Source organism: Oncorhynchus clarkii, chromosome 10 (genome assembly GCF_045791955.1).
Source record: "Oncorhynchus clarkii lewisi isolate Uvic-CL-2024 chromosome 10, UVic_Ocla_1.0, whole genome shotgun sequence".
NCBI lineage: Eukaryota > Metazoa > Chordata > Actinopteri > Salmoniformes > Salmonidae > Oncorhynchus > Oncorhynchus clarkii.
Window position 1 is genome coordinate 57,701,169 of NC_092156.1, and position 72,089 is coordinate 57,773,257.

Consider the following 72,089-nt stretch of genomic DNA (forward strand, 5'->3'; position numbering starts at 1 on the left):
TTAATAACATTACATGTCAGTTGCACTACTAGCTCAGCACTGGGAATAAATACTTTCTGTTAAGTCAAACAGCAGTTGCCTTGACAGCTACATCAGTCAAATAAAGAGTACTCAGTTTCAGCTCTGCTTGCTTTTACAACTTGGAGAAAAAGCACAACACACAGACAGCAGTTGTCTCTTTTTCTTCTTCTTCTTCTTTAGGATTTTGTTGTCAGATTGCATTCAACAATTAGGTGCATGGACCCCCACCTACTGTACTTGTGTGTAAAGCCATTAACGGCATACCTACAATAAATTCATGATACCGTAAGAAAACATTTAGAAAAGGGAATAGGAAAACTGCCCTGCCAACTATTAGCCCGCTATAAAAAAAAACACCTCCCCATTCCACTATTTTACAGGATTAATCCTACGGTGTGAGAGGACATAACACTACCATTCAACACCCCCTGCAACAGTTATGCAGTAAATCCTCGCAATCCCAAGTACTTCTTTGCTGCTGCGACCACAACCTCTATTTTCTGTGACTTCCAACAGGTACCATATTCTTCCCATCACTCTCTTGGTCTCTGCCTACTCACAGGAATCCTCTCAGGATCCCTCAACCTGTACCCATCTTCCTCTACCACTCTTTTCACAGCTTCGGCATAAGACACATTCTGTACAACTCTAACCCTGGCAAACTCAACCTGCCTTTCTCTCACTGGACACCCCGAATCTCCACTCCCATGGGCACCCCCACAGCTAACACACACAACTTTCTCCATCGATACTACACATTCCTTCACCTCATGCCTACCGGCACACTTCTCAAATCTAGGAATCTCCCTCCTGCACACTGCTGCAACATGCCCATAAACTTCACACCTTTAAAACACTGTAGTATTTTTGGAACAAAAGCTCTAATGGGATAACTTACACTTCCTAAATTGACCTTGTTGAACAAAGACTCTACATCAAAACTCAGCAGGACAGACAATGTCTTTTCCCACGCTCTCCATCCATTTCAAGTGATCCTCCTCAACACTTAATGCCATCCCCCGTTATCACTCCTTTCAATGGCGCCCTACCCTATGCACACAGCCAAAACAATGCAGGACCGGCTTTGCGAAAAGTCTCTGAATGTCTTTGATTGGCCCAGCCAGAGCCCGGACTTGCACCAGATCTTACATCTCTGGAGAGACCTGAAAATAGGATATGCATAGAAGTACGAGAGTAACTCCCAAATTACAGGTGTGCCAAGCTTGAAGCGTCATACCCAATACGACTCAAAGCTGTAGTTGCTGCTAAATGTGCTTCAACAAGGTACTGAATTAACTGAATACTTATGTAAATGAATGTTTTTTTTTTCTTTTTTCTTTTTTGTTTGAGTTAGTAAACCTTAAACCTGTTTTTGCTTTGTCATTATGGTGTATTGTGTGTAGATTAGGCTGTAACCTAAGAAAATGTGGGAAAATGGAGTACACAGTACAAAGACATACTTACTTGCAGGGTCACCTCTGAACAATGCAACAACAATAGAAAAGGTAAGTAGCTAAATTAATAAACAGTCACAAAATTAAAAAAGGAATTAAATCATTTCACCATTTTTTTAAACTATATAAATGTTTACATAGTCTATATGGAAATAACAGACATGAGCCAAGCATGTTGACCTGTAGAATGAAATAGGTTGTATTAGGTTCTAAATAACAGGGTAAAAACCGACGGGCAACTATAAAAGCACAAACCAAGTTTATTCAACCAATGACAGCTGAACAGACAAAAACCAATTCACACAAGCACTGGTATTTAACCTTTCTCATTTTCTGAGTTTCCTCCTTACATATCTGAACAGCCAATACACCTCTGTTGCTAGACTGAACTTCAGTGATATCCGTTCTTCCTCACTTCACCTGACCTCGTCCCTGGTTCCTCACTCCTCCACAACTCACGGCTGTCCTGTTAACTTGTACCAGACTGTGGACCTGATGTGTAACACTAACCTATTCTGTCAGAATGTAAATGTTCTACATTCCCCTCTCTCCGTCAGTGCCATGACTAAGGATTTTTCATATTTTCAGTTTTAGAAGTCAGAGCCCATCAGTCCCCCCATTTGAAGATATACCGATACCGTTCAACATTATTTAAACTTGGAAACTACTTATAAACGAACACAAAATAAAACATGAAGAAAAAATACCACATGATTAACATTCACAGTTGATTATTATGTTTGTAACTCCAAGCCTTATGACCTCTAATCACACTCTGCACACTCTAATTTCCATTTCTCGTCGGACAACAGAATGACATTTCAGCTGGAGCATTTGACTTCCTCCATTTCAGCTGGTGCTTTTGGTTTCTAAGAGAGTGACAGCACAAGACTTGAACATATAAAACAAAACAAACATAACAGCATTAATAATGTGTTAAACTCTGCATAATTACATATGTAAAGACAAAACCAATGTTTGATAACATGACAATTCCCACTCTCTCTTTGCCTGACTATGCCTTCAGGATACTTTTCTGCTGGGTTCCACAAAACAATGAAGGCCCTAAGAAACCTCCTCATGCTTTCATCCGGTCTTCCACCTCCGGCCACAAAAGGTGTTCCCAAGCCATTTCATTTTCACTTCGCTCCCCATCTCCTTCCTTATCCATAGGCACCTGATATATCAACTTTATCTCATCTTGAGGTAACTCAGCACTGTATATATGTTTCAACATCAATGCCCTCAGAAGATAATATCCCAACAAAGTAACAACCCTTGCTATTACTAACACTGCCCATGACGAATTCTTCACAATCCCTCATTTGCGTCGTAGTCCAATTCCATGCTGTTACTATAGCATCCTTCAGTTACTGTTCCTACAGCGACTGCCGTGAGAATAACAATTGCAGGGAATCTGTCTCCTGCTCTCGTATTATCTTCGTTGTTCACTGTTAGATCTAGGACTGAACCCTTCAGATGCTCCCTACATGTCTCCAAACTCAAACCCGGTTCCCTAGCCACCAACATCTCCAATGACCTGTGTTCTGCTACAGTGGATAGCACTTCCATGTGCTCAACTTAGGTACACATCCCTCATCTCAAGGCCGATCCACACCCCACCCGTTTGTGAACACCCCCGTTACAGTGTAAACATTGGGTCCCAATGGTTGATAAGCAGCCACCTTCTGACACTTTCCGTTTACCGTCAACCGGTCTCCTGGGAGATATGTCAAGTGTTTTCTGACTTTTAGACGTTGTTGTGGTCTACTGGTGTTTAAAACGTTCCCTGACCACTTCACTCCCTTAGTTGCTGTACTAAATTGCATCACTTGTGAATAAAACCTAATTTCACAAGACAGCACTTCCCCGACTCTATCCTTTTCTTCTCCATCGTCAGCCTACGTTCAATGTACTAATCTATCCAAGTGACTCTACCCAGATCACCATACCTTTGAGATTAGTGATCAATGTCATCACTCAGCAAATGCTTTTCTCCCAGTTAGAGCCTGGACCATAACACATAGCAACTGTGGATTTTGGAACTTCATCCAAAAGAGACAGGTAAGAGCATGAACAGGTAGCAGTGAATCAGGTGGAGAGGACAGAACAGACAGAAAGTCAAAGTGCAGCTGCTGCAGCAGCAGAGTTAAAATAGTTTTGCCGTCTGCCATAGGGTTGATTTGTAGAGGATGTTGATTTGCACAGATAATTTTTCTGAAAACCCCATAGCATACCGTCGTGCTGGCTTGCTTTTGCTTTCACCGTCTTTCAATTTTTGCATACCCCATCTAAACGCATAATTAGCAACAGGTTTAACAGGGTTGGTGGTAATTAACTACACTGAAAAAAAGTGACAGTCCCATGTTTCATGAGCTGAAAGAAAAGAGCCGAGAAATGTTCCATACAAAACAAAAAGCTTATTTATCTTAGTCTGTGCTCAAATTTGTTTACATCCCTGTTATTGAGCATTTATCCTTTGCAAGTATAATCCATTCACCTGACAAGTGTGGCATATCAAGAAACAGATTAAACAGCATGATCATTACACAGGTGCACCTTTTGGTGGGAAAAAAAAGGCCACTCTATAATATGCGGTTTTGGCAAACAACCCAATGCCACAGATGTCTCAAGTTTTGAGGGAGAGTTCAATTGGCATGTTGACTGTAGGAATTTCCACCTGAGCTGTTCCCTGATAATTTAATGTTAATTTCTCTACCATAACTCTACCATAAGCCGCATTCAAGGTCATTTTAGAGATTTTGGCAATAAGTCTAACCGTCCTTAACTGTAGACCACGTTTATGGCATCATGGGGATAGTGGTTTGCTAATGTCAACATTGTGAGCAGAGTGCCCCATGGTGGGAGTGAGTTATGGTACGGGCAGGCATAAGCTACGGATAACGAACACATTTGCATTTTATCAATGGCAATTTGAATGCAGAGTGATACCGCAACAAAATCTTGAGGCCCATTGTTGTACCATTTATTCGCTTACATCACCTCATGTTTCAGCATGATGATGCACGGCCCCATGTCACAAGGATCTGTACACAATTCTTGGATGCTGAAAATGTCCCAGTGTTCTACCGTGCATACTTACCAGACATGTCACCCATTGAGCCTGATCGAAATGCTCTGCATCAACAAAACTGGCTTTCTGGCTTTCACTGGCTTTCTGATCCACGCCTTTAACTTTTTTTCCTCCTAGATATCTGTGAGTAACAGATACATCCCTGTATTGCCAGTCCTATGTGCAATTATCTGTGACTTGTGGTATAACCGGTATGGACAATTATTTTGATACCTCTTTTGCAATCAGACAATGAACAAAAACAATAGATAGGCTGATGGCATTGATGATGTCTTTCCACAGTGTGGCAGGGTAGATTGATTTCCCAGGGTGGTGGAATGTTTAGGAATGTTGTCACCTATAAAGAGGGCCGAACAACACAAGACGCCACCCATCCCGCATCCAGCAATTGCCACATTAAAGCTTTAAATACGGTCTGAGATTCAGATTGAGCATACCTGCATCCTCCTGTCATACTGGCATTACTGATTGTGAGGTGATAGAGAGAGAAGACGCTGTACTTTTCAACTTGTATACATGGTTGACCATAACCCTTGACCCCTTTCGGAGAACAATTTCAAGTGGACTTCATTTATTTATTTCAAGAACTTCAGGTGAGTGGAATCTGGCATGCAATATACTGAATTTAGTGTTAGAATGCTACAGTTGTTCTTCCTTTAAATGTTTTGAGCTTATGCCATGACTGTTTGTGGTAGATGGTGGCAGATTGTGGTAAATTGTGTCATTCTGGCAACAATGGCTGACACTTAAATAACGTGCCATAGCATTAGTTTTATAGCATTACTTTATAAAGATATCTATCATTATCCAACTAATTTAATTGTCATGACAGTATTTGTGTATTTCATCATTTTAATCAATTGTTTATTTATGTGCATACTTTATGCACACATATATCTGAACATTAAAAATAGCAGTTCCACATTTAAAATCCATAAAAACAAATGAGTGAAAAATAATAAGAATTCTTAATATCAACATATGTCATCAAAATTGATTTTTGACAGAATTTTATTTGAAATTACACACTAGTAATGAAGACTAAAACATGGAAATGCCTTTCAAAATCAGTGAGTGATATTTACCAATCCAATAATATCACATGAAATGATCTTGCCACCAAGTAGACCTGTGGCCCCAAACATCATTAATTTATATCTGCCAAATCAATCAAGAAGGATATCAAGTCAGTTCAAGAAATGACATGAGACATAATAGGATTATTTCATTATACAATGCCTTCCAGAAAGTAGTCATACCCCTTGACTTATTCCACATTTTGTTGTGTTACACCCATCTACACGCAATATCACATAAGGACAAAATGAAAACATGTTTGCTGATTTACTAAAAAGGAAATACAAAAATAGGGAAATACATGTTAGAATCATATTTTGCAGAAACTACAGCTGTGAGCCTTTCTGGGAAAATCTGTACAAATGGAATGTACAATATTTATGTATTTACATAAGTCTTACCATAGAGTTTCAAGCTGATTTAAGTCAAAACTGTAACTAGGCCAATCAGGAACATTCAATGTCGTCTTGGTAAGCAACGCCAGTGCATATTTCGCCTTGTGTTTTTGGTAATTTTCCTGCTGAAAAGTGCCTTTTTTGCACTCAAGTCATTTAGGTTAGTATTGTGGAGAACTACAATGTTGTCAGTTTTCACCTATCACAGCCATTAAAACGTTGTAACTGTTTTAAAGTTGGCCTCATGGTGAAATCCTTGAGCAGTTTCCTTCCTCTCTGGCAATTGAGTTAGACAGTTGAACTAAACTCTAGTTAATTTAAGTTAACATATAATTAATTTATAGCAACTGAATGCCCTTTTAAATCTCAGTTATATGAAAATAACACATACACACACAAATCATAACACAATATGCCAGCGTAGTTTCTAAATAATGTCACAAACAATTATTGGCACCTATGATAAAGATTAGCAAAAAGACTGTATGAAATGAATAGTAAAAATACTGAGCTATATTGTATAACCAAAACATTATATTATTTTAGACTAATACAATTGCTCAGAGAAAGAGATTTTATTTAACAAGTAATTGTTTTTCTTCTAAAAATGAATTAATAACAATTATTGGCCCTGTTTTCAATACGTTATCACCCTCCCCTTGCGAGAATAACAGCATTGAGTCTTTTTCTAAAATGTTTTATGAGTTTGGAAATCGCAATGGGAGGGATCTTTTACCATTCCTCGATGCATAATCCTTCCAGATCCTTGATATCCTTCGCCTGAGCTTATGGACTACCCTCTTTGATTCAAACCACAGGTTTTAAATGGGGTTCCAATCTGGAGACTGAGATGGCCATTGCAAATGTTGTAATTTTGTGTGTCAATTAACCATTTCTTTGGGGATTTTTATGTGTACTTTGGGTAATTGTCTTGGAAGATCAACTTCCTGGCAGAGGACACCATGTTTTTGGCTTAAATGTCCTGGTACTGGGTAAAGTTCATGTTTCCATTGACCTTAACAAGGACCCCAGGACCAGCGGAAGCAAAATAGCCTCAGAGCATCAAAGATCTGCCACTCTATTGTACAGTAGGTATTTTCTTTTGACACCAAACCCACCAACCACTGTTCCAAAAACATGTTTTCATGTGCTCACGTGATCTTAAGTGAAGATCATGTGATAACATATGACAACATGTAAAGTAACATAAAACTACCCACTGGTGAAAAATATAGTTAAATCAACGTTGTTTCCACGCCATTTCAACCATCCAAAATCTATGTGATCACGTTGAATCAACATGCAAGACTGATTGGATTTTCAAAAAGTGATACAATTTATGGAATTTATTATTTTAAGGCAAGTCAAAGCGCAGACGAAGGACATCAATGATCTGGAAATATTCTCTATGGAGGAATGGTTTAAAAAATTCAAATTTTAGACCAATTCCTCCCAATGTTAAAAAACACTTTTGATAAAGTCTCAGTGCCATTATCCTCCCAAGGGGAGGATTGAAAACCGGTGTGCCAATCATTTCGACCCCTATCTTTTTGAGCGAAAAAATATTACTTCTTAAACAAAAAATGTTTCTCTAAGCAATTATATTTGTATTATTATTATATAATCTTTTAAAAAATGTAGTCTTTATAAAGGGTGCAAATCATTGCAGTCATGACTGTATGTGACATATGGAAGGAAAATGTGACTCAGATTATCGAAAACCATTTGGGTAAGTGTGTAAACAAATCTACATGCCAAAATGTACATATATCGGGCAGAATATATATAGGCAGTATATCAAAATATACTTCCAAAGTTATGTGTACAGTAGAAAACCTGATATCATCCTTTTCTCTTAGGTGGTGGAAATATGGCCAAAATCAAGATGAGCACTACACTGCTATGTCTAACAGGTAAGAAATGAGAGCAGAACATGCTCAAAAACCTTGGGGTTTAGCTCCATAGTTTCAAGAGTGGTGCATTAAACTTCTGTGTGATTAATTAGTTCCTGAGAATATGCCTTAAACAATGTGTAAAACAATTATATGGAGATTGTAAAATTGTTAAAATCCCAGTGCAGTCAACAACGTGATTTTCCTGTGTTTTATATATATTTCCACACTATAAGGTTGGAACAATACTGTGAAAATTATGACAAAGCCTTTTTGGTGTAAGAGCGGTTTGAAAAGCCATTTGAAATTTGAGAATGTTCCAGTGGGATGTAGTTTTGGCCATCCATGGTGATGTCACCATGTGGTAAATGATATAATGGAACAATACGAATATTTCCAAACCTCTCCAATAACAGCTCATTTTCAGTTTTCCCACCCCACTCAAACCACTCCATGACAGTCCTGGCAAACTTGTTTCTTGAGAAATTGCTCTTTGCTAAAAAGCTATTTTTCTTTTTGACCATTTTAATATAAAACAAACACAGTAAGATACTTAATTGTTACCCAGACATGATTGTGGTAGTGAGATAAAAACTGCATTGAGTCTTTGAAAAAATGGGCTTAGGAGATAGTTGACAATGGATGGGTTGATTTTGGGTTGATGAGTCCAAGACCTGGCTACTGCGGCTTCAGCACCGAGATAAAAAACTGGGCTAAAATGTGTCCACTCCACATAGTCAAACCTAGGATTGAAAATGCTGGTAATATAAACCAAATTCCAAGGTTTTACAGATATCCCGGTTGGAAGATTCCCGGAATTAGGAGGGAATAACCAGGAAATGTGGAATTCTTCGACCAAGATTTCTGGAAAACTTGGACATTTTTGAGAAGTTACCATAATTTTCCAACCCTAGTCCTGCCAAAGATGATCTGATAATCAGTGGCACAAAAAAGGTATATATTGTGTGGCAATGGGGGCACACATCAAATGATTGCATTACCAAAGACTCAAACAGCAGAGAGTGCACATGAACTGGGATGAATAGCAAGTAGCATGGTTAACACTAAATGGCAATGGCTCCTGGCTCAAGCCCAATCGTTGTTGCACATGAATCCACTGAAACGTAAACCACTGTAGCCAGCTGACTAATCATCATTGTACATGATAGCAGTGAAATAGAACGCATCGCCTATCATGGAATTATACTATGTATACTTTGAAAGGACCAATTTCTAAGGTAAGATGTTAAACCAACTTTATTAAGGATGTGTTAAAGTGTAATGTTTCTTCTCCAAGTTAGCCTAGCTGGTTCAGCTTCTTTGACTGCCTGCCCACTCAAGTTTAGGAAATGTCATGTGTCCGTTTTTGGGAGCAGATTCAAAATAAGCTAAAGCAGTGTGTGAAGCTGTGGTTCTGTGTCAGACTTTATTCTGGATCACATGGGCAAAAAGGAAAAGGAGCCTAAAGGTAGGGAGACACAAAATCTAAAGGTAGGGAGACACAAAATCTAAAGATAGGGAGACACAAAATCTAAAGGTAGGGAGACACAAAATCTAAAGATAGGGAGACACAAAATCTAAAGGTAGGGAGACACAAAATCTAAAGGTAGGGAGACACAAATGTACATCTCTTTATTTTAGTAGTGGTTGCATTGAAGACAAGGACGGTTATATTTATCTCTGGATGTCAGTATTTGCATAGCCCAGTCATTTCAGTCATTTTTTTTTATATTAAAACAATTCGGATAATGTCTCAAAGCATGTAAAACTATATAGAGTTATATGAAATATGGTTGCAAAAATATTGATTGGAAGTTAGTTACTTTTCACTGACTCTGGGTTTTTAACTCTCTCAGTCAAAAGAACACATCTTTCTACTAATTCCATTAATTTGATTTAGTAATGCCCAGAGCACACAGGAAAACCATGAACTAAAATGTCAAATTAATCATTATTCCAAAAGGCTCTTGTTCACCATGGAGGAAGACACGCTTGTGTCATCAATGACATTTGGTCCATTGTTACCATTAGCAATGACCACAAAAGGTATAGATTGCTTCAGAATGCTGTGAAAACCGTATCATATTTTTTTGATTAACGTTATGATGCTACAGTTTAAGGTTTAAAACATATTCATGCAGTCTTAACTGATTGGATCATTCATTCTTTGCTACAGTACTAATTAATATACAACGTTGACTTCAAGAATGTCACTTCTGTACTAGAAAGATGTAGCTAGCTAGTTGCACATTTCTAGCTGGTTGGGTGGGCAGCCAGGCAGGTTGGAACTGGATAGCTAGCTAGCATTAGGCATTGACAAACATGGCAAAAAGTATTGCAGGCTAGATATCTAGCTGGCTTGCTAGATTCCTTATATGGGTTCTCAAATGAATGCCTATACTTGAAAATAGTTAGCTAGCTTCCTTCTGGCTTTAGGTTGCTTGAATGTTGGCATGATAAAAATTCTCAACAGCTCGCACTTGAGTCACTCACTCACTTTGGTGTGAAGTCCATCACAACCATAAAACACATCTTTAGATTATTCAAACCTGATTGGTTATCAATGACATCTAGCTGGTTCAGATTTTTAAATTGCACACAAAGCGGTGATGTCTTTTTCTCAGCAGTATTTGTGATTTATGATGAAAGGTGCCTCTGCTTCTGCCTTGCCTCAAGCTAGCCCTATCTAGCTAGCTATACATGACACGCAAGACAGTTGACAAAGGTCCTCTTCTTAGTTAATCTCAAATAAAATAGAGATGCTAATTATGTTTGCCTTGTCGTTATCGGCTACTACTAGCCAATAATTAGCAGAACGTTTCAACAATGCATGGGTGGCTGCCTAACCAGCTAACGTGTGCACAAAATATTTCCAGTCCTAGAATCCAGAAATACATTGCAGTGGAGAAGAAGCAAGCAGAAACAGTGATAATGTTCCACCCACACTATTGCATTGAATCATAATTTCACCACCTTGGCTACATACCTTTAAACAAGTGGTAAAAGTTATTTATTTAGAAATGTGACTTTCTGGTTCAGCACATCACACATCAGGCATCAAATCGGTTATATTTAGAGAACATGGTTATAATACAATATTATATTTATGCCATTTAACACAGAACTACAATAAATGGATTGATAGAGATTCCCTTTTCTATACCCTTTGCGGGCAGAGTCAAAGTTATTGCCTGGGAAACAATACCCGATCTCATCCAAATGATTAAACTTGGGAGAATCTCAATTGCATTTCCTTTATTCCTTGCATGCTCTCTTAATTGCACTCATTCCTGCAGCATACTTTCAATGATCACTTCTGAACATGTATTTGTCTTCTCTAGCTGCCTGCAACATTATGTATTTTCTTTCATGAAGATATGATAGACAGTTGGGAGTCGGAGCAAATCTCAGCAGCCGCTGAGCAGGAAGAGCGCAAATTAATCCTGTTGTAGGATTCATTGTGCCAGCAGGTCAAACAAATATATACAAACAAGGAAAAATCATGACTCTTGAATCAGTAGAAAGATAAATTAAAAAATAATGAATCGTCCGCGAACTGCACAATTTTGCCTGGACCTTCGTTTACCCCTGGGTCTGAGCCCCAAATGCCTCTGAAAGGCATCTGCAGTAGGTTACCATCTCTTCAAAATGGAAGACATCATTTTTCATATCCTGATCCTGAAATTGGAAAATGTTTAGCAAAATCAAATTTGACCAATCAATACTGCATAACACAGTCCAATAACCACACAAAAAATGTTTACGCAATGCCAAATGTATGCAATGCCAAATGTATGCAATGCCAAATACAGCAGGCAGAAATTCTAAAAAACTCGTCATACCAGCTGTATTTCTACCTGCTTGAATGGCAATAGCTCAGAAACATATTAAAACCCTCTTGGGTCAATTTCCGGAAATGTAACTCGCATAATAAAATAAATCCCTGTTCAAATCAGACTGTTTAAGCTAGAGATGTGTTTTTGGATGGGCTGCATCTCAATCGACCGCATTCCGCCCATATCTGCTTTCCGCATCTGCAGTGGAAAGTGGCAGAGCTAAAAACAATGATACATTAAAAAAAAAAAAATTACTCCGTAGTGCCGAATGGTTTGGCCTACAAACTATTGACCCATCGATGTAAAGGTGAGTCTCTCACGAACACGTGCGTCAGTTGTTTTGTTCTAGGACGCCAACAAGCCTCATAAGACTTGCCTGAAGGCAGCCCGGTACCAGTTCATGCAAATTATGAAAATATGTAAGGAAATTGTTTAGTGACAAAAATAGGGGTTAAATATGTGTCAAAAAATATTTACATACTGATCATTCGTATGTCTCTCAGATATAGGAATGACACTTCAAATTTCCCCTTAAATGTGCTTGGTATGATGAAACTTGAAACAACCAAATAAATACCAATAATAATTTCCATTCCATCAACAGTACTTACGGCAACAGCAATCGTGGCAACTGAGTCAGCACAATCAACCACACCTGAGCCCATAAGAACCACAGATGCTCCAACAACAACCACAGCTGTTCCCACAACAACCATGCAGCAGACACAACAAAATGAGCTGCATGAACAACAACATCATCTGCAACAACAACAAAAACGTCAGGGGAAACAACACCCGAAACCCTGCCAACAACAAACAACCAAAGTCGTCCCGAGCAAATCCACAGATGCTCCCACAACAAGCACAGCTGAGGCTGCTACGACAACTAAAAATGTGGCTACAACAACCAAAGCCAACCCCACAACCACAAACGCTCCCGCAACAACCACATCCACAACAACAACCACAGCTCCGACAACCACAGCCAACCCCACTACAACCACAGCTTCCCCCACATCAAACACAGATGCTGCTACGACAACAACAGCCGTCCCCACAACATCCACAGCTGTTCGTACAACAACCGAAGCTACCCCCACAAGAACCACAGCTGCAGCTACAACAACCACAGCCAGCCCCACAACCCCAGATGCTCCCGGAACAACCACGTCTACATCGACAACCACAGCCGCAGCTCCGACAACCACAGCTTCCCCCACATCAAACACAGATGCTGCTACGACAACAACAGCCGTCCCCCCAACATCCACAGCTGTTCCCACAACAACCACAGCTTCCCCCACAACAACCATAGCTGATGCTACGACAACAACAGCTACAACAACCAAAGCCATTCCCACAACCACAGATGCTCCCGGAACAACCACGTATACAACAACAACCACAGCCGCAGCTCCGACAACCACAGCCAGCCCCACATCAAACACAGATGCTGCTACAACAACAACAACAGCCGTCCCCACAACATCCACAGCTGTTCCCACAACAACTACAGCTTCCCCCACAACAACCATAGCTGCTGCTACGACAACAACAGCCAGCCCCACATCAACCACAGCTGTTCGTACAACAACCGTAACTACCCCCACAAGAACCACAGCTGCCGCTACAACAACCACAGCTTTTTACACAACAACTACAGCTTCACCAATGATAACCACAGCTGTAACAACGATAACTACAGCTTCTGCTACAACAACAGCACCTGTTGCTCCAACAACTACTGTTGCCCCAACCAGTGATTCCACTGACCCTCCAACAGCAAATGAAGGTGTACTTATTCTGCATTTCCAGCTGAATAGTACATTTTTGGAAGCCTACAAAAGTCCACAGTCCAATGAGTACCTTAATTTGGCTTCAAATCTGACAACTGAGGTAAATGTTGATAATTTACATAAGCACAAATCTTTAAATGGACATTTAAAACAAAACTTGATTGTGAGTTATATTTACTATTTCTCTTGTCCTTTTAATGCTTATTGTGTGCACTGATATTTTTCTACAGTTGAATATAGGATTCAAAAGAATATATCCGGTAATCTTCCTCAGATGCATCATCATCAGTTTCTGGTATGTTCACTTTCTTTTTGGTCCACATTTCTACAACTTACTTATTTGCAGGTAGACAAAGTGTATTAGTCACAAGTAAACCATCCTTTAACAATACTATTAGTACAAATACTCCTACTAACAACAGTAATAACTTTTATTGCATTTCACATCAAATCTGTTCTTTGGTATTTAGGTCTGGTTCTGTGGGTGTGACAACTAACTTGATCTTCACAAGCCAGTCTGTGGTCCCTAACGTTACAAATGTAGAGGACTCCCTCAAGAAGTCCATCAACACGTTTCAAGTCTTCTTAGATGTTATTACTGGCAGTATCAAAGCTGGTAAGGATTAATCTAAACACAACACATTATGCAATTCAAAAACATTATGCGGAGAAAGAGTAGTTGTCCGAGTTGTCCGGGACTGTGGTGTTGGGTTACCAAACAAATGTAATTCAGCACGTTTAACAGATATTGCAGAGCCTTTTAATGGTCGTAATAAAAACATTTTTTTATACAGAACTCCAGAATTACACGACTGCTACTACGACTACCAACACAATGACAGCTGCTCCCACAATTACCACATCTTCCCACACAACAACCACTGCAGCTGCTACGACAACAACGGCTGCTGCTACAACAACCACAGCCATTACAACAACAACCACATCTGCTCCCCAAACAACAACACATGATCCAACAACAAGCACAGCCACACCAATGCCATCTACAGCTGTGGCTATGAAAAGTACAGCTGTGGCAAAAACAATCACAGCTGCAAACGAAACAACCACATCGGCATCAATGACAACCACAGCTGTAGCTCCGACAACCACAGCCACAGCTCCAACAACCACAGTTGTACTCACAACAACCACAGCTGCTCCCACAACAACCACAGATGCACCCACAACAACCACATATTCTCTAACAACTACTACAGCAATTCCAACAACCACAACAGCTTCCTCTTCAACAACCACAGCTGCTCCAACAACAACCACAGCTTTCCCCACGACAACCACAGTTGCTGCTACTACAACAACAGCTGCGGATTCAACAACCACAGATGCACCCACAACAATCCCAAAAATGTTGACAACAACTACAGCAGCTCCCAGAACCACCACAGCTTCCCCTACAACAACCACAGCTGTACTCACAACAACCACAGCATCTACCACAAAAACCACAGTAACTGCTGCTACAACAACTACAGCTTTGGCTACAGAAAGAACACTTTCTGCAACAAAAACCACAGCAGCACCAACACTGACTACAGCTGCTCACACAACAACCACACTGCAGACACAAAAAGAAGAGCTGTACCCTCAAAAACCACAGCGGCACCCAGATCATCATAAGCTGAAACATCGGCAACAACACCCTAAACCATGTGAACAACCAACAACCACAGTCGTCCCCACAAAAACCACAGCTGCGCCAACAACAACAACAGCTGCTTCTGCTACGACAACTAAAACTGTGGCTACAACAACAACAGCCATCCAAACAACAACAACAACAGCTGTTACCCCAACAACCACAGCTTCTCCCACAACAACCATAGCTGCTACTACGACAACAACAGCTGCAACTACAACAACCAAAGCCATCCCCAAAACCACAGATGCTCCCGGAAAAACCCCGTCTACAACGACAACCACAGCCGCAGCTCCGACAACCACAGCCAGCCCCACATCAACCACAGCTTCCCCCACATCAAACACAGATGCTGCTACAACAACAACAGCAGTCCCCCCAACATCCACAGCTGTTCCCACAACAACTGCAGCTTCCCCCACAACAACCATAGCTGCTGCTACGACAACAGCTACAACAACCAAAGCCATCCCCACAACCACAGATGCTCCCGGAACATCCACAGATGCTCCCGGAACAACCACGTCTACAACGACAACCACAGCCGCAGCTCCGACAACCACAGCCAGCCCCACATCAACCACAGCTTCCCCCACATTAAACACAGATGCTGCTACAACAACAACAGCAGTCCCCCCAAACTCCACAGCTGTTCCCACAACAACTGCAGCTTCCCCCACAACAACCATAGCTGCTGCTACGACAACAACAGCTACAACAACCAAAGCCATCCCCACAACTACAGATGCTCCCGGTAAAACCACGTCAACAATGACAACCATATCTGCAGCTCCGATAACCACAGCCAGCCCCACATCATCCACAGCTTCCCCCAAATCAAACACAGATGCTGTTAGGACAACAACAGCCGCCCCCCCAACATCCACAGCTGTTCCCACAACAACCACAGCTTTCCCCACAACAACCATAGCTGCTGCTACGACAACAACAGCTACTACAACCAAACTCATCCCCACAACCACAGATGCTCCCGGAACAACCACAGATGCTCCCGGAACAACCACTTCTACAACGACAACCACAGCCGCTGCTCCGACAACCACAGCCAGCCCCACATCAACCAGAGCTTCCCCCACATCAAACACAGATGCTGCTAAGACAACAACAGCAGCCCCCCCAACATCCACAGCTGTTCCCACAACAACTAAATCTTCCCCCACAACAACCATAGCTGCTGCTACGACAACAACAGCTACAACAACCAAAGCCATCCCTACAACCACAGATGCTCCAGGAACAACCACGTCTACAACGACAACCACATCCGCAGCTCCGACAACCACAGCTTCCCCCACATCAAACACAGATGCTGCTACAACAACATCACCTGTTGCTCCAACAACTACTGTTGCCCCAACCAGTGATTCCACTGACCCTCCAACAGCAAATGAAGGTGTACTTATTCTGCATTTCCGGCTGAATAGTACATTTTTGGAAGCCTACAAAAGTCCACAGTCCAATGAGTACCTTAATTTGGCTTCAAATCTGACAACTGAGGTAAATGTTGATAATTTACATAAGCACAAATCTTTAAATGGACATTTATAACAAAACTTGATTGTGAGTTATATTTACTATTTATCTTGTCCTTTTAATGCTTATTGTGTGCACTGATATTTTTCTACAGTTGAATATAGGATTCAAAAGAATATATCCGGTAATCTTCCTCAGATGCATCATCATCAGTTTCTGGTATGTTCACTTTCTTTTTGGTCCACATTTCTACAACTTACTTATTTGCAGGTAGACAAAGTGTATTAGTCACAAGTAAACCATCCTTTAACAATACTATTAGTACAAATACTCCTACTAACAACAGTAATAACTTTTATTGCATTTCACATCAAATCTGTTCTTTGGTATTTAGGTCTGGTTCTGTGGGTGTGACAACTAACTTGATCTTCACAAGCCAGTCTGTGGTCCCTAACGTTACAAATGTAGAGGACTCCCTCAAGAAGTCCATCAACACGTTTCAAGTCTTCTTAGATGTTATTACTGGCAGTATCAAAGCTGGTAAGGATTAATCTAAACACAACACATTATGCAATTCAAAAACATTATGCGGAGAAAGAGTAGTTGTCCGAGTTGTCCGGGACTGTGGTGTTGGGTTAACAAACAAATTTAATTCAGCACGTTTAACAGATATTGCAGGGCCTTTTAATGGTCGTAATAAAAAAATGTTTTTATACAGAACTCCAGAATTACACGACTGCTACTACGACTACCAACACAATGACAGCTGCTCCCACAATTACCACATCTTCCCACACAACAACCACTGCAGCTGCTACGACAACAACGGCTGCTGCTACAACAACCACAGCCCTTACAACAACAACCACATCTGCTCCCCAAACAACAACACATGATCCAACAACAAGCACAGCCACACCAATGCCATCTACAGCTGTGGCTATGAAAAGTACAGCTGTGGCAAAAACAATCACAGCTGCAAACGAAACAACCACATCGGCATCAATGACAACCACAGCTGTAGCTCCGACAACCACAGCCACAGCTCCAACAACCACAGTTGTACTCACAACAACCACAGCTGCTCCCACAACAACCACAGATGCACCCACAACAACCACATATTCTCTAACAACTACTACAGCAATTCCAACAACCACAACAGCTTCCTCTTCAACAACCACAGCTGCTCCAACAACAACCACAGCTTTCCCCACGACAACCACAGTTGCTGCTACTACAACAACAGCTGCGGATTCAACAACCACAGATGCACCCACAACAATCCCAAAAATGTTGACAACAACTACAGCAGCTCCCAGAACCACCACAGCTTCCCCTACAACAACCACAGCTGTACTCACAACAACCACAGCATCTACCACAAAAACCACAGTAACTGCTGCTACAACAACTACAGCTTTGGCTACAGAAAGAACACTTTCTCCAACAAAAACCACAGCAGCACCAACACTGACTACAGCTGCTCACACAACAACCACACTGCAGACACAAAAAGAAGAGCTGTACCCTCAAAAACCACAGCGGCACCCAGATCATCATAAGCTGAAACATCAACATCATCAGGGGCAACAACACCCTAAACCATGCGATCAACCAACAACCACAGTCGTCCCCACAAAAACCACAGCTGCTCCAACAACAACCACAGCTGCTTCTGCTACGACAACTAAAACTGTGGCTACAACAACAACAGCCATCCACACAACAACAACAACAGCTGTTACCCCAACAACCACAGCTTCCCCCACAACAACCATAGCTGCTGCTACGACATCAATAGCTGCAGCTACAACAACCAAAGCCATCCCCACAACCACAGATTCTCCCGGAACAACCACGTCTACAATGACAACCACAGCCGCAGCTATGACAACCACAGCCAGCCCCAAATATACCACAGCTTCCCCCACATCAAACACAGATGCTGCTACGACAACAACAGCTGTCCCCCCAACATCAACAGCTGTTCCCACAACAACCACAGCTTCCCCCACAACAACCATAGCTGCTGCTACGACAACAAGAGCTACAACAACCAAAGCCATCCCCACAACCACAGATGCTCCCGGAACAACCACAGCCGCAGCTCCGACAACCACAGCCAGCCCCACATCAACCACAGCTTCCCCCACATCAAACACAGATGCTGCTACGACAACAACAGCCGGCCCCACAACATCCACAGCTGTTCGTACAACAACCGTAGCTACCCCCACAACAACCACAGCTGCCGCCACAACAACCACAGCTTTTTACATAACAACAACCACAGCTTCACCAATGATAACCGCAGCTGTAACAATGATAACTCCAGTTTCTGCTACAACAACAACACCTGTTGCTCCAACAACTACTGTTGGCCTAACCAGTGATTCCACTGACCCTCCAACAGCGAATGAAGGTGTACTTATTCTGCATTTCCGGCTGAATCGTACATTTTTGGAAGCCTACAAAAGTCCACAGTCCAATGAGTACCTTAATTTGGCTTCAAATCTGACAACTGAGGTAAATGTTGATAATTGACATAAGCACAAATCTTTAAATGGACATTTATAACAAAACTTGATTGTGAGTTATATTTACTATTTTTCCTGTCCTTTTAATGCTTATTGTGTGCACTGATATTTTTCTACAGTTGAATCAAGGATTCAAAAGAATATATCCTGTAATCTTCCTCAGATGCATCATCGTCAGTTTCTGGTATATTGACTTTCTTTTTGGTCCACATTTATGCAATTTCCTAATTTGCAGATAGACAAAGTTTATTAGTCACATGTAAACCATCCTTTAACAATACTATTAGTACAAATACTGCTACTAACAACAGTAATAACTTTTATTGCATTTCACATCAATTCTGTTCTTTGGTATTTAGGTCTGGTTCTGTGGGTGTGACAACTAAATTGATCTTCACAAGCCAGTCTGTGCTCCCTAACGTTACAAATGTAGAGGTCTCCCTCAAGATTTCCATCGACACGTTCACAGTCTTCTTAGATGTTATTATTGGCAGTATCAAAGCTGGTAAGGATTCATCTAAACACAACACATAATACAATTCAAACACATTATGGGGAGAAAGAGTAGTTGTCTGAGTTGTCCAGGACTGTGGTGTTGGGTTACCAAACTAATTTAATTCAGCACGTTTAACAGATATTGCAGAGAATTTTAATGTTCGTAATAAAAAAATATTTTCTACAGAACTCCAGCAAAGCACGACTGCTACTACGACTACCAACACAACGACAGCTGCTCCCACAATTACCACAGCTTACCACACAACAACCACGGCTGCTTCTACAACAACCACAGCCATGGCAACAACAACCACAGCTGCTCCCACAACAACCACAGATGCACCCACAACAACCTCATATTTAATATCAACAACTACAGCATTTCCAACAACCACAATAGCCTCCTCTTACACAACCACAGCTGCTCCAACAACAACCACAGCTTTCCACACGACAACCACAGTTGCTGCTACTTCAACAACAGCTTTGGATACAAAAACAACCATTTCTCCATCAAAAACCTCAGCTTCTGCAACAACAACCAAAGCGATTCACACAACAACCGAATCCCTGCCCACAACAACCGCATCCCTGCCCACAACAAACACAGCTCCAGCTACAACATCTGAAGCCCTTCCCACAACAACTGAACCACTGCCCACAACAACCACAGCGAATCCAACAAAAATCACAGATTCACCGACAAAAAACACATCTGCTCCCACCACTACAGCAGCTCCCACAACCATAATAGCTTCCATTACTACAAGCACAGCTTCCCCCAAAACAACCACAGCAACATTAATGACATCTACAGCAGCAGCTATGACAAGTAAAGCTGTAGCTACAACCACCACAGATGCACCCACAGCAACCACAGGTGCTGATACGTCAACAACAACAACAGCTACAGCTGCTCCCACTACAAACACAGCTGCTCCCACAACAACCACATCTGCACCAACCACAACCACAGCATCTCCAATAACATCTACAGCAGAGGCTTCAACAAGTACAGCTGAGGCCACAAAAAACACAATTGCACCAACAACAACCACATCATCTTCCACAACAACCACAGCTGCTCCCACAACAACAACTGCTGTTGCTACATCAACAAAAGCTGCAGAAACAACAACCAACGTCCTGCCCACAACTACATCTGCTCCAACTACAATCACAGATTCACCCACAACAAACACAATTGCTCCCACAACCACAGCTGCTCCCACAACAACCAAACCCCTGTCCACTACAACTACAGCTCCTGCTACAACATCCGAAGCCCTTCCCATAACAACAACAGCATATCCAACAACAATCACAGATTCACCCACAACAACCACATCTGCTCCCACCACTACAGCAGCTCCCACAACCATAACAGCTTCCATTACTACAAGCACAGCTTCCCCCAAAACAACCACAGCAACATTAATGACATCTACAGCAGCAGCTACGACAAGTACAGCTGTAGCTACAACCACCACAGATGCACCCACACCAACCAGAGCTGCTGATTCAACAACAACAGCAGCTACAGCAACAACACCCAAAACCTCGTCTTCATCAACCACAGCTGCTGAAACAACAACAACCATAGCTCCAGCAACAACACCCAAAACCTTGCCCACATCAACTACAGCTACTCCTACTACAAACACAGCTTCTCCCACAACAACCACATCTGCACCAACCACAACCACAGCATCTCCAATAACATCTACAGTGGAGGCTTCAACAAGTACAGCTGAGGAAACAACAGCCACAGTTGCAGCAACAACCACAGCTTCTTCCAAAACAACCACATCTGCTCCCACAACTACAGCAGCTCCCACAACCATAATAGCTTCCATTACTACAAGCACAGCTTCCCCCAAAACAACCACAGCGACATTAATAACATCTACAGCAACAGCTTCAACAAGTACAGCTGTAGCTACAACCACTACAGATGCACCCACAACAACCACAACATCCGAAGACCTTCCCACAACAACTGAACCCCTGCCCACAACAACCACAGCTCCTGCTACAACATCCGAAAACCTTCCCACAACAACTGAACCCCTGCCCACAACAATCACAGCTCCTGCTACAACATCCGAAGACCTTCCCACAACAACTGAACCCCAGCCCACAACAATCACAGCTCCTGCTACAACATCCGAAGACCTTCCCACAACAACTGAACCCCTGCCCACAACAACCACAGCTCCTGCTACAACATCCGAAGACATTCCCACAACAACTGAACCCCTGCCCACAACAACCACAGCCCCTGCTACAACATCCGAAGACCTGCCCACAACAACCACATCTGCTCCCACCACTACAGCAGCTCCCACAACCATAACAGCTTCCATTACTACAAGCACAGCTTCCCCCCCAAAAAACACAGCAACATTAATGACATCTACAGCAGCAGCTACAACAAGTACAGCTGTAGCGATAACCACGACAGATGCAGCCACAACAACCACTACCACAGCTGCTGCTACAACAATAACAACAGCTACAGCAACAACACCCAAAACCTCGCCCACAACAACCACATCTGCACCAACCACAACCACAGCATCTCCAATAACATCTACAGCAGAGGCTTCAACAAGTACAGCTGAGGCCACAAAAACTACAATTGCACCAACAACAACCACATCATATTCCACAACAACAACAGCTGCTCCCACAACAACAACTGCTGATGCTACAACAACAAAAGCTACAACAACAACAACCAATGTAATGCCCACCACAACCACATCTGCTCCAACTACAATAGCAGATTCACCCACAACAAACACAACATCTGAAGACCTTCCCACAACAACTGAACCACTGCCCACAACAATCACAGCTCCTGCTACAACATCCGAAGACCTTCCCACAACAACTGAACCCCAGCCCACAACAACCACAGCTCCTGCTACAACATCCAAAGACCTTCCCACAACAACTGAACCACTGCCCACAACAACCACATCTGCTCCCACCACTACAGCAGCTCCCACAACCATAATAGCTTCCATTACTACAAGCACAGCTTCCCCCAACGCAACCACAGCAACATTAATGACATCTACAGCAGCAGCTACGACAAGTACAGCTGTAGCGATAACCACTACAGATGCAGCCACAACAACCACAACCACAGCTGCTGCTACAACATTAACAACAGCTACAGCAACAACACCCAAAACCTCGCCCACAACAACCACATCTGCACCAACTACAATAACAGATTCACCCACAACAAACACAACATCTGAAGACCTTCCCACAACAACTGAACCCCTGCCCACAAAAACTACAGCTCCTGCTTCAACATCCGAAGACCTTCCCACAACAACTGAACCCATGCCCACAACAACCACAACACCCGAAGACTTTCCCACAACAACTGAACCCCTGCCCACAACAACCACAGCTCCTGCTACAACATCCGAAGACCTTCCCACAACAACTGAACCCCTGCCCACAACAACCACAGCTCCTGCCACAACATCCGAAAACCTTCCCACAACAACTGAACCCCTGCCCACCACAATCACAGCTCTTGCTACAACATCCGAAGACCTTCCCACAACAACTGAACCCCTGCCCACAACAACCACAGCCCCTGCTACAACATCCGAAGACCTTCCCACAACAACTGAACCCCTGCCCACAACAACCACATCTCCTGCTACAACATCCGACGACCTTCCCACAACAACTGAACCCCTGCCCACAACAACCACAGCTCCTGCTACAACATCCGAAGACATTCCCACAACAACTGAACCCCTGCCCACAACAACCACAGCCCCTGCTACAACATCCGAAGACCTGCCCACAACAACCACATCTGCTCCCACCACTACAGCAGCTCCCACAACCATAACAGCTTCCATTACTACAAGCACAGCTTCCCCCCAAAAAAACACAGCAACATTAATGACATCTACAGCAGCAGCTACAACAAGTACAGCTGTAGCGATAACCACTACAGATGCAGCCACAACAACCACAACCACAGCTGCTGCTACAACAATAACAACAGCTACAGCAACAACACCCAAAACCTCGCCCACAACAACCACATCTGCACCAACCACAACCACAGCATCTCCAATAACATCTACAGCAGAGGCTTCAACAAGTACAGCTGAGGCCACAAAAACTACAATTGCACCAACAACAACCACATCATATTCCACAACAACAACAGCTGCTCCCACAACAACAACTGCTGATGCTACAACAACAAAAGCTACAACAACAACAACCAATGTAATGCCCACCACAACCACATCTGCTCCAACTACAATAACAGATTCACCCACAACAAACACAACATCTGAAGACCTTCCCACAACAACTGAACCCCTGCCCACAACAATCACAGCTCCTGCTACAACATCCGAAGACCTTCCCACAACAACTGAACCCCAGCCCACAACAACCACAGCTCCTGCTACAACATCCAAAGACCTTCCCACAACAACTGAACCACTGCCCACAACAACCACATCTGCTCCCACCACTACAGCAGCTCCCACAACCATAATAGCTTCCATTACTACAAGCACAGCTTCCCCCAACACAACCACAGCAACATTAATGACATCTACAGCAGCAGCTACGACAAGTACAGCTGTAGCGATAACCACTACAGATGCAGCCACAACAACCACAACCACAGCTGCTGCTACAACATTAACAACAGCTACAGCAACAACACCCAAAACCTCGCCCACAACAACCACATCTGCACCAACTACAATAACAGTTTCACCCACAACAAACACAACATCTGAAGACCTTCCCACAACAACTGAACCCCTGCCCACAACAACTACAGCTCCTGCTTCAACATCCGAAGACCTTCCCACAACAACTGAACCCCTGCCCACAACAACCACAACACCCGAAGACTTTCCCACAACAACTGAACCCCTGCCCACAACAACCACAGCTCCTGCTACAACATCCAAAGACCTTCCCACAACAACTGAACCCCTGCCCACAACAACCACAGCTCCTGCCACAACATCCGAAAACCTTCCCACAACAACTGAACCCCTGCCCACCACAATCACAGCTCCTGCTACAACATCCGAAGACCTTCCCACAACAACTGAACCCCTGCCCACAACAACCACAGCCCCTGCTACAACATCCGAAGACCTTCCCACAACAACTGAACCCCTGCCCACAACAACCACATCTCCTGCTACAACATCCGACGACCTTCCCACAACAACTGAACCCCTGCCCACAACAACCACAGCTCCTGCTACAACATCCGAAGACATTCCCACAACAACTGAACCCCTGCCCACAACAACCACAGCCCCTGCTACAACATCCGAAGACCTGCCCACAACAACCACATCTGCTCCCACCACTACAGCAGCTCCCACAACCATAACAGCTTCCATTACTACAAGCACAGCTTCCCCCCCAAAAAACACAGCAACATTAATGACATCTACAGCAGCAGCTACGACAAGTACAGCTGTAGCTACAACCACGACAGATGCAGCCACAACAACTACAACCACAGCTGCTGCTACAACAATAACAACAGCTATAGCAACAACACCCAAAGCCTCGCCCACAACAACCACATCTGCACCAACCACATCATCTCAAATAACATCTACAGCAGAGGCTTCAACAAGTACAGCTGATTTCACAAAAACTACAATTGCACCAACAACAACCACATCACCTCCAATAACATCTACTGCAGCAGCTTCAACAAGTACAACTGTAGCTACAACCACTACAGATGCACCCACAACAACAAAAACATCCGAAGACCTTCCCACGACAACTGAATCCCTGCCCACAACAACCACAGCTCCTGCTACAACATCCGAAAACCTTCCCACAACAACTGAACCCTTGCCCACAACAATCACAACTCCTGCTACAACATCCGAAGACCTTCCCACAACAACTGAACCCCTGCCCACAACAACCACAGCTCCTGCTACAACATCCGAAGACCTTCCCACAACAACTGAAACCCTGCCCACAACAATCACAGCTCCTGCTACAACATCCGAAGACCTTCCCACAACAACTGAACCCCTGCCCACAACAACCACAGCTCCTGCTACAACATCCGAAGACCTTCCCACAACAACTGAACCCCTGCCCACAACAACCACAGCTCCTGCTACAACATCTGAAAACCTTCCCACAACAACTGAACCCCTGCCCACAACAATCACAGCTCCTGCTACAACATCCGAAGACCTTTCCACAACAACTGAACTCCTTCCCACAACAACCACAACTCCTGCTACAACATCCGAAGACCTTCCCACAATAACTGAACCCCTAACCACAACAACCACATCTCCTGCTACAACATCCGAAAACCTTCCTACAACAACTGAACCCCTGCCCACAACAACCACAGCTCCTGTTACAACATCCGAAGACCTTCCCACAACAACTGTACCCCTGCCCACAATGATCACAGCTCCTGCTACAACATCCGAAGACCTTCCAACAACAACTGAACCCCTGCCCACAACAACCACAGCTCCTGCTACAACATCCGAAGACCTTCCCACAACACCTGAACCCCTGCCCACAACAACCACAGCTCCTGCTACAACATCCGAAAACCTTCCCACAACAACTGAACCCCTGCCCACAACAATCACTGCTCCTGCTACAACATCCGAAGACCTTCCCACAACAACTGAACCCCAGCCCCCAACAACCACAGCTCCTGCTACAACATCCGAAGACCTTCCCACAACAACTGAACCACTGCCCACAACAACCACATCTGCTCCCACCACTACAGCAGCTCCCACAACCATAATAGCTTCCATTACTACAAGCACAGCTTCCCCCAACACAACCACAGCAACATTAATGACATCTACAGCAGCAGCTACAACAAGTACAGCTGTAGCGATAACCACTACAGATGCAGCCACAACAACCACAACCACAGCTGCTGCTACAACAATAACAACAGCTACAGCAACAACACCCAAAACCTCGCCCACAACAACCACATCTGCACCAACCACAACCACAGCATCTCCAATAACATCTACAGCAGAGGCTTCAACAAGTACAGCTGAGGCCACAAAAACTACAATTGCACCAACAACAACCACATCATATTCCACAACAACAACAGCTGCTCCCACAACAACAACTGCTGATGCTACAACAACAAAAGCTACAACAACAACAACCAATGTAATGCCCACCACAACCACATCTGCTCCAACTACAATAACAGATTCACCCACAACAAACACAACATCTGAAGACCTTCCCACAACAACTGAACCCCTGCCCACAACAATCACAGCTCCTGCTACAACATCCGAAGACCTTCCCACAACAACTGAACCCCAGCCCACAACAACCACAGCTCCTGCTACAACATCCGAAGACCTTCCCACAACAACTGAACCACTGCCCACAACAACCACATCTGCTCCCACCACTACAGCAGCTCCCACAACCATAATAGCTTCCATTACTACAAGCACAGCTTCCCCCAACACAACCACAGCAACATTAATGACATCTACAGCAGCAGCTACGACAAGTACAGCTGTAGCGATAACCACTACAGATGCAGCCACAACAACCACAACCACAGCTGCTGCTACGACAATAACAACAGCTACAGCAACAACACCCAAAACCTCGCCCACAACAACCACATCTGCACCAACCACAACCACAGCATCTCCAATAACATCTACAGCAGAGGCTTCAACAAGTACAGCTGAGGCCACAAAAACTACAATTGCACCAACAACAACCACATCATATTCCACAACAACAACAGTTGCTCCCACAACAACAACTGCTGATGCTACAACAACAAAAGCTACAACAACAACAACCAATGTCATGCCCACCACAACCACATCTGCTCCAACTACAATAACAGATTCACCCACAACAAACACAACATCTGAAGACCTTCCCACAACAACTGAACCCCTGCCCACAACAACTACAGCTCCTGCTTCAACATCCGAAGACCTTCCCACAACAACTGAACCCCTGCCCACAACAACCACAACACCCGAAGACTTTCCCACAACAACTGAACCCCTGCCCACAACAACCACAGCTCCTGCTACAACATCCGAAGACCTTCCCACAACAACTGAACCCCTGCCCACAACAACCACAGCTCCTGCCACAACATCCGAAAACCTTCCCACAACAACTGAACCCCTGCCCACAACAATCACAGCTCCTGCTACAACATCCGAAGACCTTCCCACAACAACTGAACCCCTGCCCACAACAACCACAGCCCCTGCTACAACATCCGAAGACCTTCCCACAACAACTGAACCCCTGCCCACAACAACCACATCTCCTGCTACAACATCCGATGACCTTCCCACAACAACTGAACCCCTGCCCACAACAACCACAGCTCCTGCTACAACATCCGAAGACATTCCCACAACAACTGAACCCCTGCCCACAACAACCACAGCCCCTGCTACAACATCCGAAGACCTGCCCACAACAACCACATCTGCTCCCACCACTACAGCAGCTCCCACAACCATAACAGCTTCCATTACTACAAGCACAGCTTCCCCCCCAAAAAACACAGCAACATTAATGACATCTACAGCAGCAGCTACGACAAGTACAGCTGTAGCTACAACCACGACAGATGCAGCCACAACAACTACAACCACAGCTGCTGCTACAACAATAACAACAGCTATAGCAACAACACCCAAAACCTCGCCCACAACAACCACATCTGCACCAACCACATCATCTCAAATAACATCTACAGCAGAGGCTTCAACAAGTACAGCTGAGGCCACAAAAACTACAATTGCACCAACAACAACCACATCATATTCCACAACAACAACAGCTGCTCCCACAACAACAACTGCTGATGCTACAACAACAAAAGCTACAACAACAACAACCAATGTCATGCCCACCACAACCACATCTGCTCCAACTACAATAACAGATTCACCCACAACAAACACAACATCTGAAGACCTTCCCACAACAACTGAACCCCTGCCCACAACAATTACAGCTCCTGCTTCAACATCCGAAGACCTTCCCACAACAACTGAACCCCTGCCCACAACAATCACAGCTCCTGCTACAACATCCGAAGACCTTCCCACAACAACTGAACCCCAGCCCACAACAACCACAGCTCCTGCTACAACATCCGAAGACCTTCCCACAACAACTGAACCACTGCCCACAACAACCACATCTGCTCCCACCACTACAGCAGCTCCCACAACCATAATAGCTTCCATTACTACAAGCACAGCTTCCCCCAACACAACCACAGCAACATTAATGACATCTACAGCAGCAGCTACGACAAGTACAGCTGTAGCGATAACCACTACAGATGCAGCCACAACAACCACAACCACAGCTGCTGCTACAACAATAACAACAGCTACAGAAACAACACCCAAAACCTCGCCCACAACAACCACATCTGCACCAACCACAACCACAGCATCTCCAATAACATCTACAGCAGAGGCTTCAACAAGTACAGCTGAGGCCACAAAAACTACAATTGCACCAACAACAACCACATCATATTCCACAACAACAACAGCTGCTCCCACAACAACAACTGCTGATGCTACAACAACAAAAGCTACAACAACAATAACCAATGTCATGCCCACCACAACCACATCTGCTCCAACTACAATAACAGATTCACCCACAACAAACACAACATCTGAAGACCTTCCAACAACAACTGAACCCCTGCCCACAACAACTACAGCTCCTGCTTCAACATCCGAAGACCTTCCCACAACAACTGAACCCCTGCCCACAACAACCACAACACCCGAAGACTTTCCCACAACAACTGAACCCCTGCCCACAACAACCACAGCTCCTGCTACAACATCCGAAGACCTTCCCACAACAACTGAACCCCTGCCCACAACAACCACAGCTCCTGCCACAACATCCGAAAACCTTCCCACAACAACTGAACCCCTGCCCACAACAATCACAGCTCCTGCTACAACATCCGAAGACCTTCCCACAACAACTGAACCCCTGCCCACAACAACCTCAGCCCCTGCTACAACATCCGAAGACCTTCCCACAACAACTGAACCCCTGCCCACAACAACCACATCTCCTGCTACAACATCCGACGACCTTCCCACAACAACTGAACCCCTGCCCACAACAACCACAGCTCCTGCTACAACATCCGAAGACATTCCCACAACAACTGAACCCCTGCCCACAACAACCACAGCCCCTGCTACAACATCCGAAGACCTGCCCACACCAACCACATCTGGTCCCACCACTACAGCAGCTCTCACAACCATAATAGCTCCCATTACTACAAGCACAGCTTCCCCCAAAATAACCACAGCAACATTAATGACATCTACAGCAGCAGCTACAACAAGTACAGCTGTAGCTACAACGACTACAGATGCACCCACAACAACCACAACATCCGAAGACCTGCCCACAACAACCACATCTGCTCCCACCACTACACCAGCTCCCACAACCATAACAGCTTCCATTACTACAAGCACAGCTTCCCCCCCAAAAAACACAGCAACATTAATGACATCTACAGCAGCAGCTACGACAAGTACAGCTGTAGCTACAACCACGACAGATGCAGCCACAACAACCACTACCACAGCTGCTGCTACAACAATAACAACAGCTACAGCAACAACACCCAAAACCTCGCCCACAACAACCACATCTGCACCAACCACAGCATCTCCAAAAACATCTACAGCAGAGGCTTCAACAAGTACAGCTGAGGCCACAAAAACTACAATTGCACCAACAACAACCACAGCATCTCCAATAACATCTACACTAACAACATCCCCAGCTGCTGCTATGACAACAACAGCCACCCCTACAACAACTACAACTGCTCCCACAACAACCACAGCAGTGCCAACATCAACCACAGCAGCTCACACTATACTCACAGCTTCACCATCGACAACCACAGTTGCTGCAAAGACCACCAACACCCACCACACAACAACCATCATTTCAGCCACAACAACCACAGCTGCTGTAACTACCACAGCTACAGCTGCACCAACGTCAACTACAGCTGCTAAGACAACAACAACCGTTTCCCCAACCACCGCATCCACAAACCCTCCAACGTCAAATGAAGGTGTACTTATTCTAACGTTCCGGTTGAACCGTACGTTTATGGAAGCCTACAAAGATTCAAATTCCTTGGATTACATTACGTTGGCTTTAAATGTCACAACTGAGGTAAAAGTTTATCATTAATAGAAATATTGAAATGGACATTTACAAAAATATCTTGCTTGAGAGTTATTAGTAACTACTACACATTTTTTGTCCTTAAAATACTCATTATGCCCTCTGATATCTTTCTACAGTTGACTCGAGGATACAAAAATGTATATCCTGTGATCTTCCTCAGATGCATCATCATCAGTTTTTGGTATGTTCAGTTTTCATTTTGGTCCATATTTCTACAAATTACTTGCCGCTAGAACAAGTGTGTTATTTACGTTTACCATTATTTAATCATACTAATACTACTACAACCAATAATAATAACTTTTATCCCATTTCACATACATTCTACTTCTTTGATTTTTAGGTCTGGGTCTGTGGGTGTGACAACCAACTTGATCTTCACACGCCAGTCTGTTGTCCCTAACGTTACAAATGTAGAGGACTCCCTCAAGACATCCATCAACACGTCCACAGTTTTCTTAGATGTTATTCCTGGCAGTATCAAAGCTGGTAAGGATGAATCTTAACACAATATTTATGAAAATTCGTACAGTACAGATGATTGTTTGAATCAATATTCCCGTCTGTGACACCATGTTTTTGCTGTTGTTGTTTTTTTATGCCCAAAGCTTATTTACCAGCTCTGGTTTCATCAGTTGTGACCAAATTACATCATACTTGAAATACTGTACCTCATTTAAAGGTCTATCTTTTCATTTCAAAACCATTTCAATCATAGTAGTCTCTAATAAGACTATCTTTACCCGTAGATGTGAGCAAAAATGATTCTGGTTCTCTGGTTTGCATCACTGATTATTTGAATCAGGAATGGAGAACTTTGATGGAGTTGAGGGCCACAAAAAACGTGAGAGGTTGCAGTGGCTGGTGGGTCTTCGTACCCACTTCCCACATTTGCCATTAGGCGTAACAAAATTGTTGCTGTTTTAAAGCAAGTTTGCTGCAAAGCTACACATTTTGCCATGGGACAGAATTTTTGGGGGGAAGTTTTACACCTTGTATATTCTATTATTCTAACGCTCAACAGTAAGTTGAGACCCTGACTGAGTCCCTAAATAAACTGTGTATATATCTACAGTGCATTCAGAAAGTATTCAGACCCCTTGACATTTTCCACATTTTGTTATGCTACAGCCTTATTCTAAAATGGCAGCAGTGGGGTCAAACTGTAGAACTCAGTTCCTACATTTGAATATAAAAAGGGATTTTATCAAACAAAACTGTGCTACATTTTATGTCTGGGACCCTCAGGATGAGAAATCAGAGCAAGATTAATGAATGTAAGTACATTATTTACCTTCAGAGGTGAATGTATCAAACCATGTTCTGTGATAAAAGTGTTTTGTTGTTGTGCACTATCCTCAAAATAATAGCATGTTTTTTTTCCTGTAATAGATGCTGTAAATGGGACACTGCAGTTCGATGAACAACAATTTAAGATTTCTGCCCATATTAGACATGTCGATGCCCCGGATTTGGCTTTTGTTTACAATGTTATTCAAGTCACATTATTGCATATTGAGCGAGACCTGTCCCAATTTAGGGACACAAATCCCATAGAGGTTAAAACACTTTTTCCCCCTGATCAATCTTCACACAATACCTCATAATGACAAAGCAAAACGGGTGAAGAAAGTTTTGCAAATGTTTTAGAAAAAAAACACTGAATATCACATTTACATACGTTTTCAGACCCTTTAATCACTAATTAGTTGACGCACCTTTGGCAGCAATTATAGCCTTGTGTCTTCTTGGGTAAGGCTCTACAAGCTTGGCACACCTGCATTTGGAGAGTTTCCGCTGCTGCTGAAAAACATCCCCACAGCATGATGCTGCCACCACCATACTTTTCCTCCAGACAAGACGTTTGGCATTATGGCCAAAGAATACAATCTTGGTTTCATCAGACCAGATAATCTTGTTTCTCATGGTTTGAGAGTCTTTAAGTGCCTTTTGACTAACTCCAAGCAGGCTGTTTTACTGAGAAGTGGCTTCCTTCTGGCCACATTACCATAAAGGCCTGATTGGTGGAAAGCTGCAGAGATGGTTGTCCTTCTGGAAGGTTCTCCCATCTCCACAGAGGAACTATAGAGCTCTGTCAGAGTGACCATCATGTTCTTGGTCTCCTCCCTGACCAAGGCCCTTTTTCCCCTGATTACTCAGTTTGGCCGGGCAGCCAGCTCCAGGAAGAGTCTTGTTGCTCCAAACTTCTTCCATTTAAGAATGATGGAGGCCACTGTGTTCTTAGGGACCTTCAATGCTGCAGAAATGTTTTGGTACCCTTCCCCAGAGTTATGTCTGGACTCATCCCTGTCTCAGAACTATACAGATAATTCCTTCGACCTCATGGCTTGTTTTTTGCTTTGACATGCCGTGTCAACTGTGGGACCTTATATAGGTGTGTGTTTTTACAAATCATGTCCAATCAATTGAATTCATCACAGGTGGACTAAAAGTTGTAGAAACATCTCAAGGATGATCTCAAGGATGATCAATGGAAACAGGATGCACCTGAGCTTAATTTCATGTCTCATAGCAAAGGGTTTGATTACCTATGGAAATAAGGTATTTCTTCTTTTTTATTTTTACATTAAATGTCTAGAAACCTGTTTTTGCTTTGTCATCATGCAGTTTTGTGAGTAGATTGATGAGGGAAAAAAACGGTGAAATCAATTTTAGAATAAGCCTGTAACGTAACAAAATGGGGAAAAAGTCAAGGGGTCTGAATACTTTCCGAATGTACTGTAAAATATACTAAAGGGATACTGCTGGACACCAGTTGATCATCCCTGATTTGCATGAATCATTATTTTGTTCAGGTGGTCTACAGCTTACATATTTTATATTTTTGCAAGAATATAGACTTTGGAAGGCTTTGCAGAGGCTTTTAAATGGTCAAAATCTTTTTTTTTTTTTTTACAGAACTCCGGAACTCGACGACTAATGCTACAACTGTTGCTATGACTACAACTACGACTACTGCTATGACTACTGCTACGACTACTGCAACCACCACGACAGTCACGCCAGCAGCAACCACAAACACTACAGAGGGTTCACATACCTCCAGCAGCGCTATGGCAAGAAACAGACCTCAAGAAATGGTCACTATATTACTTGCTTCAATGCTGATCTATTTCTTCTGAACAGAATAACTCTAGGACTCAATTAAACCCTTTAAGCTGATAATGTAATGAAGCTAATTCTGCCACAATACCAGAAAATGTATCATTGTGAAATTGTGTGATGTTTTGCTATTTAATATTTACATTTTGTTTTAGTATATTGCAATAGCTTATAAATAATGTAATATCATACAAATTAAATTAACAAATTAAATTATAAAATAAGCATGTAAACCTAATCGTCTATTCTGTCATCTATATTTTTCCTTATTGTGACCCAACTCCAGCCATACGTTGTAATCTTTGGAAATTACTTTGAAAACCCTTGAATAAATATTGCCATATACAACCATATACCAATAAACATGTATTAACAAATACCCTTTAGATAGTAGATGTATTGTAATAACACTGAAATAAACTAAAATGAATCTTATCAATGTTGTTGCAGTCTACATACTACATTATACAGACCGTACCCATCTGAGATATTGAGTGCCATGAACATGAAAATGTTCAACAGTTGGTAAATCACTGAATTGTACATTTCAGAAATGCCTGACAAACAAAATATTGTCTGGAGGAAGTATCAGCAAGTGAGATCTCATAACAGATATCATACACTACCTTCAGGAAGTATTCACACCCCTTCATTTTTTTCAGAAAGAAAATGTTACAGCCTATTTAAAATGTATTCAATTAAGATTTTGTGTCAGTGGTTTACACAAAATATACACCATAATGTCAAAGACAAGTGATGTTTTTAGACATTTTATAAATTAATAGAAAAAGAACATCTGAAGTGTCTTAAGTTAATAAGTATTCAACCCCGTTGTTATGGCAAGCCTAAATAAGTCCAAGAGTACAAATCTGCTTCACCCTTGTGATGTCTTAAGGGTCATACATTTCCCTTTAAAGCCACTTTGTTTAAAAGCAGAGAAAACCCCCTACATTTTTTCAACTTGACATTTTATGACTTTTCCTAGAGTGACCCCAACATTAGAAAAGTGAAACATCGCCTTTGTTCATATTTCCATGAAAGCTGAACACCACCAGGGTACAAAGATTGTCAGGTTATAAAATCATTTACACACCACAATAACCACAAAGACACACACACGCACTGTCACGCCCTGACCATAGTTCCTTTTTTTGTGTCTCTATTTTGGTTTGGTCGGGGCGTGAGTTGGGGTGGGCATTCTATGTTGTTTTTCTATGTTTTCTTTTCTATGCGTTTGGCCTGGTATGGTTCCCAATCAGAGGCAGCTGTCTATCGGTGTCTCTCATTGAGAACCATACTTAGGTAGCTTCTCCTGCGCTTGTGAAAGCTGTTCAGGTGGCTGAATCTTGTCCTGATCCACCTGAGGCTGCAGCTGGGGCAGACAAGAGGAGGAGATGCCAATTCTGCCCCACAAGGAAGGACTGTAAAACAAATACTAAGTGCTGCACATGTGAGAAATACATCTACAAAGTCCATGCACACACATTAGCATACTGTCCTACATGTGATAATTAGAGCTGATTGATTTATGTTCTTCACATTTTTGTTTTGCATCTATCATCTTATTTTATTCTTATTTACTGTTGTTGTTTATACACCTTGTGGGTGGGGGCAGACTAGTATTTTGTAATAGAATTCCTCATTGTAGAGTATATAAGAATATATCACTATATTGTCCAAAAAAAGTTCAAGACTGTTATTGTTTCCGTTCAATAAAATGCATTCAAAACTACTTTCTGCACATTTCTGCTACATTCTTAGAAAATACAAGTTCTATCTCTTGCTAAAAAAAATGTATGTTTACACCTATAGAATACCTTTAGCAAAAATAACAATAAACCTCTACTTTAGTAAATAAAACAATTATGACAGGTTTGTTGTAATTTTTTATTTATTTATTTTTAATTTCACCTTTATTTAACCAGGTAGGCCAGTTGAGAACAAATTCTCATTTACAACTGTTACCTGGCCAAGATAAAACAAAGCAGTGCGACAAAAACAACAGTTAAACATGGGATAAACAAACGTAGTCAATAACACAATAGAAAAATCTGTAAAAACGAGTGGTGTCCACTGATTAAATGCAGTCTTTCTGCATTGTGAAGAGGGAAAACCCAGATATTCACAAATTTTGTGATGAACGACATGCAACATAGTTTTAGGGGTATGGTGAAGGAGGGTCATTTTTTACCATTAGGACAACAAGAGTATACAGAATGTTAAGACTACACAAGGGTTAACAAGTTCCATAATACGTGGATTCACTCTGAATGCAATAACAGTGTTTAAAATCCTTAAGAGTCTATTGACGGACCTGTGTGTCAATCTATAACTAAGTTCTGCGTTTTGCTCCACGACCCCCACAACTGTCACAGGACTAGTCTGAAGGTAACACACACAAACAAATGGAAGAGGTTTAGAGGTAGTTTAGATTCAACAAAAATAAGGCGTTAAATATTTGTACAAAAAAACAAAAATATTCCTTCAGCTTTGTAATATCTCCTAGATATACAGTAGTACAGTCACTTTAAAACCTCATTCCTTTTTTTGGCTGTTTTTTTCCATCTATAAAGGTGTTTTTCGATGTGTTCCTATGGGCTATAGTCGTAAAGGCCAAATTCAATATTCTATCAAATATATTTTATATATTTTTGGTATAACTAAAGGGGTCTACAATTCAAAATCAAAGCTAAATTACCATTTAATTTATTGTGAATTTAATTTATTTGGGTAACAGACATATAGTACAAGTCAAAAGTTTGGAGACACCTACTCATTCAAATTAAATCAAATCAAATTGTATTTGTCACATGCGCCGAATACAGCAGGTGTAGACCTTACATTGAAATGCTTACTGACATGCCCTTAACCAACAATACTTTAACAAGTTAAGAAAATAAAGTCTTAAGTAAAAAATGAAAAATAAGTAACAATAATTAAACAGCAGCAGGAAAACAACAATAGTGAGGCTATATACTGTACAGGGGGAAGAGGTACAGAGTCTGTGTGTGGGGGCATGTAGGTAGAGTTAAAGTGACTATGCATAGGTAATAAACAGAGAGAAGCAGCAGCGTAACAGAGGGGTCTGGCTAGCCCTTTGATTAGCTGTTCAGGAGTCTCATGGAATAAAATAAAATAAAATGGTGTTGGTCACATACACATGGTTAGCAAATGTTAATTCAAGTATTGCGAAATGCTTGTGCGTCTAGTTCCGACAGCGCTGTAATCTATCTATCTAACAAGCAATCTAACAATTTCACAACAACTACCTAACACACACAAATCTAAAGGGGTGAATGAGAATATGTACATATTATTATATGGATGAGCGATAGGAAAGGTGCAATAGATGGTAAAAAATACAGTATATACAGTTGAAGTCGAAGTTTACATACACCTTAGCCAAATACATTTAAACTCAGCTTTTCACAATTCCTGACATTTAATCCTAGTAACAATTCCCTGTCTTAGGTCAGTTACAATCACCACATTATTTTAAGATTGTGAAATGTCAGAATAATAGTAGATAGAATGATTTATTTCAGCTTTTATTTCTTTCATCACATTCCCAGTGGGTCAGAAGTTTACATACACTCAATTAGTATTTGGTAGAAATGCCTATAAATTGTTTAACTTGGGTGAAACATTTCGGGTAGCCTTCCACAAGCTTCCCACAATAATATGAATTTTGGCCCATTCCTCCTGACAGAGCTGATGTAACTGAGACAGGTTTGTAGCATCCTTGCTCGCACACGCCTTTTCAGTTCTGCCCTCAAATTTTGGCCACTCCAATACCTTGACTCTGTTGTCCTTAAGTCATTTTGCCACAACTTTGGAAGTATTCTTGGGGTAATTGTCCATTTGGAAGACCCATTTGCGACCAAGCTTTTACTTCCTGAATGATGTCTTGAGATGTTGGTTCAAAATATTCACATAATTTTCCTGCATCATGATGCCATCTATTTTGTGAAGTGCACCAGTCCCTCCTGCAGCAAGCACCCCCACAACATGATTCTGCCACCCCCGTGCTTCACGGTTGGGATGGTGTTCTTCGGCTTGCAAGCCTCCCCCTTTTTCCTCCAAACACAACAATGGTCATTATGGCCAAACAGGTCTATTTTTGTTTCATCAGACCAGAGGAAATTTCTCCAAAAAGTATGGTCTTTGTCCCCATGTGCAGTTGCAAACTGTAGTCTGTATTTTTTATGGCAGTTTTTGGGGCAGTGGCTTCTTCCTTGCTGAGCGGCCTTTCAGGTTATGTCGATATTGGACTCATTTTACTGTGAATATAGATATTTTTGTACCTGTTTCCTCCAGCATCTTCGCACTTTTCGCACCAAAGTACGTTCATCTCTAGGAGAGAGAAAACATCTCCTTCCTGAGCGGTGTGACGGCTGCGTGGTCCCATGGTGTTCATACTTGCGTACTATTGTTTGTACAGATGAACGTGGTACCTTCAGGCATTTGGAAATGGCTCCCAAGGATGAACCAGACTTGTGGAGGTCTACAATTTTTTTTCTGAGGTCTTGACCGATTTCTTTACATTTTTCCAAGATGTCAAGCAAAGAGGCACTGAGTTTGAATGTAGGCCTTGAAATACATCCACAGGTACACCTCCAATTGACTCAAATTATTTCAATTAGCCTATCAGAAGCTTCTAAAGCCATGACATCATTTTCTGGAAGTTTCCAAGCTGTTTAAAGGCACAGTCAACTTCTGATCCACTGGAATCGAGATACAGTGAATTATAAGTGAAATAATCTGTCTGTAAACAATTGTTGGAAAAATGACTTGTGTCATGCACAAAGTAGATGCCCTAACCGACCTGCCAAAACTATAGTTTGTTAACATTAAATTTGTGGAGTGGTTGAAAAACGAGTTTTAATGACTCCGACATAAGTGTATGTAAACTTCCGACTTCAACTGTATACAGTGCCTTGCGAAAGTATTCGGCCCCCTTGAACTTTGCGACCTTTTGCCACATTTCAGGCTTCAAACATAAAGATATAAAACTGTATTTTTTTGTGAAGAATCAACAACAAGTGGGACACAATCATGAAGTGGAACGACATTTATTGGATATTTCAAACTTTTTTAACAAATCAAAAACTGAAAAATTGGGCGTGCAAAATTATTCAGCCCCTTTACTTTCAGTGCAGCAAACTCTCTCCAGAAGTTCAGTGAGGATCTCTGAATGATCCAATGTTGACCTAAATGACTAATGATGATAAATACAATCCACCTGTGTGTAATCAAGTCTCCGTATAAATGCACCTGCACTGTGATATTCTCAGAGGTCCGTTAAAAGCACAGAGAGCATCATGAAGAACAAGGAACACACCAGGCAGGTCCGAGATACTGTTGTGAAGAAGTTTAAAGCCGGATTTGGATACAAAAAGATTTCCCAAGCTTTAAACATCCCAAGGAGCACTGTGCAAGCGATAATATTGAAATGGAAGGAGTATCAGACCACTGCAAATCTACCAAGACCTGGCCGTCCCTCTAAACTTTCAGCTCATACAAGGAGAAGACTGATCAGAGATGCAGCCAAGAGGCCCATGATCACTCTGGATGAACTGCAGAGATCTACTGCTGAGGTGGGAGACTCTGTCCATAGGACAACAATCAGTCGTATATTGCACAAATCTGGCCTTTATGGAAGAGTGGCAAAAAGAAAGCCATTTCTTAAAGATATCCATAAAAAGTGTCGTTTAAAGTTTGCCACAAGCCACCTGGGAGACACACCAAACATGTGGAAGAAGGTGCTCTGGTCAGATGAAACCAAAATTGAACTTTTTGGCAACAATGCAAAACGTTATGTTTGGCGTAAAAGCAACACAGCTCACACCATCCCCACTGTCAAACATGGTGGTGGCAGCATCATGGTTTGGGCCTGCTTTTCTTCAGCAGGGACAGGGAAGATGGTTAAAATTAATGGGAAGATGGATGGAGCCAAATACAGGACCATTCTGGAAGAAAACCTGATGGAGTCAGCAAAAGAAATGAGACTGGGACGGAGATTTGTCTTCCAACAAGACAATGATCCAAAACATAAAGCAAAATCTACAGTGGAATGGTTCAATAATAAACATATCCAGGTGTTAGAATGGCCAAGTCAAAGTCCAGACCTGAATCCAATCGAGAATCTGTGGAAAGAACTGAAAACTGCTGTTCACAAATGCTCTCCATCCAATCTCACTGAGCTCGAGCTGTTTTGCAAGGAGGAATGGGAAAAAAATTCAGTCTCTCGATGTGTAAAACTGATAGAGACATACCCCAAGTGACTTACAGCTGTAATCGCAGCAAAAGGTGGCGCTACAAAGTATTAACTTAAGGGGGCTGAATAATTTTGCACGCACAATTTTTCAGTTTTTGATTTGTTAAAAAAGTTTGAAATATCCAATAAATGTCGTTCCACTTCATGATTGTGTCCTACTTGTTGTTGATTCTTCACAAAAAATACAGTTTTATATCTTTATGTTTGAAGCCTGAAATGTGGCAAAAGGTCGCAAAGTTCAAGGGGGCCGAATACTTTCGCAAGGCACTGTATCTTCATAATATGTAAATCATTGCAATTTACAGTGTTGCTATGATTTGAAACAGTATTTGATAATGTTTCATTTGCATGTATGATTCTATCATTTAATATCGTATACTTTTCAAAATGCCTTTATGCCACTAGAGTCAAAAGATGAGATGCTTTCAAATTAACATCAACATAGATTTGTTCAGGAATTTGAAGAATCTGGGATTCTCGGCTGATGAAACAGCAAGTATGTTTTAATATTATATCGGGGAGGACAGTGAAATTGTACTATTTTGGTTTCTTTTTTTCCATAACTCAAATCATGTCTTTATTTCAGTCCTCACTCTAATTAGCGGAGCCACAACCAAAACTACCATGACAATTACAGAAACACAATCAGCTTCCACAGCAACCACGTCTGGGTCAACATTATTTGGTTCTCCCAACTCACCTACTGGTTCTACAGTGACATCTTCTGGAACAAGTTCAGTATCAACAAATCCTGTAGACTACAGCAACCGGTTCCACAGCATCAAATGCACCATCCACTACAACAACTGGTGCTTTGGCAGCCATCACTAAAATAACTACAACCCATGTTAGTTCAGCCGCAATAAATGCTGCTTCCACTGCAAAATCTCCTGCGACAACTTTAACCTCTAAAATTGCGCTGGCAGACTAAACAGCAGAGCCCACTGGAGAAGAGGGGTCACTGAAATTTGAATTCAGAATGGCGCTTCCCTTCATAAGTGACTATTCAGACTCTTCCACTGCAGCATTCAAGAATCTGGCAGCAAATGTTTCTGCAGAGGTATGATGTTTGTATTTCTTGGTAAATCTGGACAAGATAGTTTCATTGGCTCCATTGAGTTAAAAGGTCAATATGACATTGGTACCTACATTTTTGGACATGAAGGAATCCTGTTGGGGAATAATCAGAATTGGTTGGTAACATAGGTAAGATGTTTTATATTCATCATATGTTTGTAAGTTACTTCTCATCAGAATGTTATTTTTGTATAATACTGTGGCGGGGTTGCAGTATCTGTTCTATGTCAAGACTAAGTTGCTTGGGCCGGAGAGAGGGGAGAGGTCAAGCGTGTATCTCTTGGCTCCACAATGTCTGTGTGCCAGTCAGGGTGTCTCTGTGATCTTGTCAAGATAGGATGGATTTGATATATGCCTGTTGATATGGAGGATTGGTTTATGGTTCTGAGTTTGAGAAAAGAACATAGTTTAGGAGACAAAGCTGAACGATAAATTATGCCTATGCTGTCTGTGTAACGGTTTTCTTCTATCTCCTCCTCTGACGAGGAGGTGTAGCAAGGATCGAACCAAAATGCAGCGTGGTTGTTATTCATGGTTCTTTAATGAAGAAACTGAACATGAACGAACTAACAAAACAATAAACGTGAGAAAACCTAACAGCCTATCTGGTGACAACTAAACACAGAGACAGGAACAATCACCCACAAACACACAGTGAAACCCAGGCTACCTAAATATGGTTCCCAATCAGAGACAATGACTAACACCTGCCTCTGATTGAGAACCATATCAGGCCAGACATAGAAATAGACAAACAAGATATCCAACATAGAATGCCCACCCAGCTCACGTCCTGACCAACACTAAAACCAGGAACGTGACAGTACCCCCCCCTCCAAGGTGCGGACTCCGAACGCACAACCTAAACCTATAGGGGAGGGTGTGGGTGGGCATCTGTCCGTGGTGGCGGCTCTGGCGCTGGACGTGGACCCCACTCCATAATTGTCTTAGTCCACCTCCTTAGCGTCCCTAGATAGGCGACCCTCGCCGCCGACCTTGGCCTAGTAGTCCTCACCAAGGGCCCCACTGGACTGAGGGGCAGCTCGGGAAAAGAGGGGTAGTTCGGGACTGAGGGGTAGCTCGGGACTGAGGGGAAGCTCGGGACTGAGGGGAAGCTCGGGACTGAGGGGAAGCTCGGGACTGAGGGGAAGCTCAGCACTGAGAGGAAGCTCAGGCAGGTAGTAGGCTCTGGCAGATTCTGGCTGGCTGGTGGTTCTGGCAGATCCTGGCTGACTGGCGGTTCCGGCAGATCCTGGCTGACTGGTGGATAGTGGCTGAATAGCGGATCCTGGCTGAATGGCGGATCCTGGCTGAATAGCGGATATGGAAGATCCTGGCTGACTGGCAGCCCTGGCTGCTCCATGCTGACTGGCAGCTCTGGCTGCTCCATGCTGACTGGCTGCTCTGGCTGCTCCATGCTGACTGGCTGCTCCATGCTGACTGGCGACTCTGGCTGCTCCATGCTGACTGGCGACTCTGGCTGCTCCATGCTGACTGGCGGCTCTGGCGGCTCCATGCTGACTGGCGGCTCTGGCGGCTCCATACGGACTGGCAGCTCTGGTGGCTCCTTGCAGACTGGCAGCTCTGGCGGCTCCTTTTAGACTGGCAGCTCTGGCGGCATCCTGCAGACTGGCAGCTCTGGCAGCTCCTTGCAGACTGGCAGCTCCTTGCAGACTGGCAGCTCCTTGCAGACTGGCAGCTCTATGCAGACTGGCAGCTCTATGCAGACTGGCAGTTCTGAACAGGCGGGAGACTCCGGCAGCGCTGTAGAGGAGGAAGGCTCTGGCAGCGCTAGATAGGCGGGAGACTCCGACAGCGCTGGAGAGGAGGAAGGCTCTGACAGCGCTGGACAGGCGAGGCGCACTGTAGGCCTGATGCGTGGTGCTGGCACTGGTGGTACTGGGCCGAGAACACGTACAGGAAGCCTGGTGCGGGGAGCTGCCACCGGAGGGCTGATGCGTGGAGGTGGTACTGGATAGACCGGACCGTGCAGGCGCACTGGAGCTCTTGAGCACCGAGCCTGCCCAACCTTACCTGGTTGAATGCTCCCGGTCGCCCTGACAGTGCGGCGAGGTGGAATAGCCCGCACTGGGCTATGCAGGCGAACCGGAGACACCGAGCGCAAGGCTGGTGCCATGTAAGCCGGCCCAAGGAGACGCACTGGAGACCAGCTGCGTAGAGCCGGCTTCATGGCACTTGGCTCAATGCTCACTCTAGCCCGGCCGATACGCAGAGCTGGAATGTACCGCACCGGGCTATGCACCCGCACTGGGGACACCGTGCGCTCCACAGCATAGCACGGTGCCTGCCCGATCTCTCTAGCCCCCCGGTAAGCACAGGAAGTTTGCGCAGGTCTCCTACCTGGCGTAGCCATACTCCCTTTGAGCCCCCCCCCAATACATTTTTGGGGCTGACTCTCGGGCTTCCATCCGCGTCGCCTTGCTGCCTCCTCATACCAGCGCCTCTCTGCTTTCGCCGCCTCCAGTTCTTCTTTGGGGCGGCAATATTCTCCAGGCTGTGCCCAGGGTCCTTTACCGTGCAATTCGTCCTCCCATGTCCATTCTTCTCCCTGCTCCTGCTGCCGTTTCTCCTGCTGCACCTTGGGGCGGCAACACTCCCCTGGCTTTGCCCCGGGTCCTCTCCCGTCGAGGATTTCTTCCCAAGTCCAGAAGTCCTTATCGCGCTTCTCCTGCTGCTGCCCGTCACCACGCCGCTTGGTCCTGTTGTGGTGGGTGATTCTGTAACGGTTTTCTTCTCTCCTCCTCTGACGAGGAGGTGTAGCAAGGATCGGACCAAAATGCAGCGTGGTTGTTATTCATGGTTCTTTAATGAAGAAACTGAACATGAACAAACTAACAAAACAATAAACGTGAGAAAACCTAACAGCCTATCTGGTGACAACAAAACACAGAGACAGGAACAATCACCCACAAACACACAGTGAAACCCAGGCTACCTAAATATGGTTCCCAATCAGAGACAATGACTAACACCTGCCTCTGATTGAGAACCATATCAGGCCAGACATAGAAATAGACAAACAAGACATCCAACATAGAATGCCCACCCAGCTCACGTCCTGACCAACACTAAAACAAAGAAAACACACACGAACGATGGTCAGAACGTGACAGTCTGGCTATGTGTGTTTTTGCTATTAAAGGATCTCAGTTGCAATGTGTAAGGGACTCTCAGAGAATTCATTGATAGACACTGAATTGATCTGAGAGTCACAGGGTTGTGAGAGAGCTCATATAATTAAAGATGGACTTTGTGATAACTAACTGACTTGTGTGTGGTTTGCTCTCATGATTTGGTAAATAGAGGAAATTTCCACGACAATCATATATAGCCATTGTGTCTTGAAGAATATAACTCATAAATGTCTCACGCCCAACTGTTTTAACCCATCAGAAACCAACATAAAAGCTTGTTTTACTCTATTGTTTGAAAATAACATTATTGTAAATAAGCACGGTATATCTTCAAAACGCGATTAAAATTATAATGTTGATCTTGTGGATGGTCTGTCTATGCATTTGAGAGTTGTTATATTTCTTCAGTTCCATCCCTTAGCTGTTTTAAAAAAAAGAAATACCGGCTTACTCCTCATTATTTAAACCTTATTTGTATTGTTCTTCTGTCAGGTGAATCATCTGTCATAATGACCAATCTATCCCATTACATACAAAAGATGTCGTGTCAAAACATTCTCATAAGTACAAACTTGTTTCTAATTTTAATCTGATATGCATGACTCTTTTACAGAAAGCATTTACAATGCTGTTGTGCTTTACCTGTGAAAATTATTTATATTTTACATTGCAGGAGCGGTTCAGTGATAGTCAACATGACTCTTATACTCAACGACACAGTGGTTCCCGATACAACCAGTGTTGAGCAGGCATTTACTAAAGCTCTGTCCAAGGGAGCGCCTACCTTTCAGTTGAAACAGCATCCATCAGAGCAAGTAAGCCACGTTTCTTTGTCATTGTCATCAGTGTCGTGAAAAGAGATGTTCTCTGCACATACAGTTGAAGTCGGAAGTTTACATGCACTTAGGTTGGAGTCATTAAAACTCGTTTTTCAACCACTCCACAAATTTCTTGTGAACAAACTATAGTTTTGGCAAGTCGGTTAGGACATCTACTTTGACATGACACAAGTCATTTTTCCAACAATTGTTGTCATTGCTGACCTTGTTGTCATTATCATCACTTTCAATATTGACACATGGCACATTAATATTGGGTACATTTTTATTAGTTATCTTTTGTGGTCTTACAGGGACAAAAACTACAATTTCAGCTGCTATAACCCCCACAGTTGCCGCAACTATCAAGGTTGAAGTTAGGACAGCTTCATCTACAACAACAGCTGCGGCTACAACAACCACAGCCTCCCACACAACAATCACAGCTGCTTCCACAACAACTAAAGTGAATCCAAAAACAACAACAACCACAGCTGCACCCACAATAACCACAGCAGGTATGAAAACAGTTACTCTGGCTCTCTGCCAGACCTCTGACTCATTCCCCTCTCATTCACAGTAGAAGCATCAAACAAGGTTGTAAAGCTGTTGACATCTAGTGAAAGCCATGGGAAGTGCAATTTGACCCCATAGACACTGTGCATTCGATAGGGAAAGAGTTGAAAAACTACAAACCTCAGATTTCCCACTTCCTGGTTGGATTAATAATATGCATATATTAGCAACTGGGCCTGAGTAGCAGACAGTTTACTCTGGGCACCTTATTCATCCAAGCTACTCAATACTACCCCCAGCCATAACAAGTTTTAAAGCACCTCACCTGAAAATACATACGACATCCCTTTGACTGTATCTTTTTCTACAGGAGTGGCTCAGTGATTGTCGACATGACACTTATTTTCAAAAATCAGACTGTGGTTCCCAATGCAACCAGGGCAGAGCAGGGATTGACTGAATCTCTGTCTCAGGGGAACAACTTGCTCGCTGTTGATAAAACCTCTATTACTGCAAGTAGAATAAGCCATCATTGATAACCCCGTTGTCAATGTCATCATTTTCAACATTGATACATGACACTTATATAGAGTAGATTTCTATGAGTTCTGTGGTGTTACAGGGACTACAGCTACAGCTGCCACAACTACCAAGGCCACCTCCTAAACAACAACAGATGCTCCAACAACAACCACAGCTTCCACCACGACAACAGCTGATCCCACAACCACAGCTGCCACAACAACAAACTCAACGGCTCACACAACAACCACAGCTGCTGCCACAACTACAGCTGCACCAACAACACCTATAGCTGAACCTACAACAACTACAGCTGCAGGTACATCAACCACAACAGGACTCAAAACAGTCACAGCTGCACCTACAACAACATATTCGCTGCCAAAACAACAACAATTGTGATTACAACATCCACAGTGGCACTTACAACTACCACTGCTGCAGCCAAGACAATAACCAAAAAAACTACAGGTGTGGCTACCACAACAAAAACAACACCGTCAGCTGCTACTGCTACAACAACCACTACCTCTGCCACAACAACCACAGTGGCTCCCACAACATCAGCTACTCCCACACCAGCTACAGCAGCTCCCACAATAAATACGCCTACTCCCACATCAACCATAGCTGCTCCCACAATAACAACAGATTAAACAACTGCAACCACAGCTTCACCCACAACTATGGGGGCTGCTACAACAGCAACAAAAAAAACAGCAGCTGCTGCTACAACAAACACAATAACCACAACCTCTGCTACAACAACCACATTGGCCCCCACAACAATAGTTGCTGCCACGACAACTACAGCTGCACCAACAACAACCACAGCTGATGCCAACGACAACAACAGCTACTCCCACATCAGCCACAGCTGTTTCAACAACAACCACAGCTGCACCCACAACAACCAGAACCGCAGCTACAACATCCACAGCTGTGGTCATGACAACCACAGCTGCACCTACAACAACTACAGCTGCTGCCACGACTACAAAAGCTACTACCACATCATCCAAAGCTGCTCCCACAATAACTACTGCTGCACCAATTACAATCACAGCTGCACCCACAACAACCACAGGCACAGCTACAACAAATAAAGCTGAACCCACATAACATCCAAAACAAAAGCTACAACAACTACAGTTGCAGGAATGACAACAAAAGCTATTCCCACAACAACCACAGTGGCTCCCACAACTATAGCTGCTACCACAACAACCAAATCTGCACCTACAACAAACACAGTGGCTGACAGGACAACAATCGCTACTCCCACATTAAGCACAGCTTCTCCCACAATAACTACAGCTGCTGCCACAACAACATTAGCTACTCCCACATCAACCACATGTGCTCCCACAATAACTACAGCTGCACCAAATACCACAGCTGCCCCTATAACAACCACAGCGGCAGCTACAACAACCACAGCTGCTGCCACAAAAAAACACAGCTGCACCTACAAAAACCACAACTGCTGCCACAACAACAGCTACTGCCAAATCACACACAACTGATCTCACAAAAGCCACAGCTGTACACACAACAACCACAGCTGCACCTGCAAAAACCACAGCTGCTGCCATAACAGCCACTTCTGCAGCAACAACAAACACAGCTGCTGCTGCGACAACCTTAGCTGGTTCTACAGCTGCTCCTACAACAACAACAGTCGCAGCAACAACATCTACATTTTCTCCCACAACAACCACAACCACAACTACAGCAGCAACGACAGCAAATAAGGGATCACTGGGAATACGATTCAGAATGATCCGTACATTCCTAAGTGACTATTTGGACTAGTCCACAACCGCATTTCAGGAATTGGCAGCAAATGTGACCAAAGAGGTGAGCAAACCTTCCTTCTTTGAACAAGAATGTGTCTGTGGTTTCACAGTTGAAATAAAGGATGGAATTTGACACTATTGTACATTCTATTTTATTTCAGGTAAATTGTGGATACATAATAATATATCCTTAATATGAAAGTATATACGGTGAAGGGTGAATGTTTTCACACCCTTCGCACAGTTTAAAAAATGTTATATTAAATTAAAATCCAACAATAGACAAAATTGGGATTTTCCCACAGATCTACAAAAATAACTACACACTTTCAAAGTGAAAGAGAAATTATAGAAATGTTCTCAAAGTAATGAAAACAAACAATGTATTGATTGCGTAGGTCTTCACACCCCAGAGTTCATATTTGGTGGAAGCACCATTTGGCAGAAATTACAGGTGTGGAATTTTTTAAATAAGATTACATCAACTTTTGCAGGAACATCTATCCATTGTTCTCGGCAAACTTGCTCAACCTCAGTCAAGTTAGTTGGGGATCACTGAAGGAGCGCAACATTGAAGTCTTGTCTTTGATTTTTTAAGACTAGCCCACTCAGAAACACCATTTTGTGTGGAAACCCATTCTGGTGTGTATTTGGCAATTTGAGTAATTGAAGCCCTGTAAAATACAACTACTTTTGATCCTAACTAACTCTCCAGTCCCTGCTGGTGACAAGCATACCCATGACTCTGACCCAAGTCTGGACCTAGACTAGCACCATCAGAAACACTCAACACCATGTGGAAAACCATTTAGTAATTTAGCAGACACTCTTATTCAGAGTAACTTTTACAGTTAGTGAATTCAGGGACGAGAACCACAACTCACAGTCATAGTAAAGAAACCTTACACCTGCCTCAGTCTTGTGAAGTGCATGGACGCAACCCAGTTGTTAATTCTAAATGTCCCATTGCCATACTCGCTGACAGCGTTCTTATCCCTTGCTTGCTAGCAAGTCAACTATGGCTAACTTACAGTCACGTCATAAAGTACAGCCAGAATACCAGCAAAGTATTTGCATTTGCTTAAATGGCTTTCTATTGACATGGATTTGCAGACATCCATAACAATGAGCTAACGAGGTGCGATTTTGCCTGGCAAAGAAAATGTGCTTACTCGTCAGGACACTGTTGTTCAGAGGAGCTAGTGAACAACACAGCTAACATAATCACTTCAAACTGAAGCTGGACAGATGGCAAACTAGCTGCACTTACCTTTTTCAATTGACATTTCTTTGTATATATATCCATAATCTGATTTTGACTGGCTGAGAAAAGCTGCCTGTCTGTCCGTTTCGTCCCTACTCCCGACATGTTCATTATTACTGGACAGCTTGAGATCGAATTTGAAAATTGAAACAATGTTGCAAATGTCGGAGAGACAGAGAGCAAGGTTTATACAAATCTCCGCTGTTGAAAACTAAATGTTAGCCGAAAAGAAATGTGAGATTTTTTTTTTTTTATAGTGGAGATCAAGTTTGTAAATTGCTTTGCTGGACTGAAGAGACAGTTGGATGGAGCAGTCAGATGGAACAGAGTAAATAGGCATTTTAAGGTCATAGATTTAGCCAGCGGTAATTTGTGGAATAGACACTGTCTGGAATTCGATTTTAACCAATCAGCATTCAGGACAAGACCCACCCGTTATATAATACAGTATTACACAATGGCCTTGTTGCAATCAAAAATGATGATTTGGAATGGAGGCCAGTGTCATACAGGCCAATAGGCATACTTAGAAGTGCCACATCAAGGGTGTGCAGACCTACACAATCAATATATATATTTGTTTTTTTATTTTTTTATTAAAGCACATTTCGATCATTTTCATTTTACTTACAAAGTGTGGAGTAGCTTCATTTAATTCATTGATTTTTAGATTTTAATTTCAGGCTGCACAATGTGAAAAGCTTGCAAAGTGTGTGAAGACGTTCTTGGCATTCTATAATGAAAGAATCCTACTATGTCTGATGTCCTTTCTTGCTTTCACTTGGTAACCTTCTTGATTGATTTGGTAGATAAACTTGAAGGAGATTTTGGTCACAAGTTTACTTGGTGACAAGATCATTTAATGTGATATTATTGGATGAGGAAACATTTCTCTAAACTGGTGCAATAACACAATTTTTTTGGAGAGGAATTTTGATGTTTGAGTGTTTATTACTATTTTGTAGTTTAACACGAAATTCTGTCAAATATCAATATTGATGACAAAATTATGAAACATATTGATTTTTTTTGTATAAATTGTTTAATTGTGTTAATATTTTGTTTTGATGGATTTGAAATGTGAAACTGTTATTTTTGAAGTTCAGATTTGTGTGTATAAAGTTTGCACATAAAAAACAATTGCGTTTAAAATTATGAAATGCGCAAATACTATCATGACAATGAAATTAGTTGGATAATGATAGATAACTCTATAAAGTAATGCTATAAAATCTAAATCATTAAAAAATCCTAGCATTCTTACACGAATTTCAGTATCTTGCATGCCAATTTCCACTCACCTTAACTTCTTGAAATAATAAATAATGTCCATTTAAAATTATACTCCCAAAGGGTCACAAAGTTATTGTCAGCCAGGTATACAAGTCCAAAAGTAGCGCATATCCTCACTCTATCACCTCACGATCATTACTGTCAGTATGGCAGGAGAACCCAGGTATGCTCAATATGATTCTCAGACCACATTTACAGCCTTAATATTGCAATTGCTGATCCACTGGTTGGGTGGCCTCAATGTCAGCCCTTTTGTGTTGTTAGAATGTTCTAATAATCCATCTACCCTGCCCCAATGTGCAAATACATCATCAGTGCCATCCGCCTAAATGTTGTTTTTGTTCATTGTCTGATTGCAAAAGAGGTATCGGAATGATTTGCCTTACCAGTTATACCACAAGATAATTGCTTTCTCAGAGACACGTGTGCACATTTATCATGCAGAGGAGTACACAATGCATTCTTTCATACAATATAATAAAATACAATATATATTCAAAAGTATTTCGACACCCATTCAAGTTAGAAGATTTGCCTATTTAAGCCACACCCTTGCAGTCTCCATAGACAAACATTGGCAGCAGAATGGCCTTACTGAAGAGATCAGTGACATTCAACATGACAAATCAGTTCATCAAATTTCTTCCCTGTTATAGAGCTGCCCCGGTCAACTGTATGTGCTGTTATTGTGAAGTGGAAACATCTAGGAGCAACAACGGCTCAGCCGCAAAGTGGTAGGCCACAGAACCTCACAGAACGGGACCGCCGAGTGCTAAAGTGCATACCGTGAAAAAATTATCTTTCCTCGATTGCAACACTCACTGCAGAGTTCCAAACTGCCTTTGGAAGCAACGTCAGCAAAATAACTGTTCGTCGGGAGCTTTATGAAATGGGTTTCCATGGACGAGCAGCCGCACACAAACCTAAGATCACCAAGTGCAATGCCTGGCGTCGGCTGGAGTGGTATAAAACATGCTGCCATTGGATTCTGGAGCAGTGGAAACGTGTTTCTCTGGAGTGATGAATCTCACTTCACCATCTGGCAGTCTATCGGACTAATCTTGGTTTGGCAGAGGCCAGGAGAACACCACCTGCCCGAATGCTTAGAGCCAACTGTAAAGTTTGGTGAAGGAGGATAATGGTCTGGGGCTGTTTTCATGGTTTGGTATAAGCCTCTTAGTTCAAGTGAAGGGAAATCTTAATACTACAGCATACAATGATATTCTAGACGATTGTGTGCTTCCAACTTTGTGGCAACAGTTTGGGGAAGGACCTTTCCTGTTTCAGACAATGCCCCCATGCACAAAGCAAAGTCCATACAGCAATGGTTTGTTGAGATCGGTGTGGAAGAACTTGACTGGCCTGCACAGAGCCCTGACCTCAACCCCATCGAAAACATTTGGGATGAATTGGAATGCCAACTGCGAGCCAGTCCTAATTGCACAACACTAATGCTCTTGTGGCTGAATGGAAGCCAATCCCTGCAGCAAATGTTCCAACATCTAGTGGAAAGCCTTCCCAGAAAAATGGAGGCTGTTATAGCAGCAAAGGGGGGGACCAACTCCAAATTAATGCCCATGATTTTGGAATGAGATGTTCGACGAGCAGGTGTCCACATACTTTTGGTATGTTATGTGAAATATAAGATTTAGCAAAGTATTTTTTCCAAAACAACTTACAATCATGCATACTGTACATACACTTTACCTATTAGTTCTCATAACCCATATAGGTGCTGTAATTGCATTTTCACAACCACCACAAGTTTCCAAGATCCGTTATTTTAGCATTACCTAGTTGCTTAATTTTCCTTTTAAGAATGACAGTCACAGCATAGTGGTTGCATTAGAAAAATAGATAACTTGTGGGTTTCAAAAATGAAATTGTGTCACTAGGCCTGGATTTCCTGGGTGTCAGCCCCAAACCTTTTGATGGTACAATAAAAAAGAATATAGTACATTTTATTTTATTAATTTCAGTCTGATGAGTTTCCATAACCACGCATCACTTGCGCTATGCACTTAAAAAAAAAAAATTGCTGACACATTTTTATGACAAAAATGAACAGTACAATATCCTGCACTAGTTAGTAGCAGGCACTGCAAGGAGCCCATGGAGCGATGCAGTGCCTGTGTGATTTGTTGAGATTTCACAATGCACTGGACCGGTCAATGTCCCTTGGCAGCTCAGGCACCAGTTAGATATCAATGTCATCACTCAGCAAAATGCCTGTCACTTAGTCAGAGCCTGTAGCATAACACAGAGCAAATATTGATATTCAGAACTTCTTCCTAAAGAGAGCATGTTGAGCATTAGCAGGCAGCAGTGAATGAGGTGGAGAGGGCAGAACAGAGCTGTTTCCAGAGAATGTAATGTTAATTTCTCTTCCATAATCTGTGTCCAAATGAGAGAATTTGGCAATACGTCCAAATGGTCTCATAACTGCAGACTGTGTTTATGGCATTGAGGGGCGGGCGGTTTGCTAATGTCAATATTGTCAACAGAGTGCCCCCTTGTGGTGGTGGGGTTATGCTATGGGCAAGTGAAAGCTACGGATAATGAACACAATTGCATTTTATCAATGGCAATTTAAATGTGCAGAGATACCGTGACGAAATCATGTCGTGCAATTTGTCCGCCGCCGTCATCTCATGGTTCAGCATGATGATGCACAGCCCCATGTCGCAAGGATCTGTACACAATTCCTGGAATCTGAAAATGTCCCAGTTCTTTCTTGGCTTGCATACTCACCAGACATGTCACCAATTGAGCACGTCTGGGATGCTCTGGATTTACGTGTACGACAGTGTGTTCCAGTTCCCACCAATATCCAGCATCTTCGCACATCCATTGAAGAGGAGTGGGACATCATTCCACAGGCCACAATCAACAGCCTGATTAACTCTATGTGAAGATGTGCCGTGCTGCAGGGGCAAATGGTGTAAACACCAGATACTGACTGCTTTTCTGATCCACGCCAATATAATTTTTTAAAGGTATATGTGACCAGTCATGTGAAACCCATGGATTAAGGCCTAATTCATTTATTTCAATTGACCGATTTCCTTATACGAACTGTAACTCAGAAAAATTGTTGAAATTGTTGCATGTTGTGTTTATATTTTTGTTCAGTGTACATATTTAAGGTAGAACTGACAAACTGACAACCAGATATTTAAGTTGGATCCGACAAAAGGAAATGAAGTTCTTACAACCTATTTCATTCTACAACCTATTTCATGCTTGGTTCTAGTCTGTTATTTTCATATAGACTGTGTAACTATTTGTAAAAAACGACCTTATTAAATTCGTGTAATTATATTATTCAGCTTTTATTTTTATTACTCTTTATTCATTTAGGTAAGGTTGGGCAGGCTCGGTGCTCAACTGCTCCAGTGCGCCTGCACGGTCCGGTCTATCCGGTGCAACCTCCACGCACCAGCCCTCTGGTGGCAGCCCCCCGCGCCAGGCTGTCTCTCCGTCTTCTCCCTACAGGTGCTCCCGCCTGTCCAGCGCTGCCAGAGCCTTCCTCCTGCCCAGCGCTGCCAGAGTCTCCCGTCTGTCTTGAGCTGCCAGAGTCTCCCGTCTGTCCTGAGCCGCCAGAATCTCCCGTCTGTCCTGAGCCGCCAGAGTCTCCCGTCTGTCCTGTGCCGCCAGAGTCTCCCGTCTGTCCTGAGCCGCCGGAGCCACCAGCCAGCCAGGAGCCGCCGGAGCCACCAGCCAGCCAGGAGCCGCCGGAGCCGTCAACCAGCCAGGAGCCGCCGGAGCCGTCAGCCAGCCAGGAGCCACCGGAGCCGTCAGCCAGCCAGGAGCCACCGGAGTCTCCCGCCTGTCCGGCGCCGCCGGAATCTCCCGTCCATTCGGGACCCATGGCTAGGGTCCCCAGTCGGAGGTCAGCTGCGAGGGTCACCGCTCGTAAGAGGCCACTGGGGCTGTTGAGGAGGCAGACAAAAACTGTGGTGAAGTGGCGTCTATGTCCCGCGCCAGAGCTGCCACCGCGGACAGACGCCCACACAGACCCTCCCCTATAGGTTCAGGTTTTGCGGCCGGAGTCCGCACCTTTGGGGGGGGGTGGTACTGTCACGTTCTGACCATAGTTCTGTTATTTTATTCTTTGTTTTAGTATGGTCAGGGTGTGAGTTGGGGTGGGCAGTCTGTTTGTTTTTGTGTTCGGCCTAGTATTGTTCTCAATCAGAGGCAGGTGTCGTTAGTTGTCTCTGATTGAGAATCATACTTAGGTAGCCTGGGTTTCACTTTTGGTTTGTGGGTGTTTGTTTCCGTGTGAGTGTTTGGGCCACACGGTACTGTTTCGGTTTTGTATATTTCACGTTTATTATTTTGTTCCAGTGTTCAGTTGTGTTTTTGGAATAAATCAATATGGACACTTACCACGCTGCGTTTTGGTCCGATCCTTACTCCTCCCCAGACGAAGAGCAGAAAATCCGTTACAGGTAGTTACAGTCTGATTTATTCACATTACTTTCCCTTAATAAAATTTTTCAGTTGTGTATATTACATGTGCTTTATTTATTTATACTTTATTTTTTAATTCCATATTGTTCGCTGTATGACTGCGTATGCTGTATGACAAAATTACTCTTTTACTAGGTCTTCAAAGTAAATAAGACATACTTTTATAACTGCTGAATACCAACTAGCAATCACTTAGGTTAGATCATGTATTTTCAGGTGGAGATACTTCACGAAGCAACTGCTGCCCTTCCCTTTCGATGTCCTCTCTTCCGTCTATTCTCTCTCCCTCTCCATGTCTTGCCCACACCAGAGAGGAAGAGGTAAAGCGAGAGGTTTGACTCTCAACAAAGTCTGTCCAAAATAAGCCCAATGTGTTTCTATGGGCTTATTTTGGACCTAAGCTTGTTGCCTGCCTTCCCAACTTTCGGACAACTCCTTCCATTTTTATGGAGTCATGAGCATCTCGTCATTATACACATATCTCTGCCCACACTGACAGTACAAGTAGGCAACACAATGGATTATGGTCATTGTAGTTATATACCACGTTTTCTGCGCTAAACGATATAGAAAATAAAAACTCCCTCCTACATTGCACAGTTTGGGCTTGATCTGATTAAGCTCTAGAGAAAGTGCACACTGAGCTCACAGAAAAAAAATCTATTAAGTGGAATTCAAAACTTTTTTTTAAGAATGTGAAATGTCAGAATAATAGTTGAGAGGATGATTTATTTCAGCTTTAATTCATTTCATCACATTCCCAGTGGGTCAGACGTTTGAATACATTCAATTAGTATTTAATAGCATTGCCTTTAAATTGTTTAACTTCGGTCAAACTTTTTGGGTAGCCTTCCACAAGCTTCCCACAATAAGTTGGATGAATTTTGGCCCATTCCTCCTGACAGAGCTGGTGTAACTGAGTCAGGTTTGTAGGCCTCCTTGCAGCGCACACACTTTTTCAGTTCTGAAATCCTAATTTTCTGTAGGAATGTGGTCAGGGCTTTGTGATGGCCACTCCAATACCTTGACTTGGTTCTTTCCTTAAGCCATTCTGACACAACTTTGGAAGTATGCTTGGGGTCATTGTCCATTTGGAAGACCCATTTGCGACCAAGCTTTACCTTCCTGACTGATGTCTTGAAATGTTGCTTCAATATATACATATAATTTTCCATCCTCATGACGCCATCTATTTTGTGAAGTGCACCAGTCACCCCTGCAGTGAAGCACCCCCACAATATAATGCTGCCACCCCCGTGCTTCACGGTTGGGATGGTGCCCTTCAGCTTGCAAGCCTCCCCCTTTTTCCTCCAAACATAACGATCGTCATTATGGCCAAACAATTATATTTTTGTTTCATCAGACCAAATCAAATCAAAATCAAATCAAATGTATTTATATAGCCCTTCGTACATCAGCTGATATCTCAAAGTGTTGTACAGAAACCCAGCCTAAAACCCCAAACAGCAAGCAATGCAGGTGTAAAAGCACAGTGGCTAAAAACTCCCTAGAAAGGCCAAAACCTATGAAGAAACCTAGAGAGGAACCAGGCTATGGCTCAGCATATCACTGAGGTGGAGATTCCTGCCATCCATGACGTCTATACCAGGCAGTGTCAAATGCCCTAAATATTGTCAAAGACTCCAGCCACCCACGTCATGCAACACGCTTTTTAACCATTTTCATGTAGACTTGATTGTTTTGGATCATTGTCTTGCTGCATGACCGAGCTGCTCTTCAGCTCACAGATGGATGGCCTGACTTTCTCCTGTAGAAAACTCTGATATAGAGCAGAATTCATGGATCCTTCTATTAAGGCATGTCTTCCAGGTCCTGAGGCAGCAAAGCATCCACAAACCATCCCACTTCCACCACCCTGCTTGACCGTTGGTATGAGGTTCTTACTGTGGAATGCAGTGTTTGGTTTTCGCCAGGCACAATTTAACCCGAGGAAATCCCAGGACCTTACTTTTTTCACTATCAGTCACCTCCTCACCCTACAGATTTGCCGAGTTTGAAGGGTTAAAAATCAACACCATCCGACAGAACACTGTATCTTCCAACCTTAGCCCCACTCCGTATCTCTCCTTCAATGGCCACATTAGTCCGGTCTGTAAAAAATAATTATTTCACCTGAACAACATCTACCAGCTAAGATCCTCTCTTATCAAATCTGACGCAGAAAAGCTAATCCATATATTCATTTTCTCCAGAATTGATTATGGGAACACAGTACTTGGACACCTGCCTGTAAATTACAGCTCATCCAAATGAGTTCCTTAAGGATTCTGACACAAACAGCAAAGTCTGCCCACATCACCCCTATCCTTGTTGATCTCCTGTTCCTCAAATAATTGACTATAACATTCCCTACCTCTTCTATAAAGCCCTAAACAGCATCGGATTTTGGGGGGGGGGGGGGTGCGCTGTGGTAGGGTCTCGGATGGTTGGGGGGCAGCTCTCGGGGGGGATCTTGGATGGTTAGTGCCTGGATGTTGTGAGTTTGGGACGGTGGCCGAGAGGTTGCTGGTTCGGGTCCCCGATTTGACTTGGTGAGAGATCTGTCGTTGTGCCATTGGTAGCTCCTTTGGGTTGCTCTGGATGGGAGTGTCTGCTAGATAACTGAATGTAATGTCAATTTTGAGCGACGTCACTTCAGGTAGATTGTATGTTTTAAAGGATTGGACCCTTTTTTTCAATTTTCGTGACAACCCAAATCTAACTGGCTGTAGCTCAGGACTTGGAGCAAGGATATGCATATTCTTGATAACATTTGAAAGGAAACACGTTGAAGATTGTGGAAATGTGAAATTAAAGTAGAAGAATATAACACATTAGATCTGGTAAAAAAAAAAATACAAACGAAAAAACGTGTTTTATTTAAATGTTTTTTTTCATCATCCTTGAAAGGCAAGAGAAAGGCAATAATGTATTATTGCAGTTTAGGTATTATTGCGGTATTTTACAATATTTTGTACCAAATCTGCCCAATTAGACATGTTCGATTTAATTTACAATTAATGTGCAGTTGTAATGTTTTTTTCTGACAGAATATCATTTTACAAGCTTGGGCGTGTAATTGTACATAGGGTGCACTATGTAGCCTTCAGAAGGGTAATGGTGATATACAGTTTATTCAGAAAGTATTCAGACCCCTTGACTTTTTTCTTATTTTGTCACGTTACAGCCTTATTCTAAAATTGATTTAAAAAAAGAATCAATCTACACACAATACCCCATAATTACAAAGTGTGCATTCTGTTTCCATTGATCATCCTTGAGATGTTTCTACTTGTGTGTAGATTGTGTAGATGAGTCCAGCTGAGGGAAACACCTGAGGGAAATTCAAATAATTGGACATGGTAGGCTATAGTCTACTATAGTGTAGGCTATAGGCTATCAAATGATGTGACATCTAGGCCTTATATTGTGATTAAATGGAGATATACACTGAGCATACCAAACATCAGGAACACATTCCTAATATTGTGTAAATTGTCTCAGTTGTCTTAAGGCTTAACAATCCTTCTTTAAAATTTCTTCAGGATAGTGTCTATTTTTCTCCCTTTCCGCCTGACTGACGTACCCAAAATAAACTGCCTGTTACTAAGGCCCATTATATACATATAATTGGTAGATTTGGATAGAAAACACTTTGAAATTTGTAGAAATGTTAAAATAATGTATGAGACTATAACACAATTGATATGGTAGGACAAAATCCAAAGAAAAAATAACCAGATTTTTTGGGGGGGGAGATCCCATGCCCATCATGGAGAGCTATGGGTCCCATGCAATTCCAGCTCCCAAATTGCAATTCCTAGGGCTTCAACTAGATGTCAACAGTCTTTGTTCAAGGTTTCAGGCTTGTTTCTTCCCAAACGAGGAAGAATTTTGAGTTTTCGCTGAGAGTCAAAGTTGGAAATCAGTCTGTGTGCAAGCGACGAAGAGGACGCGCACTTGCTCATTTTACTTTTATATTGAACATAGTTATTTCCATATGAAATATTACAGTTTATTTACATTTTAGGGTACCTGAGGACTAAATAAACATTTAGTTTAACTTGTTTTAACAAAGTTTAGCGGTAGCTTTTTGGATGCCTTTGTCTGCAAGTTGAATACTGAAATCGATGGCGCCAACTAAACAGACTTTTTGGCATTTGATTAAAGAAGGATTTTATCTAACAAAACAGCCATGCATGTTGTAGCTGGGACCGTTTGCATTGCAAACAGAGGAATATTTTCAAAAAGTATGTGATTATTTAATCAGCAGGACACCTGTCGACCGTTGTTTGATCATAAATGTTTAATATTACGATCATTTATTTGAATTGCGGGCCCTCCAATTTCACCGGATGTTGTCGACAGGTGTCCTGCTAGCGGGACGCCTAGCCTTCTTGTCTCCTACCCTTCATCTACACTGATTGGAAGTTACATCAATAAGGGATCATAGCTTTCAGCTGGATTCACCTGGTCAGTATGGCATGGAAAGAGCAGGTGTTCATGTTTTGTATGCTCAGTGTAGATAGACCATTTAGAAATATTCTAAAATAAATGGTTTTACAACGCACAATTAATGTGCAGTTGTAATGTTGTTTTTGAAAGAATATAATTTTGGGGTGTTGGTGAATTTAATGGAATCCGGCCCGTCAAGATCAGTCACAAGTACAAAGGTGCTGCTGTCAATGTATCTTCTTTAATTAAGGGGTGAGTCAGTTTCATTCAAGTTCAGAACATTATAAGCTCCTGAGTCATCCATGCATTTGTAACATAGTCTACCTACAGTAACATAGTCAACATCTTATCTACACTAGGGAGTGTCCTATTTGTCACAAGATAGTTATTCAAAAAAACAATTTAGTAATTTGATAAATATGGACCATATAATGTAATGCCACAATTCTCTTTCTCAAGCAGTTCATTTAAGTCTAAGACATTTGATTAATTTGGCTCCACACTGGACACACACTGGTTGAATCAACATTGTTGAATTAACGTCTGTACACAGTGGGCTGATAATTTAGTTTCCCAATAATAGTTTTATATGAATCTATTGGAAACACATTATAAAGCGTGTGAGACAAAGGAAGTTTGACCGCTTCCATTCAGATTTTATTCTTCCAATGGCTCCACCACCACCCGTCAACGTACACTGCATGACCAAAAGTATCTGGACACCCCTTCAAATGAATGGTTTTGTCTGTTTCAGCCACACCGCTTGCTGACAGGTGTATAAAATCGAGAACACAGCAATGCAATCTCCATAGACAAACATTGGCAGTAGAATGTCCTGTACTGAAGAGCTCAGTGACTTTCAACGTGGCACCGTCATAGGATGCCACCTTTCGAAACAAGTCAGTTCGTCAAATTTCTGCCCTGCTAGAGCTATTCCGGTTAGCTGTTAAGTGCTTTTACGTGTAAAGTGGAAACATCTAGGAGCAACAATGGCTCGGCCACAAAGTGGTAGGCCACACAAGCTCACAGAACGGGACCGCCGAGTGCAAAAGCATAGTGAGTAAAAATCGTCTGTCATCGGCTTCAACACTCACTAGCAAGTTCCAAACTGCTTCTGTAAGCATAAGAACTGTTTGTCAGGAGCTTCATGAAATGGGTTCTCTTTCAAGTATTCGTTTTGGTATTTCACTTATTACACAACGTATTCATCAGAAGCCTTACTACAATACGCCAGCCATGATTGGCTGGATGTCGAGACGTGTGCTTTGGGGAAGGATGTCCTTCCTACCCTATAAAGGGCCAAATGCAGCTTCTATAAGTAATTCAAACACCTCTTCTCACTTTTCACCATAAAGCTTACCTTGACACGACTGCATTCAACTTGCTCGCCAGGCACTATTCTCATGATTGTGCGGTGGTGACTATTTTCCTTTCCCTTCAACATAGCTAGAGAAATATTGTTTGAGGTAGGAACTAATTCGTTCACGACCAAGTTAGCTGTATCCAAACAGTGACTAGTCGTCGGTAAGCTAGCCACCATGCCAGCTGGCTTTAGTTTTTTTTTACTTTAAAAAGAGAAGTTTTTACTAGGTACACCAAGCTATCTTTTCTAACCTGTCCTTTCGGAAACGGTATTCGGCCATCTCACCGAGTGCCACCGTCGGAAATAACCCACGCTAATCTCTAGTTATCAGACTAGCCTACCATGCTAGTTTTTTTTCTGACAGCTTAAAACATAGCATCCAAGCTATGGTGAAAAAAAGCATCTCCCAACCCAAACGAGTAGAAGCTCCCGGCACGAATCTGCTCCTGTGGAAATAAGATATCGGCCAAGGACACACTTGATGTGCTCCACTTGCCTTGGGCTGCTACATACCCAGGAAGAATTAGCTTCCCCCGGCTCCTATCCACACTGTGTCTTCTTCGCAGGCTAGTGCGCCAAGCTAGCCTCAGTCAACAGGACCCTAAAATTGGGGCCTGAGCCCCGATGGCTCACCAGAGGTGATGGATATCCCAATGGGAGCGATGGCTAGCGCAAGCTGGGGTGACCAGCTCGATGTCATTGCCCCGCTGTTGGAAGATTCCAGCAATGAACTCATGACCCCCCTGCCTGGCTTCCTGATTGGAGATGGAATCACCGGATGGAGACGAAGACTCCTTCATCCCCTCAGGCTAGGCCACCAAGCCTCCTGCCGAGGGAATCCAAAACCAAACTCGGTGTGGACCTACAGGACATGTGCAAATGCGCTGCAAAACTGGTGATTCCATGGTCCAATGCAGTAACAGAGACCACCATGTCCCGCTACAAGGGTAAGATGCTACCCAAAGCCAAAATAGTTAGCCAGGCAATTACTACCATTGTAGTAATTGTTCCCAAAACATGGTAGTACACCTGTTTTCTCCAAGAACTGTCCAAGGTGGGTCAATGTTGGAATGTGTTGATATGAAGTGGACTGGGCTGGCCCACATTTCCCCCATAGAACCCCTGGTGGCTACTCATCTACACCCCAGCCAGAAGTGCTCCATGACCTTGACTGGCCCCACCTTACTAACCAAGTATGAGTGCTTCCAGTTCTCTACGTCAGCAGACCAGTCGTGATGGATTAGCAGGGCTCCTATAATCTAAGCTTGATGCTCTCAATCTCACACAAACTATCAATGGACCTACCAGGTACAACCCCAAATCCGTAAACACGGGCACTCTCATAGATATCATCCGAACCAACTTGCCCTCCAAATACACCTCTGCTGTCTTCAACCAAGATCTCAGCGATCAATGCCTCATTGCCTGCATCCGTAATGGGTCTGCAGTCATGCGACCACCCCTCATCACTGTCAAACACTCCCTAAAACACTTCAGTGTGCAGGCCTTTCTAATCGACCTGGCCCGGGTATCCTGGAAGGATTTTGACCTCATCCAGTCAGTCGAGGATGACTAGTTATTCTTTAAAAGTGCTTTCCTCAACATCTTAAATAAGCACGCCCCATTCAAAACATGTAGCACCAGGAACAGATATAGCCCTTGGTTCACTCCAGACCTGACTGCCCCTGACCAGCACCAAAACATCCTGTAGTGTACTGGATAACGATAATTGAGAATTTCAATAGGCATTTTTCTACAGCTGGCCATGCTTTCCACCTGGCTACCCCTACCCCGGTCAACAGCCCTGCACCCACCACAGCAACTCGCCCAAGCCTCCCTCATTTCACCTTCACCCAAATCCAGACAGCTGATGTTCTGAAGGAGCTGCAATATCTGGACCTCTACAGATCAGGCGAGCTACACAATCTGGACCTTCTCTTTCTAAAAATATCTGCCAAAATTGTTGCAACCCCTATTACTAGCCTGTTTAACCTCTTTCGTATCGTCTGAGATCCCCAAAGATTGGAAAGCTGCCGCAGTCATCCCCCTCTTCAAAGGGGGAGACACTCCAGACGAAACTGCTACAGACCTATATCTATCCTACCCTCCCTTTCTAAGGTCTTCGAAAGCCAAGTTAACAAACAGATCACCAACCACTTCGAATCCCACCATACCTTCTCCGCTATGCAATCTGGTTTCCGAGCTGGTCATGGGTGCACCTCAGCCACGCTCAAGGTCCTTAACGATATCATAACCTCCATCGATATGAGACAATACTGTGCAGCTGTATTCATCGACCTGACCAAGGCTTTCGACTCTGTCAATCACCACATTCTTATTGGCAGATTCAACAGCCTTGGTTTCTCAAATGACTGGATCGCCTGGTTCTCAGATAGAATTCAGTGTGTCAAATCGGAGGGCCTATTGTCCGGACCTCTGGCAGTCTCTATGGGGGTGCCACAGGGTTCAATTCTCGGGCCGATTCTCTTCTCTGTATACTTCAATGATATCGCTCTTGCTGCTGGTGATTCTCTGATCCACTTCTATGCAGACAACACCATTCTGTATACTTCTGGCCCTTCTTTGGACACTGTGTTAACTAAGCTGCAGACGAGCTTCAATGCCATACAACTCTCCTTCCGTGGCCTCCAACTGCTCTTAAAATGCAAGTAAAACTAAATGCATGCTCTTCAACCGATCGCTGCCCACACCTGAAGGCATTGAAGTAAGCCTGTTTGGCTGCAATCTTATTATTGGCTATAGTGTGCATTGGAATATCAACACAAAATATAAACAAGAAAGGAAGAACAATGGATGACTGAGTGAGTGAGCAACTGATTACCTTCTCATTACATCATAGTTGCTATGTGTGCTGCTTGTGTTTATCATGGCACAGGCCCAGGTACTCAGCCCTGCTGTTAGATCAGGCTCTATCACATCAGGCCGTGATTGGGAGTCCCATAGGGCGGCGCACAATTTGCACAGTGTTGTCCATGTTTGGCCGGGGTAGGCCGTCAATGTAATTAGGAATGTGTACATAACTGACTTACCTAGTTAAATAAATAAAAAGATCAACAAAAAGGCTATTTGAGAAAAGTCAGATGATGATATGAATATTAACCTATTCAATTAGGCCTAAAAATTATGCGTGGTTCATTTGCTTTTTCAGGGGCTATGTGCATGAACAGCAGCCTATCTAAAGCCTATACTGTACTTTCCAATGAAACATGACAATTAATATTGTCATAAAATGGAGATATAGCAAGGCAGTTTAATGTTCTACATGTTTCTCTTTTTATAAGGCACAATTAATGTGCAGTTTGACTGTCGTTTTTGGCAGAATCTAATTTTACAAGTTTGGACGTTTGCCAATTTGAAGGATTCATTGTACATAGGGTGCATTATGTAGCCTACTGTAGGGTAATGGATATATACAGTGCATTCGGAAAGTATTCAGACCCCTTGACTTTTTCACATTTTGTTACTTTACAGCCTTATACTAAAATTGATGAAATTGAACATGTTCCTCATCAATCTACACAAAATACAGCATAATGACAAAGCGAAAATAAGGTTTGAATTTTTTAAACATTTTTATTAAAGATTAAAAACTGAAATACCTTATTAGTATTCAGGCAAGTAATTGAGCTCAGGTGCATCCTGGTTCCATTGATAATATTTGTTTCGACAACTTGATTGAGTCCACCTATGGGAAATTCAAATGATTGGACATGATTTGGAAAGCCACAAACCTGTTTATATAAGGTTCCATAGTTGACAGTGCATGTCAGAGCAAAAACCAAGCTATGAGCTCGAGGGAATTGTCCGTAGATCTCTGACACAGCATTTTGTCTGGGGAAGGGTAGCAAAACATTTCTGCAGCACTGAAGGTCGCCAATAACACAGTGGCCTCCATGATTCTTAAATGGAAGAAGTTTAGATCCAACAGGACTCTTCCTAGAGCTGGCCGCTCTGCCACACTCTGCAATTGGGCGAGAAGGCCCTTGGTCAGGGAGGTGACCAAGAATCCTTTGGTAACTCTGACAAAGCTCCAGAGTTTGTTTGTGGAGATAGGAAACCCCTCTCTGCAGCACTCCACCAATCAGGCCTTTATGTGGAGTGGCCTGACGGAAGTCAGTCAACGGCACATCCTCAGTCAAAGGCACATGACAGACCGCATGGGGTTTGTCAAAATGCACCTAAAGGACTCTGACCATGAGAAACCAAGATACTCTGGTCTGAAGAATCCAAGATTAAACGGTTTGAACTGAATGCCAAGCAACCTAGCGCCAGCAAACGGTGAAGCATGGTGGTAGCAGCATCATGCGATGGGGATTTTTTTCAGTGGCAGATTGGGAGATTGGGAGGCTAGTCAGGAATGAGGGCAAAATGAACGGACCAAAGTAGAGATCCTTGATGTAAACCTGCTCCGGAGCACTCAGAATGAAAAAGTAACATTAAGGTTCACCTTCCAACAGGACAACAACCCAAAGCAAACAGCCAAGACAATATCCTTGAGTGGCCCAGCCAGAGCCCGGACTTGAACACTACCGAACATCTTTGGAGAGACCTGAAAACAGCTGTGCAGTGACTCTCCCCATTCAACCTGACAGAGATTGAGGGGATCTGCCTAAATACAGATGTGCCAAGCTAGTAGCGTCATACCCAAGAAGACTTGAGGCTGTAATCACTGCCAAAGGTGCTTCAACAAAGTACTGATTAATATGCAACACTTACGTAAATGTGATATTTACGTTTATTTTTAATAAATGTGCAAACATTTCTATAAATCTGTTTTTGCTTGGTCATTATGGGGTATTGTGTGTAGATTGATGAGGGTAAAAAACAATGTAATGCAAATTTTAGAATAAAGCTGTGACGTAACAAAATGTGGAAAAAGTCAAGGGTCTGTATACTTTCCGAATGCACTGTAGATAGACCATTTGGAAATCTTTGATTTAATTTACCATTAATGTGCAGCTGTGATGTTGTTTTTGACAGAATAATATCCTTTTGGGCTTAGGTCAATTTAATGGAATCCGGCATGTCAAGTTCAGTCACAAGTGCTGCTGTCAAGCATGTTCCTTCATTATAATTTAAGGGGTGAGTCAGTGTCATTCATGTTCAGAATATTACACGCTCCTGAGTCATCCATGCATTTATAACATAGCCTGCCCATAGTAACATAGGCAACATCTAAATCTACAATAAGGGATATCATATTTGCCACATGATAGTTCTTTCAAAAAAATATTAAGTTATTAGATCATTATGGGCCTGATAATTGAATGCCACAATTATCTTTCACAGGCAGTTAGACTTAAATTTAGACGTTTGATTATTTGGCCTTATAATTTAGTGTCACAATAATCGTTTTCTATTAACGTATTCGGTACACATTATTTCAAAATAATCTAAATGTTTCTGGTTTTACAATGTACATTTAATATGCAGTTCTAATGATGTTACTGACAGAATCATTTTACAAGCTTGCCAATTTGATGGATAATTATACATCTTTATATTCATCTTATCGTAGTGTATCCCATAGCCTATTATGCCTATGCAAATGGTGTGACAACTAATACTGTGATTAAATGGAGATATAGATAGACCATTTAAAACTATTTGAATTGTTTCTGGGTTTAGGTGACCGAGACCCCCAGATGTTCTATGAACGCCTTCCAGACCCTTGATGTGAACTGGGGACCCCGATCAGACAATATATCCTCAGGCATCCCATAGTTCCGGAAAACGTGTGTAAACAGGGCCTCCGCAGTTTGTAAGGCCGTAGGGAGACCGGGCAAAGGGAGGAGACGACAGGACTTAGAAAAACGATCCACAACGACCAGGATCGCGGTGTTACCCTGTGAAGGTGGAAGATCAGTTAAAAAAATCCACCGACAGGTGCGACCACGGCCGTTGTGGAACGGGTAAGGGTTGCAACTTACCTCTGGGCAGGTGTCTAGGAGCCTTGCAATGGGCGCACACTGAGCAGGAGGAAACATAAATCCTCACATCCTTAGCTAAATTGGGCCACCAGTACCTCCCATCAAGACAGCGCACCGTCCGACCTATCCCAGGATGACCAGAGGAGGGTGACGTGTGGGCCCAATGGATCAGTCGGTCGCGGACAGCAAGCGGAACGTACGGACGCCCAGCTGGACACTGAGGGGGAGAGGGCTCTGCACATGACGCTCGCTCAATGTCTGCGTCCAGCTCCCACACTACCGGCGCCACCAAACAAGAAGCTAGGAGTATGGGAGTGGGATCCATGGACCACTCCTCTGTCATAAAGCTGGGACAATGCGTCTGCCTTAACGTTCTGGGAGCCTGGTCTGTAAGAGAGGGTAAACACAAAACGAGTGAAAAACATGGCCCACCTTGCCTGACGAGGATTCAGTCTCCTCGCCTCCCAGATGTACTCCAGATTGCGATGGTCAGTCCAGATGAGAAATGAGTGTTTAGCCCCCTCAAACCAATGTCTCCACACCTTCAAGGCTTTTACGACAGCCAACAGCTCCCGGTCCACCACATCATAGTTTCGCTCCGCAGTGCTGAGCTTCTTCGAAAATAAGGCACAGGGGCGGAGCTTCAGAGCGCTCAGAGAGCACTGCTCCTATCCCAGCTTCAGATGTGTCCACCTCCACTATGAATGGGAAAGAGGGATCCAGATGAGCAAACACAGAACTGAGTTAAAGAGAGCCTTCAGGTGCCTAAAAGCCCTGTTCGCCTCAGCCAACCACTGCAAGCACACCGGGCCCCCCTTTAGCAGTGAGGTAATGGGAGCAGCAACCTGACCAAAACCCCGGATAAACCTAGGGAAATTGGCAGACCCTAAGAATCGCTGCACCTCCTTTACCGTGGTGGGATTTGGCCAATTACGCACAGCTGCAATCCGATGCCCTAGGAAGGAGACGGATTGTTGGAAGAACAAGCATTTCTCAGCGTTGACATATAGATCATGCTCCAACAGGCGACCAAGCACTTTGCGCCTTAGGCACACAAGCTCGGCACGTGTAGCAGAGTTTATCAGGATATCGTTGATATACACCACTACACCCTGCCCGTGCAAGTGTCTGAAAAACTTGTCTACAAATGACTGGAAGACTGATGGAGCATTCATCAACCCATATGGCATGAGGAGGTAATCATAATGACCTGAGGTGGTGTCACAAATCCTATCGAAGGTTGCTACTCTTCCTGTTCAGGCGGCGCTCTGCGGTTGTCATCACCGGTCTACTAGCTGCCACCAATCTCTTTTCCCTTTTCTGTTGGTTTTGTCTTATTGGTTACACCTGTTTTTTGATTAGGTTTTTAGTTGGGCTGTTTAAGCCGGTAAGGCCCGCCTGCTCTTTGTGTTTATTGTGTGGTAGTGTGTTACATTGTGATTTTTCCTCCAGACTAGTTGGGTCTTGGTTTTTGGCCAATCGTTTGTGCGCCCGGTATCGGCTTGTACGAAGAATAAAAGCAGTATTCCGTACCTTCTGCCTCCTGCACCTGACTCCGCACACACTACGCCTAGTGCGTCACAGGTGGTGCTAAATGCCGTCTCCCTTCAGAATACGCAACAGATTGTATGCACTCCTGAGATCCTGTTTAGTGGAGAAGCGCGCCCCGTGCATTGACTCAATCGCTGTAGTGATAAGAGGTAACTGTATCTCACCGTGATTTTATTGAGACCTTGATAATAAATATACGGGGGCAAACCGCCATCCTTCTTCTTCACAATTAAGAAACTCTAGGAGACGGGTGAAATGGAGGGCTGAATGTACCCCTGACGCAGGGATTCGGAGACATTTGTCTCCCTAGCCACCGTCTCCACTTGCAACAGGGGATACACGTGACTCCTGGGAAATGCAGGGTGGAGACCTGGTCTGTACTTTCCACCGTAGTAGCACGTACAGACACCCCTAAACACCTACCTGAGCACTCTCGCGACCACCCACATGAGAGCCCTCTGTGGCCAAGACACAGTGGGGTTATGACAGGCTAACCAGGGTAGGCCTAGCACCACAGAATACGCAGGAGAATCAATAAGGAAAAGACTCATCTTTTCCTTGTGACCCCCTGCGTTACCATACACAAAGGAGCTTTGGCCTCCATGATTAACCCTGACCCTAATGGTCGACTATCTAAGGCATGAACGGGGAAAGGCATTTCCACAGGAACAGGAACAAACAGGAACAATGGGGATCCCTAAACTATGAGCTAAACTTCCAGCCGCGGCTGAATCTACTAGCGCCTTATACTGGGAACGCTGGGAAAATTCAGGAAAAGTGAAAGAGACAAACATATGTGCAACAGAGTGCTCTGGATGAGAATGGTGCCTACTCACCTGGCGTGACTCCAGAGTGCCCTGCCTGCTGCCTTGATTCCCAGAGGAACCAACCCGGCATCGACCAACAGTATGACCTCTGCGACCTGCGGGAACCCCCTTCGGTCTCCCTGCGCACCATCCCTCCCAACTCCATGGGTACAGGAGAGAGGGTGCGGGAGGATGGAATAACCAGACCCCAATCTAGACGTCCACGAGTAGCCAGCATGTTGTCCAGCCTTATGGACATGTCCACCAGCTGGTCGAAGGTGAGGGTGGCGTCTCTACAGGCCAGCTCCCGACAGACGTCCTCGCGTAGACTACAGCGGTAATGGTCGATCAGGGCTCTGTTGCTCCATCCAGCGCCGACAGCCAGGGTCCTAAACTCCAGAGCAAACTCCTGTGCGCTCCTCATCTCCTGCTTCAGATGGTAGAGGCGCTCACCCGCCGCTCTGCCTTCGGGTTGGTGGTCTAATACTGTCCTGAAATGGCTGGTGAACTCCTCAAAAAGGTCCAACGCTGCTTCCTCTTCTCCACAAACAGCGCTGGCCCACTCCAGGGCTTTCCCGGTGAGGCACGAGATGAGGGCGTAACTTTTCTCACGGTCCGATGGAGTTGGGTGGACCGTGGCCAGATACTATCTTAGTTTGAAGAGAAAACCCTGGCAGCCGGCAGTATCTCCGTCATACCTCTTAGGCAGGGATAAATGGATCCTGCTGGGTTCAGGTGGGGAAAAGGCGCTCAGGGGAGACCCCGGTTGTGCTGGTGGAGGCGCTGGAAAAACTCCCTGTCTCTCCCAGAGGTCCATATTCTGGACATGGCGATCCATGGCGGTGCACAGATTGTCAATCATCTCTGTGTGTTCCATGACGCGCTCCTCCACTTCCATGGCCGGGGGATCTTCTCCTGCTGACTTCATTTTTTGGTCAGAGATTCTGTCATGTGTATAGGTGGCAGGGAAGTCAGGCGCAAGAGAATCAAACCGAGTGTAATGGAGTTATTTAATAACAATAAACGAAACATACTCCTAACACTAAATGTAAACAATAAACAAAGTGGGTACGAGGACCCGTCACGCACCAATACCAAAAACAACACAACACTGAATAACAAACAATCTCTGACAAAGACATGAGGGGAAACAGAGGGTTAAATACACAACAGGTAATGAATGGGATGGAAACCAGGTGTGTAGGAAGACAAGACAAAACCGATGGAAAATGTCAAATGGATCAATGATGGCTAGAAGACCGGTGACGTCGACAGCCGAGCACCACCCGAACAAGGAGAGGCTTCGACTTCGGCAGAAGTCGTGACAAATGCGTCATAATGAGGTACTGTGTGTAGATTTATGAGGGGGCCCAGGGCTAACTTTGAGAAACTATTTCATCTGACTCTGGGGAAGTAGATAAAGTGCCTCATTGTCAAAATCCCAAAGTACCCAAAGTAAGGTAAGCATTTTTCTGTAGTTAGGCCAGCTAGCCACGCTATCTTTTGTTGTAATCTCATTGATATATTATAATTTAACAGCAACACAACAGGAGTGCAAGACATATCATCTGTCACGTTCTGACCATAGTTCTGTTATTTTATCTTTGTTTTAGTATGGTCAGGGCGTGAGTTGGGTGGGCAGTCTGTTTGTTTTTCTATGTTGGTTTTGAGTTCGGCCTAGTATGGTTCTCAATCAGAGGCAGCTGTCAATTGTTTTGAGAATCATACTTAGGTAGCCTGGGTTTCACTTTTGGGTTATGGGTGTTTGTCTTCCGTGTCAGTGTTTGTCGCCACACGGGACTGTTTCGTTCATTTCACGTTTGTTGTTTTGTATTTCATAGTGTTCAGTTTATGTTTTAAAATAAACACTATGGACACTTACCCCGCAGCGTTTTGTTCCTCCGATCCTTCTCGCTTCTCCTCCTCAGAAGAGGATGAGATCCCTTACATCATCTCTATGTATTTTGGATAGAGCCACTGATCTTTTCCCCAAAACAATACATTTGAAGACACTTCCACATTACATGCAAATATTTTATTTATTTCTATTTATTGAACCTTCATTTTATCAGGGGATCAAATTGAGACCAATGTCTCTTTTACAGATGAGCCCTGAATTTCAGTATTACAGTAAATACACAAATCAAAACATGAATACAAAATACATGCAGAAAGAAAAACACGGTCATAGAAAACAAACACATTCATCAGTAATAAGGTCCTCAATCAGCTTTAAAAATAAGCCAGATATGTCCCTATTTCCCCAAAAACAACAGCAGTCTCAAATTTCAAAGAGAAGTCTTTTATTTAACCAACTATTTATCTGCTACTATTCGCTTTTTTTGTTTGCCTTTTTTTGTGTTTACAACTTTGTGGTTCGAACTAGGCCTCTATATGAAAGTGTGGCAATCATTTATTCACTTTATATTATTCACAGGTCTACTCCTCTGATGGCACGGCAGACAGACAGACAGGCAGCACTCTTCTAATGAATTAACTATAAAAGAGTTAATGTCCTTTCAACACATCAAACCAAATATGCTATACCATGCATGTAACCACTTTGAGTA

At 43.2% G+C, this 72,089-nt stretch overlaps 3 protein-coding genes and 1 long non-coding RNA gene across 4 annotated transcripts; all 4 read left to right on the forward strand.

Moving 5' to 3' along the window:
- Nucleotides 1-12,483: 12,483 nt before the first annotated feature.
- LOC139419289 (mucin-2-like) lies at nucleotides 12,484-20,386 on the forward strand. The gene is made up of 10 exons (XM_071169238.1): nucleotides 12,484-13,665; nucleotides 13,796-13,860; nucleotides 14,036-14,181; nucleotides 14,360-16,743; nucleotides 16,874-16,938; nucleotides 17,114-17,259; nucleotides 17,438-19,248; nucleotides 19,379-19,443; nucleotides 19,619-19,764; nucleotides 19,950-20,386. Exons 1-10 carry the CDS (start codon nucleotides 12,484-12,486, stop codon nucleotides 20,384-20,386), a joined length of 6,447 nt encoding a protein of 2,148 aa, XP_071025339.1.
- A 196-nt stretch (nucleotides 20,387-20,582) lies between these two features.
- Nucleotides 20,583-23,029, forward strand: LOC139419290 (probable serine/threonine-protein kinase clkA). The gene is made up of 6 exons (XM_071169239.1): nucleotides 20,583-20,647; nucleotides 20,980-21,222; nucleotides 21,403-21,501; nucleotides 21,586-21,684; nucleotides 22,036-22,371; nucleotides 22,762-23,029. Exons 1-6 carry the CDS (start codon nucleotides 20,583-20,585, stop codon nucleotides 23,027-23,029), a joined length of 1,110 nt encoding a protein of 369 aa, XP_071025340.1.
- An 88-nt stretch (nucleotides 23,030-23,117) lies between these two features.
- Nucleotides 23,118-30,126, forward strand: LOC139419291 (mucin-2-like). The gene is made up of 6 exons (XM_071169240.1): nucleotides 23,118-25,654; nucleotides 26,572-26,847; nucleotides 27,238-27,513; nucleotides 28,252-28,418; nucleotides 28,891-29,441; nucleotides 29,557-30,126. The coding sequence occupies exons 1-6, from the start codon at nucleotides 23,118-23,120 to the stop codon at nucleotides 30,124-30,126; spliced, it is 4,377 nt and encodes a 1,458-aa protein (XP_071025341.1).
- A 130-nt stretch (nucleotides 30,127-30,256) lies between these two features.
- LOC139418831 (uncharacterized) lies at nucleotides 30,257-34,634 on the forward strand. The gene is made up of 4 exons (XR_011635353.1): nucleotides 30,257-31,061; nucleotides 31,193-31,257; nucleotides 31,420-31,565; nucleotides 33,996-34,634. It is a non-coding gene; the product is annotated as an uncharacterized lncRNA (long non-coding RNA).
- The last annotated feature ends 37,455 nt before the right edge of the window (nucleotides 34,635-72,089 follow it).

Bases quoted from the DNA above. Each gene is read 5' to 3' on its own strand.
- LOC139419289 (XM_071169238.1), top strand. From the start codon at position 12,484: ATGCAGCAGACACAACAAAATGAGCTGCATGAACAACAACATCATCTG. The intron at 13,666-13,795 runs GTAAATGTTGAT...ATTTTTCTACAG, and splicing joins CTTCAAATCTGACAACTGAG to TTGAATATAGGATTCAAAAG. The intron at 16,744-16,873 runs GTAAATGTTGAT...ATTTTTCTACAG, and splicing joins CTTCAAATCTGACAACTGAG to TTGAATATAGGATTCAAAAG.
- LOC139419290 (XM_071169239.1), top strand. From the start codon at position 20,583: ATGACAAGTAAAGCTGTAGCTACAACCACCACAGATGCACCCACAGCA. The intron at 20,648-20,979 runs GTCAACAACAAC...CCACAACCACAG, and splicing joins GCAACCACAGGTGCTGATAC to CTGCTCCCACAACAACCAAA. The intron at 21,502-21,585 runs GTACAGCTGAGG...CCACAACTACAG, and splicing joins TACAGTGGAGGCTTCAACAA to CAGCTCCCACAACCATAATA.
- LOC139419291 (XM_071169240.1), top strand. From the start codon at position 23,118: ATGCCCACAACAACCACAACACCCGAAGACTTTCCCACAACAACTGAA. The intron at 25,655-26,571 runs GCCCACAACAAT...CCACCACTACAG, and splicing joins CCCACAACAACTGAACCCTT to CAGCTCCCACAACCATAATA. The intron at 27,514-28,251 runs GTACAGCTGAGG...CAACAACCACAG, and splicing joins TACAGCAGAGGCTTCAACAA to CCCCTGCTACAACATCCGAA.